Source organism: Nannobrachium achirus, assembly GCF_963921795.1.
Source record: "Nannobrachium achirus genome assembly, chromosome: 14".
NCBI classification, from domain to species: Eukaryota; Metazoa; Chordata; class Actinopteri; order Myctophiformes; family Myctophidae; genus Nannobrachium; species Nannobrachium achirus.
This window is the reverse complement of record NC_137821.1, coordinates 57,260,781-57,332,869: the sequence shown is the minus strand read 5'-3', so window position 1 is coordinate 57,332,869 and position 72,089 is coordinate 57,260,781.

Here is a 72,089-nt window from a genome sequence, read left to right as displayed (position 1 = left end):
TAACAGTTCACATGACAATGAGCTTATTACCAGCACTTAATAACAGTTCCACTGTTTCAGAGAGAGCATGTTTCATTATGGAAAAGCTCTGCTGTTCGCTTGTCTGTCTTTGTTTCCTTGTTGGTTTGAAAACATGTGTCTACCCATGTTTTTCTTAGATTAGCCAACTAATTCTACTATTTCTTTGCATTTGATGTAATTGGTGTTGGTGTAATGATGTATTACCTAAGTTCTAAGAATTACTTGAGTTCAATTTTGAGGTATTTGTATTTTACTTTAGTATTGTGTATTTACCCTTCAACTATAAAATATATATTGTTTTTAATGAGACATGCTTTGTAACCCGAGTGGCCCCGTAATGGTCTTGTCCAGTTCCGTCCCGTTCTGATTCTTTTTTTGGTTTTTTTTAGACCTGTGACATTGTCCTGAAATCCGTTTATTTCCGAGGTTCAGAGAGACCCGAGCATTTAGCTTATGATTAGGCTATTAAAAGTCCATGCGTGCCTTTGCCTTTCATGTGGTGAGGTCTACTCAATCTAACATACTGCAGCTGTGTGAACTGATTGACAGGCACTGTCAGAAGTCAGAGCGGTGTAAACTTTATCATGTAATGTAGACTTTATTGTCCAATGCTGCTGGTTGGTTGCCTAGGAATCTATATCTATAATATTAACATTGAAACAAAAGCCAGGGAGAAAGGCCTAATAATATAGCCTAATAATCGAAATTTGCAAAGTATCTAACTGTTTTCAAAAGATTGTAGTGGAATAAAAATAGCCTACTCGAGTAAATGTACTCAGTACACCAATGAAGCCTGCGTGTGCCGTCAATTCAACACGGGCGGACAATAGAACTGGTTCAACATGTTTGGCACAGATACTTGTGTATTGGAAGCAATTAGCTTGTCTAGAGGGTCGCCTATATGGTCAGCTGCTCCCCCTCCAACCGTCCTACTGTATATGTTCCATGTTCTCCCTTATAGACTGTTTTTATTTAATTTTTTGACACTTGCTTTGGCAATGTAAACGTATGTTTTCTCACAAAATGTCATGATTACCGAAAAGTATTGAAAAACAGTGTGGTAAATAATAGTTTGACATTTTAACTTGACCTTTCACTCTGTAATTAGAAAGGGACCCTTTCACAAAAGCAAAAGCGATTGGTCATGTCAGAGGCTTGGTTCTCAAAAACCTCCTCGCTGTCACATCTTCTTCTGAGACGTTGACATTTACCAGAAGAGGAGGAATGGAGAAGGATTTCTACAGGCATTAGGCCTACATTTATGACCATGATGGCATTACATTATTATTATTAAACCACAATCAAATGTTTGTCCAGGTGTCTGGGACAACTAATAAATCTTTATGAACAACTTTATGAGGCAGCGGCTATTGGAAAAATGTTGCCTACTGCCTTGTTTCCAAATAAAGAACAATTTCAATTGAACATGTGAACAAAAGTTGTGTCTTTTTCGTTTCCTTATATTTAGCTTATTATTATTATGTCACGTTTATGTTGTTTTGGGACAGTGTGTTAACCAATTATTTTGTAATTGTTTGTGTCACAACGTTCTGTCATTTGATGACTTCTCCGCCTCTCGCTCTCTCTCTCTCTCTCTCTCTCTCTCTCTCTCTCTCTCTCTCTCTCTCTCTCTCTCTCTCTCTCTCCCAGCCCTAGAATATATATATACATACAGTATATAGTATCAAAATCAGCTTAACCACTTTAATCTAGCTTGTAGATCTTTTTCAAAAAGAAATCTAACAATGTTTAAATATTTTTGTTCATTCTAACAAATCTTGTATTTATCAGCACAAGAGGGTATAAGAAGTATATTTTGAAGCCAATACTTTCATACTTTTGCTCAAGTACATTTTGAATTATGTACTTTAACAGAGTATTGCTACATTACAGTATTGATACTTTTACGTTTTCCACCACTGGGTATGAGGGCAAATCTATTTACTGCAGTGATTCAATTCTGTCCTGGCCTTCGGGGAGGCTGGGACAATCCCTCCCCCGCGCATAAGTGAAACCGGTTTTACCAAGTATTTGCATTTACTGGTGTGACTACAAGCAAGTCTTGACGCTTTGTATTTTCACAAGTGGCACATGAAACATCTGGTAGAATATAAATAATTTTAGGAGCACAATGAAACGTTATCAAATAATGTTTTCTTTAATCAAGTGATAAGAGGAGGCTATACAAAAAATGTATACTAAGTTTTTATTAACTATGTTCTACAGTAGTGCTTCTCAAACTTCCAAATGTCAAGGTCTCTCTCCCCTTAACTCTGACTGTGTACAATTGACCACCCCCCTAAATGAACCCACAGAGTCTCTGGAAATTAGACATTTTCCCAGGAAACAAACTGGTGAAAACAGCTGATCTACAAGCTCACAAAACTGAACCAAAATAGGAGTATAGGCTACGGTTGACCTGAAAGTTCTCTTAAAGTTTATAAAGAAAAGTGTATGTGCTCAGAGACTAAAAGCAAACATGATATCTGTGGTGAGACATGAGCCTTTTAAAGTGAAATAGCCATTTAACAGTGTTGTTTGACACAGATAGACAGCATAGATAGACAGCATGTTGTGTTCTGAAGCAAATGAGTCAATGCAAAGAGAGAACCAGTCTGTATGAGGTGTGAAGAGGGGGAAGGGTAGTCTCCGGAGACACCTTAAGCTACTGTGGAATCATGTGGGGAAAAAAAGTTCAATAAGAAAAATACACTAATACAGGGGTCTTCAACGTTTTCAGATCAAGGACCCCTTAGTTGAGAGAGAGATGAAGCAGGGACCCCCACAACCTTTTGTACCTCAACCTCTGTGCTTACTGCTTAGTATGCTCTTTTTTCCCCTCCACACCTAAAGTATTTGCCGAAAATAGCCAATCTGCAAGCTCACAACACTTTGCAGTGTGAGGTGTTGTGAGCTTGTAGATCTGCTATTTTTGAAAAATTGTGAAAATGAGTGCAAGTCTTTGAATATCTTTGACCCGATCTTTGACCCGACTTCTAAATCCTTCCTCTAAAATCGAAATCATGCTGTTCTCAAACCTTTTCATGTGAAGGACCCCCAAAATTACAGGTATTTGGCCACGGACCCCCCATCTCAAAATATGTTGTTCCAGGGACCCCCCAGAAGCAAATATTTGAGTTACAAATGTTCGCTTTTAAGTAGATATATTCAAAGACTTGCAAAAAAAATCATGATTTAAAAAAAATAGCAGATCTACATGTGAGCTTGTATATTTGCTATTTTTCAATAGTTAAAGCAGTCAATAATCCTAGGCCTAAATGGGTTAAACAAATAATTACAATTTGAGTGCAAAAATAACTTGAAAAGAAACTATTTACAAGCTCACAATGCAGGTAGAGATAACAAGTAACCAACAAGTAATAGACTCGAATAGTCGACTCATATTGAAGAATCGCCACCCCGTGGCTGAACAGCCACACTACACGTTGAAATAAAATATCACATTTCTAGGGGGCGCGGCTAAGAATTTGGAGGCGTGTTTGACAGAGGTACCTCTAGGCACCTCTTGACACCTCTAGGTGTCATTTTAGACTTGGCGACGCTAAATGTTGTAACCCACTGTATACACACACACACACACACACACACACACACACACACACACACACACACACACACACGTACACACACACACACACACACACACACACACACACACACACACACACACACACACACACACACACACACACACACACACACACACAAAGCGTCAGTGGGTCTTGCGGGGTTAAAGGCCCATGTGTCAATGATGCGGGTTGTACCTGTATTTTGCCTTGTTTAAATAAGACTGTATGGAGAGGAAACTGAGGCAGAATGTGTGATAGAGTCAGATTCAAACTCCAGTCCTCACAATAAGCTATATGTGAATGAGTCTCTCACCTCCCTGTTGCTATTCATGCAGAACCATAAGTCCACATAGAAACTTATTTTGCATTTGACAACATATGGGAGAAGTTGCTTTGGTGAAGGTTATATGGTGTTTACAGTAGGATATGTGATTGTTCTCATTTTCCATGTTTCAAAGATACATTTGAACTATGGATCTTCCCTTGTGCTATTGATGCAGTCGGCACATTTTGCAACTTAGTCTAGTTATACCTTTAAGTGATGATAAAGAGGCTTTTGTAGATTACACTAACTGTCCATCCATATGTGTTTTATTTACAATTGACATCTTCATCTTGTCTCTGCTCGCTTGTCAACCACACTATTGTTGTATTGTGTTGTATTTATTACTTCAATGGACCACAGTGGTTGTGTCATCCTTTTACCACAACCTTTGCCTGTGCCACATGTACTGTTAATGCTCAAGTTATAGTATTTAATCAATCAACCCTTCAAATCAGTTCCCTGTCTCTCTACATTCTTATTGAGTAAGGGAAAACAATTGCACAATGTTATGATTTAATTGCTGTGATCTACTACAATTAAACACTGTAAGCCCAATGTAGCAAGCACTTCACCATGTTGTATTGTTCTTGAATGGACTTGAATGTGTCTCAATGGCTCAGCATGAATAACAAGATGGAGATGAGATACACTCTTTCAGCTATGTGAATGAGTCTCTCACCTTCCTATTGCTATACATGCACGAACCATTAGTCCAGATAGAAACCTAATTTGCATATGACAACATAAGGTAGAATTTACTTTGGTTATATGGTGTTTAGGCTATGTGATTGTTCTCAACAACTTCCCAATGTATCTTGTGAAACTGGTATGTGCTCCTAAATTACAAGACGTGGGATTGCCTTCCAAATCGTATTTCATGTGATGTAATGAAATTAGCACAAAAACAGTAGACCTATGAAAAAATAGAAAAAATACAAAGAAGAAAATATGTTTGTCTTTATTTTTGACCGCACTAACCATTGTTTACATAAAAAAGTATGTGGGACATGTTCCACAAATACAATACAGTATAAAAAAGGAAATTTAACCACCAAAAAACAGTTCATTTAAACAGGATGTTAATTTCACTTAACAACTAATCAACAAATGAACATGTAATTAATTTCAGTCATATTTCTGTTCTAGAATAAGCTTTCTCATGTATATAACATGTTTACAACAGTTTAGCCATCCTAATAACACTTTATTATGAAACACAAGTATGAATTAGCTTGTGTCTTTTAAGGCTGGACATTTGAGAGAAGTGTTGTCCACACTTATCACATCCATACGGTTTCTCTCCAGTGTGAACTCTCTGGTGGCTTTTAAGGGTGTACATTTGAGAGAAGTGTTGTCCACACTGATCACATCCATAAGGTTTCTCTCCAGTGTGAATTTTCTGGTGGTTTTTAAGGGTGGACATTTGAGAGAAGTGTTGTCCACACTGATCACATCCATAAGGTTTCTCTCCAGTGTGAATTTTCTGGTGGTTTTTAAGGGTGGACATTTCAGAGAAGTGTTGTCCACACTGATCACATCCATAAGGTTTCTCTCCAGTGTGAATTCTCTGGTGTCTTTTAAGTTTGGACATTTCAGAGAAGTGCTGTCCACACTGATCACATCCATACGGTTTCTCTCCAGTGTGAACTCTCTTGTGCTTTTTTAGGTTGGACATTTCAGAAAAGTGTTGTCCACACTGATCACATCCGTAAGGTTTCTCTCCAGTGTGAATTCTCTGGTGTCTTTGAAGTTTGGACATTTCAGAAAAGTGTTGTCCACACTGATCACATCCATAAGGGTTTTCTCCAGTGTGAATTCGACTGTGTTTTTTTAGGCTGGACATTTCAGAAAAGTGCTGTCCACACTGTTCACATCCATAGGGTTTCTCTCCAGTGTGAACTTTCTGGTGTTTTCTAAGGTTGGACATTTCCGAGAAGTGTTGTCCACACTGATCACATCCATACGGTTTCTCTCCAGTGTGAATTCTCTGGTGACTTTTAAGTTGGTGCATTTGAGAGAAGTGTTGTCCACACTGATCACATCCATATGGTTTCTCTCCAGTGTGAACTCTCTGGTGTATTTTAAGGTTTGTCATGTGAGAGAAGTGTTGTCCACAATGATCACACCCATAAGGTTTCTCTCCAGTGTGAATTCTCTGGTGTATGTTAAGTTTGGACATTTCAGAGAAGTGTTTTCCGCAATGATCACATCCATATGGTTTCTCTCCAGTGTGAACCCTCTGGTGTACTGTAAGTTTGGAGATGCTAGGGAAGTGTTTTCCACACTGATCACAGCTGTGTTGTTTTTGCTTACTCAACCTTCTTTTTTTATTCACCTCTGGTAGGACAGGGAAACCAGACTGATAATGCAACACTGGAATGGAAACAAATGTATAAGAAAGATTGTTACTTAGAGGACTAAAATGTGACATAAGACCTAAATGGTAAATTCACTAAACACAGGTACAATCATCAATAGTCATCATAGGTATTAATTTGTAAACTGTACAAAAAAATCCTTGCAGTGGTATTCTGTGGTGCAAAACAGATATCTGCATCTAATCTACAGCATAGATACTGGTCAAATTACAACAAAACAAAATGTAAGATTAAGAATAGTCTTGGAATAGTAACTAGACCAGGTCAACCTGGTTGTGCCAGACCCCCTGTCTGTCATCATCATTTATGACATCATGCCTTTTGTAGGCATGTCATCATCATGTCATCATCATATATACCCTTTATATAGAAAACCCGGACAGACAGACCGACATTTGCTTATGTAGGCCTACCCATTTCATGGGTCTGGCAATAATAAAAGAGGAACAAACAGGGAATTAGAGTAAGTAACATACCGTGATCTTTGGGTTCCTCCTTTTCAGCAGAAATGTCCCTGGTGGGGTCGAGAGAGTTCATCTTCACCTCAAGTCTGGAGTCTACAGTCAGATCTGATCAGAAATGATTGATATCCTGGAAGACTTGTGGAGAAATGTCACAGACCAACTCTTCTTATACTAGAGAGCCTGCAGGGTGGAGACACAAACTGCTTAACGATTGGCCAAAGAGAACAATAGGACCATCTCTCCACCAATCACAACCTAACCTACTGCATTCCCCATCCCTCCTCCCCCAGACATGCTCCATGCAACCTTCAACAAATAAAGTGATAACAAAATAATCTTTATACCGTATGCTGAGAATTAATGTGTCGGCTTCGATATACTAACATAACTATATAACAAAATCATTATCCAGTATGGATATAAACAGGACATACACAATCAATAACGTGAATAGATTTACAGTATGAACACGATTCAACAATAAGTATCTGAGTAATATTGAAGCAAATATAATCAATATAACATATTAAAACAGGAGTCGGTAGCAATCCAAAGCGGGAGTATGTAATCCTAAAGAACATAGGGTGTAGATATTAATATGTGACCTAAAATATATTCTATATATCTACAAAAGTATTTATAGAAAACATGATTATTAACAGTCTTCACAGCCCATATCTGACTATGGAGGAAAAAGAAGTCTCTCAATGACACACCTATTGGCTGTTGTATAATTGTGCAATGTTGTTCTAATCATTGGCTGCATGGTTCTATCAACAGTACATTTCCTCCACCATTATGTTTTCTCCTACCCCTAACAATGTCAAGTCAGTCTATGCAAAGTGTGTGTAAGAGTACAAAAAAAAGAAAAAAAAAGTCTAATCCCAAAGAACATAGAGGACATTTGGGGTTTCTTAAGGACAAAAAAATCTAGTTCCATTCCATTGTATAAAAGATGTGAAAAGATAAGATGGCGAACTTAGACAAGATCCAAGGCAACTCTGTTACTTGCAGGTAGAAAACTATTTTATTTAAATCATGGCAGCAAAGTTAACAAAGTTAAAATAGGGTTTAGATCTTAAGATGTGACATAAAATATATATTCTATATATCTACAAAAGTATGTATAGAAAACATGATTATTAACTCATCTGGTGCCGATCCCGAACTAGTTCGGCTTTATTTCAATCCAATACAATCTTTTTTGTATTAATTCACTTACCCCGAGCTGCTTGTAGAGTCGTGGGTGGTCCTGGCTCGCTAGCCGCTAGCCAGTTAGCCATTCTACTCTGTCCGACGATATATTCCATTAAAAATGGTTTAAAATACATTTTTGAGCTCCCCAATGTTCACCCGATGTTCGGCGCCGCTTCCGATGAGTACACGAGTGTGCCGATCCCGAAGTAGTTCGGCTTTATTTAATTAAATGAATAAAATGATAAGAGGCCTTCTGAAGCCTGGCTTGATTTTTGTAGCTACTAGCCGAAAGCTAACAACGTCCCGGCCGGCCGTAATTTGCGAACGCAATCGCCAATCTCCGCCTAATCCAATGAAGGACCGCATCTTTAAAGGCTTATATCTCTTTTTTGTGTTTTTGGAAAGCGGCGCGAGGTTTATTTAGGGCGAAATCGCCCAAAAATGATCTTTTAGATGACAAAATGGGAATAGCCATTCTGTTAGCATCTTCATCCGGGACATTTCCATGCAGTGCATCAACGTGAGCACGTCAGGTCCTGGAAGCTGAAGTCCTGGAAGCTAAAGCGCTCGCCTATGAGAGATGCGCTGGCATTCTTTGGCCCCTAGAGGGCGCTGGCACGCAAAGAGTTAACAGTGTTCACAGCCCATAACAGACTATGGAGGGGGGGGGGAAAGTCTCTCAATGACACACCTATTGGCTGTTGTATAATTGTGCAATGTTGTTCTAATCATGGGCTGCATGGTTCTATCAACAGTAGGCCTACATTTCCTCCACCATTAAGTTATCTCCTCCCCCTAACAATGTCAAGTCAGTCTATGCAAAGTGTGAGTAAGAGTAAAACAAATTCCAAAGAACATAAAGGACATTTGGGGTTTCTTAACGGTTTGCAAAATGTACAGAGGTACTTTTACAATAATGCTAAAAGGATACAACAATGGTCCTATGGTGAAGAGAGGGCAAGGTGCAACAACTGCTTGAGATGTCCACTTTTGATGACCCAGGATGCAAATGTTGAACATCGAAGCATGTATTGAAATGCTAAGTCTGACCAGGTCTATGAAGACAGATTTCTCTAACAAACAATAACAGTCTTGTACATAAACCACACCACCGCTAGCTACTAAACTCAGTTGAACAAGATTGAACTTACATTGCCAATTAATTCAAAAAAATGTACAGGGGATATTACATGTTTACAAGTCCAGATGTGACAGTAATCATTATACTACAGTGAGGTGGTGTTCTGGTGGTGCAGCTTCTTTTGAGTTGTGAGGACTGGACCGACAGTTAATGGTGATCATTATTAATGATATTACATAGTTAAACTTCATTTCAAAGTCAGAGATAGTTTGTGCGGCGATCCCTCGTTTCATATTGAAATGTCCAGGAGCAAGTTAATTTTCCAAGTTTCAAAGATACATTTGAACTATGCCTCTTCCCTTCTGCTATTGATGAAGTCGGCACATTTTGCAAGTTAGTCTAGTTATACCTTTAAGTGATGATAAAGAGGCTTTTGTAGATTACACTAACTGTCCATCCATATGTGTTTTATTTACAATTGACATCTTCATCTTGTCTCAGCTCATCCTTTTACCACAACCTTTGTCTGTGCTACATGTGCTGTTAACACTCAAGTTATAGTATTTAATCAATCAATCAACCCTTCAAATCAGTTCCCTGTCTCTCTACATTCTTATGTGAGCAAGGGAAAACAAATGCACAATTTATCATATTGTGTCTTGATTTAATAGCTTCGGTGTACTACAATTAAACACTGTAAGCCCAATGTAGCTTCACCATGTTGTATTGTTCTGAAGGAATTCAGAGCAATCGTGTACAAAGGAGGTTTATACAGGAACTTGAACGACCTTGAATGTGTCTCAATGGCTCAGCTTGACATAACAAGCTCATAACAAGATGGAGCTGAGATACATAATGTGTGAGATGAGATGAGATGTACACTCTTTCAGACATGAGGACATCCATAGAGCTGTCAGCTTGAATAACAAGATGGAGATTAGATGTACACTCTTTCAGACACGAGGAATCCATAGGACTGTTTAACATATAAAACTTCCTTTCTTCCCCCTAAAGGGTAGAGTCCCTCTTTGAGGGCATTTAAGAGATTTGTGAATAATATGCCAAATACATTTTACATCTTCACTGGTTTTAGTACTAAATTACTAAAAACAAAAGGGTTAGGAAGATCAGACTTCCATTATTTCTCCTTATTAGAGGGTAGACGATTGTCCTCTTTGAGGGCATTTCCACAGTTTGATCACCCAGGATACAAATGGTGAACACATGGTGGCCTATCAACACCTACTGAATTGTAAAGTCTGACCAGGCCTGACGGATGGATGTCCAAAATGGCATTCGAGTACAGAAACTCAACTGTCTATTTAGTAAATTACTAGTGAGAGTCAGAGTAATTTAAAGATTGAATTTCCATATTCAATTAATTAAACTTAATTAAACGAATAAATAACTTATAAGTAGTCATCTATAAACCTTTATACATGTTAATAAATGAATAATAAGAGAGTTTAAAAGCCTTAATTAACACTTAATAAACTATATGAAAAGGTACCTTATTAACAGTTAATTAACAACTTATAAGTAACCAATTAACCTTATTATAGTTTAATACAGGTTAATAAACCATCTCAATTACTATTAATATTGTATAAACTATTCATAAGATACTTAATTAACAATTAATAATGTACTAATAAGATACGTATTATATCTTAATAAATATTTATAAATGCATTATAAATACTATTTAACAATAAATACATAGTTAATACGATAATTAACAACTGTTGTAAAGTGGAATAATATCGTATGAATATAAACAAGTCCTAAATGGTACCTTTTCATATAGTTTATTAAGTGTTAATTAAGGTTTTTTAAACTCTTATTATTCAGTTATTAACATGTAGAAACATATAATAAGGTTTATAGATGACTTATAAGTTATTCATTTATGTTTAATTAAGCATCATGTAAATGTTTTATTATGTTTTTAAAATGTTCTTATTAATCTTTTATTAAGATGTATTAAGTATATATTCATGTTAATAAGTATCTTATAAGTAGTTTATTAATTGTTTATAATATTCATATTATACAGTTTATAATGTGTTTATTAGGGTTTAATAACGTTCTTATAAGAGTTAATAAAAGTTATTAAGTATCTTATTAAATGTTAATAAGCCTTTATTAGGGCACCTTATTGTAAAGTGTTACCGTAATGTGTGTTGATGAAGATTAACTTAACCCTTAAGTTCTGTTCAGATTCACTACACCTTCGTTCTGTTCGGGTCATTTTGACCCGGTGGATATTTGGTTTAAAAAAAACAACACTAATATAAATTTTAACTTAACAAATCATCATGATACATTGACTTTGACTCAATACCAAACAATTCATATGATATATTTGGTAAATGTTTGCATTTCTGCTTTGCTATATCACATTAAACACTGAAAGAGCTAGGCGTTTTTACTGATTTAGCTGAAATCCATGTAAAAAAACTACTTCATTTAATACTGGGCAATATTGCTCAATGCTTATAGGAAGGGGGGGAGGGTTCGGAATGGGGCTTCGGAAGGGGGGTGTTAGAAGTGGGGGTGACTGTGCGTCTGTGTTTTGGCATAATACTGTGTATTTCTGTGCTTCCGGGTCAAAATGACCCGAACAGCACTTAAGGTTCAAAAAATATGAGGGGGGTGTAGCATGGGTGTAGTGCAAAAATATTTTTTTTACATGTTCATCTCAGAAGAATCTTTAAGGCCAGTGAGTTTCAGGTGGAAACATTTTTAACTTCTACCTTTTTTTTCCAAATGAAAATGTAAAACGGGTCAAAATGACCCGAACAGCACTTAAGGGTTAACATGTATTTTAGCACAACCTTTGACTGTACTACCTGCACTTTTTCAGGACCATATAGTTGTACCTTTTGCCTTGTTTAAATAGAGGAAACTGAGGCAGAATGTGTGAGAGAGTCAGATTCAAACTCCAGTCCTCACAAGAAGCTATATGAATGAGTCTCTCACCTCCCTGTTGCCATTCATGCAGAACCATTAGTCCACATAGAAACTTAATTTGCATATGACAACAACACAAGGTAGAATTTGCTTTGGTGAAGGTTATATGGTGTTTATAGTAGGCTATGTGATTGTTCCCAACAACATCCTAATGTATCTTGTGAAACTGGTATGTGCTCCTACATTACAAGATGTGTGATTGCCTTCCAAATGGTAGGCTATTTCATGTGATTTAATGAAATTAGCACAAACACAGTAGACCTATAACAAATACAAATATAGCTGCAAGCAGCGATAAAGTGGCCAAGGCATAAAAAGCAGGAAAGCTAAAAGGCATCAAGGGAAAGCAAAGAAGACATCAAAGAAAAACTAGAAGCAGTGTTCTTCCGAACAGGACTCCGGCAGGTCAGGTAGGTTTTTTTGGCCTAGTGGTGACTCTATAATAGGCCAAAGTGAAAAGGGTGCCATGCGTTCTTGGGCCTTTCACGGCAATCGTACGCTGCATGCGGGATTTGAGGCATTTTGTTCCAAAAATGTGTGGCCGGTGGCGCTATAACAGGCCAATGTGAGAAGGGTGGCATCTGTTCCTTGGCCTAGTGGGAATGTGTGTGCAAAATCTCACACGCAGAGCAGGCTACGTTCATGATTTGAGACATTTTGTTCAAAAAGGAGCATTCCTGCAAACCTTGGAATTCAATGTTAGCCAATTAGATAGAATATGATATCGGACAAATCCGTCATGATTACATCACTGTAGAGATACTGTGTGTACTGATTTGTGTGATTTTCTGATAAAATCTGAAGGAGTAATATCGAAGAATGTGTTTTCGGCCTTCTGGTGGCAGATGTGAAAAATGCAGGGCACAGGTTTTTCCTTGGCCTCTGGGAAGTGTGCATACAAAGTTTTACACTAATCGGGGGAGTTATAGGTAAAAGCACAAATTGACCTTTACACAACATGTATGCAAAATACTATATGCAACAGACATAAAATACTGTGATACTATTCACCCAGTTTGATACTGTACATAGTAAGCCTTGCCAAGCCATGAAGACCATATGACTCGGCCGAGCCATGAGTCTCACAGGGCAGGAGCCTATCTCCTGTTTATGTAGCATGAGGCAGCTTGATGTACAAGTACACCCCCTGGACATGACACTAGTATGTTGCAGGGACTTACCCCCAATCCAACCCTTGATGCTGAGTGCCAAGCAGGAGGCACTGGGTCCCATTTTGTATAGTCTTTGGTATGACACGACCCGGGTTTGAACCCGGATCTCCCAGTCTCAGGGCAGACACTGAAACCACTAGGCCACTGAGCTGGCAATCCTTGGTCATCACAACATAGGTGTAGACATCACAGTTTGTATTATAATGCTTGGTTCAGGAGTTATGATGCAAACTACATTATTTAGTAATGGCGGATATTATTATTATTGGGAAGGCTCCATATCAGACATTGTTCAAGGATCCAAACTGTAAAGTCTACCAAATGTCATGATTTTAAGCTTATATCAACCCCAAGCGGGATTCGATCCAACGTCCTTCTGCATGAAAGGCACATGCCCTGACCACTACACTAGACAGCCACAGGATCTATTAACCATGTTTGTTTTAAAAAAAAGAAAAAAAAGTTCTATGTTGTGATAGAAAAATATTAATATCCAGTCAGGGTGAAGTCAACCATTTATTGAAGAAGATTCATCAGCATCAGAGAAACAGCATACAGCATACACAGCATAGAGAGCTCTGGCCTGCTGGCCAGAGCTTTGCCCTGTTGGGCAGAAGACCCTCCTCAAGTGTCATATGGGACACTTCTTATACACCAAGATGCTCTCCCTAGATGGAGATAGAAACTAAGCATCTATATAGAAAAATATTAATATCCAGTCAGGGTGAAGTCAACCATTTATTGAAGAAGATTCATCAGCATCAGAGAAACAGCATACAGCATACACAGCATAGAGAGCTCTGGCCTGCTGGCCAGAGCTTTGCCCTGTTGGGCAGAAGACCCTCCTCAAGTGTCATATGGGACACTTCTTATACACCAAGATGCTCTCCCTAGATGGAGATAGAAACTAAGCATCTATACTAAGTACCATACAGTTTATAATAAGGCTGACTGGTTAAGTTGCAATGACCATGTATAGTATCACTTAGTACAGGTTTTATGCTGACACAGAGGAGAAGTGGAGGTCACAGTCCATGGTTGTCAGCTGTTAGATTGACAGCAGCAGGTACATCTAAATGTAGTAGCCTAGTGAGATTTTCTTGTAGACTACATACAGTACACTTATTTGTTACACTATAAATATTACTACCACATTCCATCCTTTTTTTTTGTGAATGAATACTCTATTCATTTACATACAACAGGATATTTATAGAGTGCCAAATCAATAGACCTTTCAGACAATTACATGTTGATATAGCTTAAGGTATTACACGTCCGAGTTCTATACGGCAAACACCTTCTATCATGCAAGGTATTTCTAGTCTACCACGGTTCCCCCGTGAAGCTATAATTAAATAGCACCCTGAGTTACACAGGTACTGTTTTTTTTCTTTTCTTAAACAGAACTTTTCCGCTGAGATATGAGAAAGTTAGAATTTAGTAAATGTGAATCTATATTTGTTTGTACTTTGAAACTCTGTTTTACAAAATCAAGAGCCCGCATGTACTCCCGTCTGACTCAAGCGTTTTCCTTGACAGTCACCACGTTCCCGGAGCTGCCTGACAACTCTTCAATGTTGAAACAACAGAGTTTAGACTATAAAACCAAATATTCTTACATTAGTGGCAAATGCCTTGTTGACTCATATTTTAGATCTCAACTTTTAGCTAATATTATTCCTATATAAATTACTCAGCTTCATATCAAACATATAATTGTTGTAGTCTTCATGGCGTTGTCCTCCATCTGCCCATCTTCATTTGGCTTATGGCCTGTGGCGGTTAATGTCTCTGCTTCTGTTGGATCTCCACTGGGCTGGGGGGCTCCAGTTCAGTGGCTCTCACACCGCATGTGTGTCTCCTTGGCTTCGTCCCCTCCTACTGTGGCAAAAGTCATGTTGGTGTTCGACATGGTGTCGATTTCGTCACCTCCGCTGTCAGTCTGTGTTGTTTCTTGGTGCCCGACTTGCTCTCCATGTTGGTGAATAGCAATCTGCCCTCCTTGTCACCACAGGCTGCAGTCATCACAAGATTATTGTTAATCTGTGAGGTCTCGACCTTGTAGATCTGCTTGAAAGTCAGTTCTTGCTGGTTTTGCATAGCTTGCAAGTTGCTTCTGTAGCGGTCTCCTCTTTGTTCTTCATGGTGGTGGACCTGCTTTAGGTCTGCTTTCAAAAATCTCCTTTCCAAAAATGTTCCTTCAACCCAGAGTTCTTTTGACCAAGTATCCATCTATGGTAAAGATGAAATATTGGTCCCTTTGTGGTCGCCAGATGTGATAGAAAAATATTAATATCCAGTCAGGGTGAAGTCAACCATTTATTGAAGAAGATTCATCAGCATCAGAGAAACAGCATACAGCATACACAGCATAGAGAGCTCTGGCCTGCTGGCCAGAGCTTTGCCCTGTTGGGCAGAAGACCCTCCTCAAGTGTCATATGGGACACTTCTTATACACCAAGATGCTCTCCCTAGATGGAGATAGAAACTAAGCATCTATACTAAGTACCATACAGTTTATAATAAGGCTGACTGGTTAAGTTGCAATGACCATGTATAGTATCACTTAGTACAGGTTTTATGCTGACACAGAGGAGAAGTGGAGGTCACAGTCCATGGTTGTCAGCTGTTAGATTGACAGCAGCATGTACATCTAAATGTAGTAGCCTAGTGAGATTTTCTTGTAGACTACATACAGTACACTTATTTGTTACACTATAAATATTACTACCACAATGTAGGTTGAGTGCCTTGATTTTATTGATTTTCTTTTTCTTCATATTTTGGAGGCTTGGGGTGAAATCAATCTGAGTAAATGTAATCTGAGTATTTCTGAAATTTTCGAGTGATCATATTTTCTTGTGCACGTGACCCCATATTGGAGGCTCGGTCTAGCCGTCTGTGCCCTATAGACATATGCACTCTGCTTAAAGATATTGCACGCACACGCATGCACGCACGCCACACAGCGAGAGAGCTGCAAGGCCCTTTCCATGGGCTGTGTTTATTATTTTTCCTTTATCTTGAGTTTTGCCTTTTGTTCCTGAGTTCTATTTTTGTCAAAGTTTATTTTTGCTATTTTTGAATTTTGGGTTTCATTGTAGGCTACAAAATTGCATGGAGGAGGCTGGATAAATGAAAATCTTAAAACACCCCTCTTAAGCCGTTCTTTAGAGCCTAGGCCATCAGCCAACTTCACACACTGGTTTAAAAATATTAGAATGCCCAATAAGCAACTATAGTATTTTTAGAGACACAAATTGCTTATTATAAGCAGACATGGCAACCCAGGTACATTCAGAGCCCAGAGCCTAGAACGCCAACTACTGACACTTTAATGCAAGGACAACAGGAAACCAAATGATGTTTTTCAGGACAGCTTTTTCAGCCTCCGCCTCTTTCAGGATATGAACAGGATTACGGGGGCGGTGCCAGGAATAACATGAATATATAGAGATAAATACTGAATAAAAGTACAAAGGTATTGGCATCAACTTGAAAATGTTTGAAAATAGCAGATCTACAAGCTCACAATGCAATGCAACGCATGAGCATTTACTGGAGTAGCCTAGAAGTAAGAGTATACAAGTGAAGTATAAAATACCTAAAAATTATACTAAGGATAGTATTTGAGTAAATGTACTCAGTTACTTTTACACCACTGGCATTGTAGACCCAGATGCTTGTGAAACATGATAAAGAAATAGTCATGCAATAGTATGAATTTCAGTTTATTTACACAAAGATTTGCAATTGCAAAATATTATAGCAGCATTATTTTCTGTAAGTGGCTAGCAGAGTCAGACTTAAATTAAACTAAACTTAAATTGTTTTTATTGAAAAAAGTTGAAGTTTTCATTTGTCAACGGATCTGAGCTTTGTGTATCTATTCGGCATCTAGAGTGAATATTTTAACGCAAATTTACTTTTGGGATCCCTGGAAAAAAATATTTTGAGATGGGGTCTGCAGCCAAATACCTTTTTTTTCTTCCATAACTCACTTCAGTGCAGGTCCAACTAACTACCTTGTCTGTCCCTGTGGCCTCCTTTAAATAGAAGTGGACTGTACCACAGGACACAGCCCCAATTAGCAACAATACTTAAATACTTCCAAAATAACCCATTGCCTAAAATTAACCTATACACTAAAGATGCATTATTATTAAATTGTTTTTATTGTTTTTTCAATTTTACAGCTAAACACATACATGTCACAAAAAGATGTGTTACTATTAAACAAATATAATTTGGGTGGAAACTCATTAACAATTTAAATAAACAAATTACTCTGAAACCCTTGAAACCCCTTCTCCTTCACAGCACTTGGCATGTTCCTATTAATCGAGGAACAGCCCACAGCAGTCCAGGAGAGACCCAGGATAAGTGGCCACACCCATTATAACCACCACCCCAATCATTCAATAAACTGGCAGGCATAAACATTAAAATGCATTGGCTTGTAGTTGGTCCACTAGCAATTTATACTTTCCCTCTACAAAGCATATGCTACACCTGTTGTTGCAGAAGAAGGTGTTGGTTGGAGGAATTACATTGATGACAACATTAAATAAAACTCAAGAGACCAAACTGTATTGCGAGAGATTATATTGAAAAAGGAAAATAAAGCATGAATGCTTACAGTTGATATTCACATTTGATTCCCAAATATCAGTCCGGTCAAAGTTCTTGGTAGTCAAGTCAGTCAGAGTGTTCAATGTTCATAGGGCAAAGTGGAGATTGGGATTGAGAGAACTGGGGGGAATGTTTGTGTATGAGTTGCTGCCGCTGAGTTTCCTACCCATGACCATAGGTGAAACAGGACTGGGATCATACAGGGATTGTACAGGGCTGGCTTGCCATCATTCAGTTCAGTTCCTAGCCAAAAAACCTGGACTGGATACAGAGAAAAAGGCAAAATGAATATAAAATAAAATGAATACAAAATAACAAATTCAGTTAATCTGCCGATCTACCAGCTTAAAAAAATATTCTGCTAATCTGCTGATCTACAAGCCGTCTTTAAACTCAAAATACATCAATTCAATAATCAATTTAGCAGCTTACATACAAGCATTACATTAAAAAATATTTTTTACATTTAAATCCCAAAAAACATTACATTACAGAGCACATGGTCACTCACCAAGTCACAATGTTCCTCATTCACACAGCCAGTGTAGCGAGTGGATCAGGTAGGTATGGTATCTAAAAGTCAAATTATTGCATGGGTAAGTATAAATAATTAATGAATTAAACTGTCAGAAATTGGAATAGTTGTTGAAATAAATAAAGAGTACATACCTGCTGCCTGTAACACCTCCAGTGTTGTGGACCACACTGAGCAAGATACTGCAGAAAGACTGGCTTTATACTGGGTGTGGTTTGATTGCAAATTGCTGGGCAGCTGTGTTTGGGTCTATTCTGCATTAGAGGTGGGATTTATGGCTCTTTGAAGTGAGACAGTACCATCGATCTGGCTCACTAAAAAGAGCCGTTCAAAAGACTGGCTCATTTGGCTCCTTGTATATTTATATATTTTTAAGAAGAATTTGTTTAAACATGAATCCACAAGGTGGCACCACATTCCTCTGCTGACAGTTGAGATCAAAATTTAGTATTTACCCTTTTCATAAAATGTGTGTGTAAATTAAGCTACCTTGACTTTTGTTATTCATAAAACACCTAAAAAAAACAAGCAGGCAACAATGAACTCGCTCCTCCACTTGTTCTCTCTCTCTCACTCACTCACTGTACTCAGTCAGTAATCAGGGGAGTAGCAAGGAGATGTTGAATTGGGGGGAGGGGGTCTCCCCCCCAAATGAACGGCTCTCTACTGCGCGAACCGGATCCCATCGTTCACTTCAAAGAGCCGTTCAAAAGATTCGATTCGTTCGCGAACGTCCCAGCTCTATTCTGCATCTAGCCTAAGGCCCAGATCATGGGAAACCCCTACTCACGTCAGGGTGGGGGGTCCCCAGTTCAAATATGATTCTTTTTGGTTTCAGTGATATTTGGACTTACCCTCTACAGTATTTCATCATAAAAATGTGACTTTGCACGTATGTTTTAGAGGCAGAAGAATAATTTGCATAAAACCGCAATATGCATTGAATTATTAAAAAAGCATGTTTCAATCTTTAAAAAATCCGATCCGACAGATCTTTAGATATTGGTCCAAAGTTCATGTAAAAAAAGTTCCGTGCACGTGACGCGAAAAATCCGGAATAAAAGCGGGTTTAAGCGTTTTACGAACTGCTCAAAATGGCGGAAAATCTAAGGGCGGAGCTTACTTAACAAAGACACAGATGTCTTCCGCTTGAGTCAAGGCACGCGTGTAAGCAAGTTGCACGTCTTCAAACGAAACGAGGCATGACTTATGCCCCTTTAAAGTTTGAGTTTTCAAATGCTTCATATAGCGCCCCCCTTTGGCCAATTGGAGTAAGATTGCTTTCAGTGATATTTGGACTAACCCTCTACATATTTGCCAAATGCCATGAACGTGTCACTTTGCATGTATGATTTAGAGGCAGAAGAATAATTTGCATAAAACTGCATTATACAGTGAATTATTAAAAAATAATGTTTCGCTTTAAAGAAAATCCGGCTGCTGTGCGATGACCGTATTGGTCCAAAGTTCATGTAAAAAAAGTTTCGCGCACGTTATGCGAAAATCCCAGGAGGAGATAGATTTTGACTGTTTTTCATATAATTCAAAATTGTGGGAGAGGTAAAGGTCAGAGGTCAAAAGTCAGAGCGTAAAAGTTGTTCGGCATGAGGAGACGCATAAGTGTATACAGGTTTCATGGCTGTACCTCAAACACAGCATGAGCTACATCTGTTCAAAGTTTGCACTTTTGAAGGCTTCCTACAGCGCCACCCTTTGGCCGATTGTTGCGAGCTTCGCGTTTTAGCCGTTTGGCATAGTCCTCTGCCATACTGCCGAGTTTCGTAAAAAGCGACTGCACGGTCTAGCCGCTAGAGAAAAAGTGGCGGAAGAATAATAATGATGAAGTCCAATATCAATAAGTGGCCATTTGCCACTTCGTGGCCTTGGCCACTAATAAATACATAAAAAAGAACACATGTTTACGTTGATGTTTGCCTTTATTTTTGACTGCACTAACCATTGTTTACATAAACCTCTGAGACAAAAGAAAATCACAGAAAGTTTAAAAAAAGGGTTACTTAGTATGTTTAACAAATACAATACAGCAAAGAAAAGGAAATTGAACCGCTAAAAACAGTTCATTTAAACAGGATGGTAATATCACTTAACAACTAATCAACAAATGAACATTTAATTAATTTCCGTCATATTTCCGTTCTAAAATCAGCTTGCTCATGTACATAACATGTTTATAACAGTTTAGCCATCCTAATAACACTTTATTATAATGGTTTATCATGTTATGCTTGGTTATGTGGGTGTGCTCTGTGCTGGTGGTTCTTGTCCTCTTTGAAGCTTTTGTCATACCGTTCACACTAATCTGATGTATCTTTCATGTGTGTACACTCATGATATTTTCAGCTTCTTGAAGTAGTAAAGCTCTTTCGAAACTGACATCAAGGAAACAGTTTGTGAAATTCTAATGTGTTGATTGTCTAAAAGCTTTTCAACACACATCACAATTAAATGTTTTATCTCCATTGTGATATCTCTTGTGTGTTTTAAGGCACATCATGCATGTTGTCCACAGAGTTCACATCCAAGAGTTTTCTCTCAAGTATGAATTTGCTTGTGTCTTTTAAGGCTGGACATTTGAGAGAAGTGTTGTCCACACTGATCACATCCATACGGTTTCTCTCCAGGGTGAACTCTCTTGTGCTTTTTTAGGTTGGACATTTCAGAAAAGTGTTGTCCACACTGATCACATCCATATGGTTTCTCTCCAGTGTGAATTCTATGGTGCTTTTTTAGGCGGGACATTTCAGAAAAGTGCTGTCCACATTGATCACAGCCATATGGTTTCTCTCCAGTGTGAATTCTACTGTGTTTTTTTAGGCTGGACATTTCAGAAAAGTGCTGTCCACACTGATTACATCCATAAGGTTTCTCTCCAGTGTGAATTTTCTGGTGGATTTTAAGTTGAGACATTTGAGAGAAGTGTTGTCCACACTGATCACATCCATACGGTTTCTCTCCAGTGTGAATTCTCTGGTGACTTTTAAGGTGGTGCATTTGAGAGAAGTGTTGTCCACAATGATCACATCCATAGGGTTTCTCTCCAGTGTGAATTATATTGTGTTTTTTTAGACTGGACATTTCAGAAAAGTGCTGTCCACATCCATAGGGTTTCGCTCCACTGTGAATTTTCTGGTGGCTTTTAAGGTGAGACATTTGAGAGAAGTATTGTCCACATTGATCACAGCCATATGGTTTCTCTCCAGTGTGAATTCTACTGTGTTTTTTTAGGCTGGACATTTCAGAAAAGTGCTGTCCACACTGATTACATCCATAAGGTTTCTCTCCAGTGTGAATTTTCTGGTGGATTTTAAGGTGAGACATTTGAGAGAAGTGTTGTCCACACTGTTCACATCCATACGGTTTCTCTCCAGTGTGAATTCTCTGGTGACTTTTAAGGTGGTGCATTTGACAGAAGTGTTGTCCACAATGATCACATCCATAGGGTTTCTCTCCAGTGTGAATTCTATTGTGTTTTTTTAGACTGGACATTTCAGAAAAGTGCTGTCCACACTGATTACATCCATAGGGTTTCTCTCCAGTGTGAATTTTCTGGTGGCTTTTAAGGTGAGACATTTGAGAGAAGTATTGTCCACACTGATCACATCCATACGGTTTCTCTCCAGTGTGAATTCTCTGGTGTCTTTTATGACTAGTTATGTCAGAGAAGTGTTGTCCACAATGATCACATCCATATGGTTTCTCTCCAGCGTGAACCCTCTGGTGTATTGTACGTTTGGAGATGCTAGGGAAGTGTTTTCCACACTGATCACAGCTGTGTTGTTTTTGCTTACTCAACCTTCTTTTTTCATTCACCTCTGGTAGGACAGGTAAACCAGAATGATAAGGCAACACTGGAAGGAAACAAAGATAAAGGAAAGATTGTTATTTAGATGACTAAAATCTGACATAAGATCTAAATGATAAATTCACTAAACACAGGTACAATCATCAATAGTCATCATAGGTATGAAGAGGTTAAAAAGGTATTACTAAGCGTCTGCTAAATGCCTAAACTGTAAACTGTACTAAAACAAATAAGCCTTGCAGTGATATTCCGTGGTGCAAAACAGAAATGATCTGCATCTAATCTACAGCATAGATACTGGTCAAATTACAATGAAACAAATTGTAAGATTAAGAATAGTCTTGGAATAGTAATAATAAAAGAGGAAAAAATACAGAGAATTTGAGAAAGTAACATACCGTGATCTTTGGGTTCCTCCTGTCACCCAGGATGCAAATGGTGAACATCGACACGTGTATTGAAATGCAAAGTCTGACCAGGTCTATGAAGACGGATGACTGTTCTCTAACAAACAATAACAGTCCTGTACAGAAACCACACCACCACTAGCTACTAAACTCAATTGAACAAGATTTAACTTACATTGCCAATTAATTAAAAAAAATGTACAGGGGATATTACATGTTTACAAGTCCAGATGTGAAGGAGTACTGAGTGCTCATTATAATTTCAGCCAGTGATACCGCACAGTAATCATTATACTACAGTGAGGTGGTGTTCTGGTGGTGCAGCTCCTTGTGAGTTGTGAGGACTAGACTGACTGTTAATGGTGATCATTATTAATGATATTACATTGTTTAACTTAATTTCAAAGTCAGAGATAGTTTGTGCGGTGATCCCTCGTTTCAAATTGAAATGTCCAGGCGCAAGTTACTTTTCCATGTTTCAAAGATACATTTGAACTATGCATCTTCCCTTGTGCTATCGATGCAGTCGGCACCATTTGCAAGTTAGATTAGTTATACCTTTAAGTGATGATAAAGAGGCTTTAATAGATTACACTAACTGTCCATCCATATGTGTGTTATTTACAATTGACATCTTCATCTTGTCTCAACCTTTGCCTGTGCTACATGTGCTCAAGTTATAGTATTTAATCAATCAATCAACCCTTCAAATCAGTTCCCTGTCTCTCTACATCCTTATGTGAGCAAGGGAAAACAAATACACAATTTATCATATTGTGTCTTGATTTAATAGCTGTTATGTACTACAATTAAACACTGTCAGCCCAATGTAACAAGCACTTCACCATGTTGTATTGTTCTGAAGGAATTCAGAGCAATCATGTACAAAGGAGGTTTATACAGGAACTCGAATGGCCTTGAATGTGTCTCAATGGCTCAGCTTGAATAACAAGATGGAGCTGAGATACACACTTTCAGAGGCAGAATGTGTGAGAGTCAGATTCAAACTCCAGTCCTCACAAGAAGCTACATGAATGAATCTCTCACCTTCCTAATGCTACACATGCAGAACCATTAGTCCACATAGAAACCTAATTTGCATATGATAACATAAGGTAGAATTTGCTTTGGTTATATGGTGTTTAGGCTCTGTGATTGTTCTCAACAACATCCTAATGTATCTTGTGAAACTGGTATGTGCTCCTAAATTACAAGAAGTGGGATTGCCTTCCAAATGATATTTCATGTGATGTAATGAAATTAGGACAAACACAGTAGACCTATACAAAATATAAACAAAATAAAAAAGAAGAACACATGTTTACTTTGAATGGTTGCCTTTATTTGTGACCGCACTGACCATTGTTTACATAATAAAAATAAAAAAATAAAAATAGGTAGGTGGGACATGTTCCACAAATAGGCTACAATACATGACTCATTGACACTCAGAGTAGAGACTTCTTTCTCTCCAGCTTGGATGCGCTGGTGTTTCTTCAGAGCACTCACATACAGTAACTGAAATTCTTGTCACACTGTTTATATTGGAAATGATTCTCCCATGTGGACAACCTGGTGACTCTTCATGCTAGTTAGCCTAACACTGCAACTCTTAAATCACACTTTGTTACAATGGAAAGGTTTTTCTTGCTGGTGTCTTTAGGTTATCTAACTGACTTAAACCCTTGTCTCTCGGTTCACAGAGGAAGGTCTTTCTCCAGTGTGGACAAACAGGTGATCCTTCAGTTGAGTTGACGTTCTGAGGCTCTTATCACAATGTTTACAATAGTAAGGTCTCACCCCAATGTGGAGAAGATGGTGATTCTACAACGCATTTAAAGATCTGAAACTCTTGCCACATTGTTTTCAGTGGAACGGTTCTTTCTCTCCAGGGTGGATTTGCTGGTGTGCCTCACAACTGTATTATGTGACTGAAGTCACACCATTTACAATGGAAAGGTGTTTCTCCTGTGTGGAGACGCTGGTGTGATTGCAGTGCATTTAACTGATTGAAACACTTGTCACACTGTGTGGAGACCCTGGTGTGTCTTCAGGTGATCTAACCGACTAAAACCCTTGTTACACAGTTTACAGACTCTCCAGTGTGGACATACTGGTGTTTCTTCAGAGTGCTCAAATCACTGAAACTCTTTTCGCACTCTTTGCAATGGAAAGGTTTTTCTCCACTGTGGACACGCTGGTGTGACCGCAGCGCATTTAACCGCCTGAAAAGCTTGTCACACTGTTTGCAATGGAAAGGTCTTTCTCCTGTGTGGACACGCTGGTGCGACTGCAGCGTATTTAACTGACTGAAACGCTTGTCACACTGTTCGCACTGGTAAGGTTTTTCTCCTGTGTGGACGCGCTGGTGTGCCTTGAGGTTACCCAGCTGACTGAAACTCTTGTCACACAGTTTACAGACGAAGGGTCTTTCTCCAGTGTGGATATACTGGTGTTTCTTCAGAGTGCTCAAATCACTGAAACTCTTTTCGCACTCTTTGCAATGGAAAGGTTTTTCTCCACTGTGGACACGCTGGTGTGACTGCAGCGCATTTGACCGACTGAAACACTTGTCACACTGTTCGCAATGGAAAGGTCTTTCTCCTGTGTGGACACGCTGGTGCGACTGCAGCGCATTTAACTGACTGAAACGCTTGTCACACTGTTCGCACTGGTAAGGTTTTTCTCCTGTGTGGACACGCTGGTGTGCCTTGAGGTTACCCAGGTGCCTGAAACTCTTGTCACATTGTTGACAACGGAAAGGTTTTTCCCTGGTGTGGACAGCCTGGTGTGTCTTCAGAGAACTTAAATGACCGAATCTCTTGTCACAATCTTTACAGTGGAAAGGTTTTTCCTTAGTTAATGTCTTGGCAAACCGTTGACAACTGCGAGATCTGTCTTCTTCTGGGTCTCCTTGCTCCTGGCTGGTCACAGGCCTGGTTATTTTCGGAACGTCTGCTGGCGGGATCTGTCTTCTTTAGCCTTTGGTAATAGCGTTTGTGGTGGCTCGCCTTCATGTGTTTATGGAGGAAGCCCTGAGAGGTGAAGGCGTATGCACACTCAAAACAGGAGAACAGAGTCTTGGACGATTGCGACTCCGTCCCTCTAGGTGCATCACAGCTGCTGCTAGACATGGACTTTGAGGGGGAAAGATTGTCAGAAGAAACGTCCTCAATACTGACACTCTCTCTTATCCTCTCACCGAGAGCTGGCTAATGTATGTGATTACAGACTATATGTGTCGTGTCGGGGAAGTCCTGCTTGCATCTAAACTCAGGGGGCGATGGCCACCCTTATATACTGCCCATTTGTGTACTTTTGACATCAGAGACCGTCAGACTGATGTCACCAGCTAGATGTCTTTGCATATATGGAGGTATATCTCGTCCGGGTCCAAATATGGAGCTTGTAAGGTCAGACTTGAGATGTGTTGGCTATCTCCATATATGGAGATTCAAAAATTCAATGAGTAACAATGGCAATCTGACAACTTTCCGCCCGTATGATGTGAGAGCAAGTGAGAGCCTTCGTTACAGCCACCCCCAGATCTCCAGTGGAATTCACTTCCATTCACTTCCAGAAGACCCCCCCCCCCCCTGTCCCCCCCAGTTAGGGCCCCAAGCCAAACTTTTAGGGGTCTGAATTCTGAAAATCACGCACTAAACGCGAGCGATTATTTTTAAGCCCCCCCCCCACCCCATCTAAAATCCCCAAATGGTTTGGTCCAGTGCCCTCAGTAAATAGCAACGCCCATTTCTCTGAAGTTTGAACCCCACAGCTGTAGCCTGTTTAGGAAGCCAGTTACAGCCGGTTTTTACAGCTCCACAGCCCATGATGACGTCATAATATGGCGACTTGTTATGGCTGTGTCTTCTGTCATGGTGTCTGTGACTAGAGTCTAGAGCACTGACTGGTTCACTGGTTTCAATTAAATTACTTTTCTGGATCTGGACAATGACATTTGACGCTTGTACGTTTATTGGAATTAAATGGATACCAACCTCACGACCTGGCTGTCCCAAGTTGCTACAGAACTAGAAGTTAGAACTATGTACATTTCGGAAGGACCAAGTTGACCACAACAAGCAACAATGGTAAGTTTCTGATGAAGTGTGTTTTCGTGTAAGCTTTGGTTGTGTTGGTTATTGCAGTAGTAAGTAGTAAGTAGTAAGTAAACTAGACCAGGTCAACCTGGTTGTGCCAGACCCCCTGTCTGTCATCATCATTTATGACATCATGCCTTTTGTAGGCATGTCATCATCATGTCATCATCATATATACCCTTTATATAGAAAACCCGGACAGACAGACCGACATTTGCTTATGTAGGCCTACCCATTTCATGGGTCTGGCAATAAATAATACATCATAAAACCGTTAATGCCCGTATCTGAAGGAACATGAGAAATGGGGAGAAAACCGCCCGAAAACAGATCTCTGCACGCAAAGAAAAAACGAAATTGCGCGCGCGCTGTTGCCCCCCCTATGCTTTTCATGGATCTACGCGCCTGCCCCTGACACATCACTGTGACATCACAGGTGATGTCAGATACTAAGAGCAGAGATCTCCATGTATGGGCATAAACAGGAGATATCGCAGTGTTAAGGAACTCCATATATGGGCAATAATAAAAGGGATTGTATCCCAGATTATGCCCTGTTAGGAGAACCACACCATGATCTCCATATATGGGCATAAAAGGGATTGTATCCCAGATGATGCCCTGTTAGAGAGATTTGTGTGTTGCCAGGGGGCCAAATCCCTTTTATGCCCATATATGGAGATACGGAGATCCCTCTGATGCCAGGGGGGGGGGGGGGGGGGGGGGGATATGTTATGCCCATATATAGAGATCCCTAATGTCCACATCACTGATCTCCATATATGGGCATAAAATGGATTGTATCCCAGATGATGCCCTGTTAGAGAGATCTCTGTGATGCCAGGGGGAACAAATCCATGTTATGCCCATATATGGAGATATGGAGATCCCTGTGATGCCAGGGGAACAAATCCCTTTTATGCCCATATATGGAGATATGGAGATATGGAGATCCCTGTGATGCCAGGGGAACAAATCCCTTTTATGCCCATACAGTATATGGAGATCCCTGATGTCATCGATATCAGTGTTGGGCAAGTTACTTTAAAAAAGTAACTTATTACTTTACTAGTTACTGCTCTGAAAAAGTAACTTGTTACGTTACTAGTTACTAAATTATAAAGGTAACTCGTTACTAGTTACCTTACTTTACTTTAAAAAAATATATATCAAAACGAAGCATTCTGGAAAAAGTCAGTTACACTTTTTTCTTTTTTTTTAAGGGGGCTTCAATAATGACCTTATAAAGAAAAAAATACAACTCCCTGACATTGTAGCAATTATGCATATAGAAATGCAGTGGAACAATAAAGCTAAAGATATGTTTAGAAATGTTGACAGGCATATATTCATTGTAGCCTTTTTGCTGTGCAACACTTAGTAGTTATCTGAAGGCAACAGACTGCGTTAACAGACTCAAAGGTTGCATGGAAAGCATCATTGATCAAGCATGTTTCATATCTAGCTAGCACTTGCATTACGTGGCTTGGAATCAATCAGTTTGGTTCACTCTGGGTGACATGCTGTGGCGATTTTGTTGGAGTAGATTTCAGGGCCATTTATCTCCACAAAGTTAAAATAATGTTTCCAAGCTCCAAAGCTGCTGTTGTCTCGAGATCTCACCAGCATTTGGAGACAGGAGAACTCTCCGCTCCGTGCCTCTGTCTCTCTTCACTGTTTATGTGACAATGTGTGTGCGTTGGCTTTGAGTTTGTGTGTATTTTTTAAGACCCGCCCAAGGCCGTCTCTGATTGGCTTAGCCTGAATCTTTAAGCTAGGTCAACCAATCATTGCTCCTCTACAGTGCATCAAGTTAGTGTGCTAAGCCAAGCATGTGTTTGACTTGACTAGTGAGAGTTACCACAGACACAGAGGCAAGTTTATGACCCAGGCAGCAGACAGGCAGACTCCGCTCTGCGGCCGCTCTGCGTGCGGAGAGAAACATTTGGACCACTGAAAGTAACTAGCCACTTTACACCACAGTAACTAGAACGGCGTTATTGAATGGCTGTTATATGAGATACTTTAATGGTTTCCTGTGGAAATAAGCTTAGTCTTTTCTAGGATCGCCTTTTAGTAGACCTTGTACCAGTGAACTGTACCGTCATGAAACTGTACCTTTTCCTATGCAAACTTCTAATAAAGTCTTCAATCAATCAAAATCTTACTGGTAGGCCTATAAGTTGACCGGAGCTCTGGTTTGACTTCACTCACAACACAGACCGTTGCCACATGTGCCTAACAACGACAATTACAATATTACATACTTATATATTTCAGTACAAATGCATATAATTTAAACGATTTTATCTAACTATCATCATCAATATTTAATATCAATGTAAGGTGTGTGCTCTGAAAAAAACACAAAACAACTCAACCTTATTTAACATTACTAAATGAAACCAGATGTGCAAGGTACAAAATACGGTCCCATCTTTAAGACAGATTAAGACATAATAAAGCCATAATAAGAAATAATGTGTTGGTAATTAAAAACTAATTGTGTTTTATTAGAATTATCAGAATAACAGAAAGAGCGAATACATTCTCTGGCACCGGTATCTGCCGACCGGCAGTTCGACCATCAGTCGTGCTGCATCGCCGGTGATAGGACCGGCGGCCGCCGCACGGAACTGCCGCGGCAGCCACCACCGCACAGACCGGCAGACTGCCGGTCGAACTGCCAGTCCTATCGCCGGCGATGCAGTGCGACTGCCGGTCTTGCGGCGGTACCTGCTGCGGCAGTTACCTTGGGATGGACGAAAATGATCTGACAGGTTTCATAGTAAACTGCGACCTACGGTCGTGGGTCGCAATAAAAGGTCAAACATGTTTCCTTTCATTTCAAGATATTCTTCATTTCTACTTTGAAATTGCCAAGTCAAGTGTGGGGTTGCCGAAAGATTTCCACCACAAAATGGGCTCGTGGTATAGAGGGTATGTGGTATGCGCGTGACATCATCATCATCATACCCGGCAAAAAACTACTTTCTGGCCTTGACAGCCCATACATCCAAACAGAAAAATCGAATCTGATAGCATTAAACTATGTTAAATTATCTTTGGGGGCGGCATAGCTCAGGGGTAGAGAAACCGTTATTAGAGCACGAAGGGTTCCCAGTTCGAATCCGGGCTCCCCCTGAGTTAATGTCGAAGAGTCCTTGAGCAAGACTCTGAACCCCTAATTGCTCCCGGTGAGCAGGTTGGTGCCTTGCATGGTTTCCTCCGCCACCAGTGTATGAATGTGTGCGTGAATGGGTGAATGTAATGCACAATCTCTGTAAAGCGCTATATAAATGCACCATTTACCATTTATATTAAATCACTTTGACACCCGATTTGCCACCCAATTTGCCATTCACTTTATGCATGCGCACACCCTCTATAAAGAAGTATTAGAACCCCTGGTTTTTTACTTTATTGACACCGAGGCCCTCAGTGTTATTTAACTTTAACACTGAGCCACACAAAAATCAATAAAGAATACATTATACAAACTCACACGACATCACAACATGATGTGAGCTTGTAGATAACATATTGTATTTTATGTATTTAGTTTGCCTATAATGACATGCCCAAAATTAGGACGTCAGTCGTCAGGCTAAAGTGGTTAAGTAATCCAGTGTATACTGGCAGGTGGCAGTCATGAGACAAACATAGAATTTTGCATGGTCCAGATTGATGTTGTGTTTGGGATTTCAGCAATTGAGTCTCATCAGAATACAGACCCGAATTCCATCACAACAGTGACCAAGGTGAGTGCACTTTATACTGTACATATATGATTAGGCCTATTATAGAGATTGCTCATTGCTGGCTTTTCAAAGGATAGTGTTACTTGCAGGGGCGTCAATTAGGTATGGCAGGGGTATGCAGCTGCCATACCCTGGGTCCAGGGGGGGGAAAACATTACTTTTTAATATAAATCCATGAATGTCTCTTTGTCTATCAGTGCTGGTCATTATGTTGTTAAATTACAGTAAAATAACTACAAATGCAACATTTAACATTTAACAAAATGGTCACTTTAACAAGGTATTAGAATTATATTCTTCCCATCTTGACACAATGGTATGTTCCCAGGTCAGCTGCACAGGTGCAATTCATTATTGTTAATTATGCTAAAACATGCCAAGTTTAGCTGCATTTGAACCACCGTTCCAGACTGCCATATCCAGCCCAAGAACCGTAGAAACAGGGAGAAAAATGTAATGTACTTCTTAAAATAAATGTATCATGCCTGTTGCTACGGTATGGCAACAACCAGTCATGTTGTCATACCTTAGCTTTTTCTGAACTGACGCCACTTCATGGTTACTTGAGGACAGGAGGAAATCAAGTTCTACCAGGTGAAGCTTTTGTTTTGTTTGGCAAGGTAGCATCAATAGTTGTGGTTTCTAAAGCTTGCCAATGGGGAAAAGACACATGCACACACAATAGGCTGCAAGCTACACTTGATTTAATCTATTAGACATAAGAAAACCACAAGTAAAATGCAAATCACAGAAATATCAAGAATAAAAACACAATAATGACCACAAAAAGCATAACATAATGGTAAAATTATCATTTTGGCCATTGTCACGCTGACTTTGTTTACATCCCTTATCAATCTATATAAAAGAATAGGAGAGGGATACAAACATAACACACACACACACACACACACACACACACACACACACACACACACACACACACACACACACACACATATATATATATATATATATATATATATATATATATATATATATATATATATATATATATATATCGAGGGCTACCATGAAAATAGTCACACCAGGGGCCACCTCACAGGCCACATCAGGGGCCCCAGTGTATCATATCAGGGGCCCCTGGGAGCCACACATGGCCCCTGATGTGACTATCCTCATGGCAGACCCCTGAAAGGCGTTTGAGAAAATGTTGGTGCATAATGGGGCCTATGGCACCCAGAGGCCCCTGGGGGCCACACACGGCCCTGGGAGTCACACATGGCCCTGATGTGACTATCTTCATGGCAGACCCCTGGAACAGTGTTTGAGACAAGTTTGGTGCATAATAGGGCAACAGTGCGCCTATGGCAACCAGAGGCCCTTGGGGGCCACACATGGCCCCTGGGAGCCACACATGGCCCCTGGGAGCCACACATGGCCCCTTGTGTGACTATCTTCATGGCAGACCCATGGAACAGTGTTTGAGACGTGTTTGGTGCATAATGGGGCAACAGTGTGCCTATGGCACCCAGAGGCCCCTGGGGGGCACACATGGCCCCTGGGAGCCCCCTGTTTTTTAGGCTTTATTTCAAAAAGTAAAAATTATTGCTGAGAATTTTTTTCACTACCTTATAGAGCTTACGAAGACCTTTAAAATGATGTAAATGTTTTTTGTAGATGTTTTATTTTCATATATTTATTATGGGTTTTACAGCAATGCTAATATCCCTTGGCCATGTAGAAAGTTGTGTCAATCAAATACGCAACTGTGCAGCAATTGTTTTTAAGAATAAACAGTCCCACTGGAAAGAGACCCCGGGGCAGACCATGGGCCAGATGGGGTGATTACATCTCCACACTGGCCTGGGAACGCCTCAGGATCCCCTCGGAGGGAGAATTGGAGCTCTCTGTTGGAGCTGCTGCCCCTGTGACCCAACTCAGGATAAGCGGTTGAAGATGGATGGATGGATGCGTGTCACAGTTGTGTCACTGCACTGCCAAGATCAGGAAGAATGAAGCAATAAGCCACAAGAGGCATGTTGGTTACCTGGTATTTTATAATGGCTGAGAGGCGTGGTGATCGAGACACGAGGTGAAGCTGAGTGTCTCCAACCATAAAATGTTGTGCATACTTGCATGTAATCTTTGATCTACACCTGGCAGATCTTTGTCAATGTTGCCTTTCCAGAGAAACACTTTCTTTCCTCATACCAGGTCAATATCTTGTTATCGTGCCAAATGCTTGCGTTGCGTGTGAGTGAGTGTATAAAACCTAGTAGTGGTGTTGAGATTCCCTCATTAAACCATGAGTGTCTCTTCAATAGCAGTGGTGTTGCTATTGCTTTGTGGAGCCCAGCATGGAGGAGCCCAACAGAACAACTTTACTGTTATTACCTATGAACCGAAGGACACGTATGCAAATGGATCTATGACGGTAGGTCAAGATTATAGTAGATCATTTTACTAACAAAATAATGAAAAAGAGAAAGAGAAATATATGTGACTTTACAAAAAAGACAAATGTAGTGTTGTGTGTTGATAAAACAAACTAAAATCAACTAACTAAAATCATGGAGAACATGTTCTTACTAATAGACTCATTATTATAAGCAATTTTGTTGCCACATTTTAGACCTTTATAGCCTTCGAAAATAGTGAAATAGTAATCTCACGACATGTAACATAACTAAACTGATTTATTTTAACAACATTTAACTAAAGATAGTGTATAATAATGAAACATACAAACGTGCCACTAAAAGAATCAGCCATTCATTTTTTTCCCATAGAGATAAAAAAAATATATATATATATATATATATATATTAGGGTGCATCAAATTTCAATGCAAAAAAAATTCATCTCACTCTATCTAGAACTTTGTTCCACTGTCTATACAAATGATTTTAGCAAAGTTTGGGGGAAATTCATTCATAGTTAGAGGTGCAACGCAGCATGTCAAATTTAGGAAAAAGTGACATTTCGGCTGCTTTTAGAGCTTTCATTTCTTGATAACATGACATGGAAATTTCTCAAACATACAACAAATAGTTTGTGAGAAGGTGTTTTTGACAAGAGAAAGCATGTTTAATCAAGAAGAAACATTTACATTTTCATTGATAGTCACTGAAAAATGATTGAAAATATTGAAATATTGTCCTAGTTAAGTGACATTTCGGCTCTATTTTTTTTTATAACATGACATGGCAATTTCTCAAAAATACAACAAATAGTTTGTGAGGAGATGTTTCTGCCAAGGGAAAAGGTGTTTAATCAAGAAGAAACATTTACATTTTCATTCAAAGTCACTGAAAAATATTGAAATATTGTCCTAGTTATTCACTGTGTTCAGCTTGCACTTATAGGAGTGAAGATTGGGATGTTCACGGCGGTCATGCTCAACATTCTGAAGGTGTTGCTCACTTGGCTGCTGCCACAGAATGATGTGAGTTTGACCCCTCACTCGGCACAGTCATTCACAACATTGATGGCACGCACATTCACCACACCTGCCTGGAATGATGCACTGGTACCCCAATCCTCTACATTGAGTGGAAGAAATGCTGTATCGATTTTCAACTGGTGCATACCAAACCAGCAGTCTGGGTTGGCAAGGTCGGCTAACCTGGTGGCCGGTGAGAGGACTAGAAACTTTGGCTTACCGAAACCAGTGCCAAAGTGCTACTGTGGGGCTTGCATTGGGAGGTTATCTGGTTTGTGCTCCAAGATGGCATCTGCAAGTGCATGCTGCTGATCAGCTGGCATCTTGGTGCTGAGGAGTGCCAGGGGCAGCATCTAGTGGTGCCTCCTGTGCTTTCATGGCTGATGTTGCAATGCTCTCGTCAACAGACGTACTCAGACGTACTCATCTACTGCTGTTACAGGTCAGCCACCATGTTGCGTAGATGTGCGTAATGAAGTTGGCAAATGCCAGAATCTTCGGCACCTGCTGCCGTGTGGTGATGGTGCCCTGGGGATGCAAGATGTGCTGTTCCATCAAAGCCTGATAGAGAGTGTAGAGGAGCTTGCCCATCCAGCGCGCCTTGTGCACAGTCCAGGTCGTTGGAAGTTTACTGGAGTCTATATCATCTGCACCCAGAGAAGACACAGCTGCACAAAGTCATGGTAGTCGCACTCACCCTGTCTGTAGTCTATCACTGCTGCAGCACACATGGTGAATTCAGCACTTAACTTGCCCAAGAACAATGGGCCTCTGTAGTTGTGCAGCAGCAAGCTCCAGTTGTACTTTAGACACCTAAACAACCTCTGGTGAGGGTGAGTCCAGTGAAGATGAGGCTGAGGAGCACCTCAATGTGATGCCAGCACCCAGACAAGAGCAGTGGTCTGTAGGATGCTGTGAGATTGCCTGTGTTTGATGAAGTGGTGTCGAATACCATATTGGCAACCTGGGCAGCACAGCACCAGCCCTGCAGTAGTTTGCATGTCAGCCTGGCGATCATCTCTCTGCACGCCTCGTCTTTCCCCTTTGTGGATGGGGCACACTAGATGCTGCCCCTGGCACTCCTCAGCACCAGCTGATCAGCAGCATGCACTTGCGGATGCCATCTTGGAGCACAAACCAGATAACCTCCCCATGCGAGCCCCACAGTAGCACTTTGGCACTGGTTTCTGTAAGCCAAAGTTTCCAGTCCTCTCACCGGCCACCAGGTTAGCCGACCTTGCAAACCCAGACTGCTGGTTTGGTATGCACCAGTTGCAAATCGATACAGCATTTCTTCCACTCAATGTAGAGGATCGGGGTACCAGTGCATCATTCCAGGCAGTTGTGGTGAATGTGCGTGCCATCAATGTTGTGAATGACTGTGCCGAGCGAGGGGTCAAACTCACATCAGACTTTTTGGCAGCAGCCAAGGGATCAACACCTTCAGAATGTGCTGCAATTAGTTGAGCATGACTGCCGTAAACATCCCAATCTTCGCTCCTACAAGCGCAAGCTGAACAAAGTGAATGACTAGGACAATATTTCAATATTTTCAAACATTTTTCAGTGACTTTCAATGAAAATATAAATGTTTCTTCTTGATTAAACACCTTATCTCTTGGCAGAAATACCTCCTCACAAACTATTTTTTGTATTTTTTGGAAATTGCCATGTTATGTTATCAAGAAATGAGAGTTCTAAAAGCAGCCGAAATGTCACTTAACTAGGACAATATTTCAATATTTTCAATCATTCTTCAGTGACTTTCAATGAAAATGTAAATGTTTCTACTTCATTAAACACCTTTTCTCTTGTAAGAAACACCGTCTCACAAACTATTTGTTGTATTTTGGAGAAATTGCCATGTCATGTTATCAAGAAATGAAAGCTCTAAAAGTAGCCGAAATATCACTTTTCCCTAAATTTGACATGCTGCGTTGCACCTCTAACTATGAATGAATTTTCCCCAAACTTTGCTAAAATCATTTGTATAGACAGTGGAACAAAGTTCTAGATAGAGTGAAATTAAATTTTGACGTTAATTTTTTTGCATTGAAATTTGATGCACCCTAATATATATATATATATATATATATATATATATATATATATATATATATATGAATATACATTATTTTTAGGCTAGAAACAAGTTTCACGAAAGCAGAATGAAATAAGCCAGGATTTAATCCAGGTTTGACAAAGCCTACTCCGTACAGCTTGGTTTATTCCGTTCCACTAACGCCAGGACAAACTGAGAAGGAGCAACTTTGTCGAGCCAGGATCGTAAAGCCATGCTGAATGTTCACGTATTCCTTTAAAAGCCCATGAGGTCGAGCGTAGATTCCTTGATCTTGACCAAAGACCAGAGCGGCGTTCTTCCGTCCAGCATTCTTTAATGCGAGGTCGTGCCAATTCTTGGCCATCTGGCAAGTGATGTATATCGGACCAGTTCAACGGCACAAATGCAAGAAAGTGCGCGGTTTTCCCCCCTCATTTTCCTTCGGATAGGGGCATCTTTTTAACGGTTTTATGAATGTATTATTTATTTACTTATCACTACTGCAATAACCAACACAACCACAGCATACACAAAACACACAACTTCATCAGAAAGTCACAACTTAGGGAAAAAGTAAAGGCCAAATAGTAACTTAACTTTGTTGCTTGCTGGTCAACTTGGTCCTTCCGAAATGTACAGTCCTGACACTGTAGACTGTAGCAACTTGGGACAGGTTGTGAGGTTGGTATCCATTTAATTCCAATAAACGTACGCAGCGTCAAATGTCATTGTCCAAATCCAGACACAAGTAATTTAATTGAAATGGGCAAAAACAAAGTTTGGAAACTTTGGAATTCCAAAAGAGCAATTCCTTTTATTCATATGCAATGTCCACAGTCAGTAGTTCAGTGCTTTAGTCCATTCCAGCTGTGTCTTCTTCCACAACAAAACCCGCCACATTATGACGCCACCGGCTGTGACTGGCTTCGCTTGATTACAGCGTGTGCTTAACCTGACTTTCGCCAGATAGTTGCAGCAGTGCGTAACGCTCTGCCTTACATCTGGGATCTCTCGGCCAGACTCTATGTAAGGGGCGGGCCATTTTTTGAATTTCTGTAGCAGGTGATTGGATGTGGCCGTTTCTATCACAGTCTGGGAGTGCCAACTCCAACCACTCATATTGGCCTGTCTGCATGACGTTGCAGACAGGCAACGTCATGCACTCAGGCAACGTCACTCTATTGGCTCAGAGCCGCTCAGAGCCCGCCCATAGCTGCCGCTGATTGGTCCGGCCCGGGACTTTACGAGTGTTATCAACGCTGGCGGACCGAGCCCAGATGGTAAAGCAATGCAACGCAATGCTGCCACCATCTGGCGAAAGTCAGGTAAGCGTGTGCTGTGTGCTGCCTGTAGTTCAGAGAAATGGGCCTTGCTATTTACTCAAGAACTGGACTGAACCATTTGGGGATTTTAGACGGGGGTCACAACGTGACGCGTTGTGAGCTTGTAGATCTTCTATTTTTGGTGTCGTAGATGGAAAAAGAACTCATTAAGTAAAGTGCAAATCAGGTCTTTTTTTTTACAAGCATAGTGAAGTGATATTGATGTAGTGATATTGATTTATTTGAGTCATGAAGGAATCATGACTGAAATATTACCAAATCTCGCGGCACCTCTGGACTGGCATCATGGCACCCCAAGGTTCCCCCGTCACCCACTTTGAAAACCCCTGCCAAAAATGTATACTGACTTACTGACTGACTGACTGACTGACTGACACAGTATGGATATCCAGGGTTTGATCTTTGATGAGGTGATGCCACGTGATGTCACGTGACATCACTTCCTCTACAGAAGGACGGACAAGCTGCAACATTTCTCATGGTATACTGCAACCTTCGGTCGCAATAATAACTAGTAAGGGCAAGTTTGCGCCAATTCTTGGCGATCTGGCCAGTGAGTATATCGGACCCATATATGGAGATCCATGTACTGTATATGGAGATATGCTGTGAGAGCCCAGTTATTCGTTATGTGAAAGTCCTATGATGTCTACGACATCTGACATCATACCCTTTTAATGCCTATACATGGAGATCTCTGTCTGTAGAACCAGCCACACAGATATGGGCTGTCTTGGCCATCTATGGATTCTGTTAGTGAGGTATGTGGCCGATGACATCAGGGAAAGCCATGTATGGGCATAAAAGGGATTCTTCTGAAGCCAGAGCGTGATGTCAGAGCGGCAAACCCATTCTGTTAAGAGTGGTTCCCCTGACATCACAGTGATGTCAGAGCATGATGTCAGAGTGACCAACCCATAGAACCACAGTGTCAGGCGTTATAGACAGAGATACATACGGACAAGCTGTGACCGTTCACATACTACTACTACTACGGGTAATAATAATAATAATAATAATAATAACAAAAACAAAAACAACAACAACAACAACAACCAACACATCTGCCGCCTTACACGTTTATAAACGTTCTATTTTGCCCAGCTATCTACCGCCTTACACGTTACTGTACGTTCTACCGTTTTTGGCCACTGGGGGGCACTGTTCACTAATATATGAGACAGCAATGTGTTCACAGCTCTTTGGGCAGCCTGTGATGCTGATAAAAAATTATAAAAATGTTATTCATGTAATCAGCTTTCTGCACACCTTCTTCAAGATGGCTGCCAAAATGGCCACCATCCACATGCTGTAATTGTTTGTGTGTGTTAATCTAAAAATAGATTTTTCTTGGGGTTGATTATATTTTTCTGCCAACTGCAAGGGGGCAATGGACATCTTCTGAGAGCTTATTTTTTTTCAAAAAATGTTTAATTTTTTTTTTATTTTCATTTTAATTTTTTTTAAAAAGCCGGGCAGTACTAAGATAGATTTTTTTTTAACCCTTGGCAGGCATTGTGTTAACAATACAATACAATTAACTCAAATCATTAACAACAAATGTTGTTTTAGTGTCTTACAAACGTACCAAACAGACAGGATCAAAGTCATGTAATGTATAACTTTTATATACGTAATGACCTAATAATTACAGGTGGTTCTGCGCTATAAGACAGCCTTCACATCATGCACAGATTCAGACACGTGGGAGTGTCTTTGGGGGGGCTGTGGCAGCGAGACCCTACTGGAGGTGAACACGGTGCAGAACAACACAGAGTGGTGTCTACGAGAAGGAATCATGACTCGACTGGTTCCCACCACCAACAAGTGGTTCCATGTGGTGTGAGTGAAGGGAGATTCACTATGAATTCCATCTTACAAACACATTAACCCTTAAGTTCTGTTCAGATTCACTACACCTTCGTTCTGTTCGGGTCATTTTGACCCGGTGGATATTTGGTTTAAAAAAAACAACTCTAATATAAATTTTAACTTAACAAATCATCATGATACATTGACTTTGACTCAATACCAAACAATTCATATGATATATTTGGTAAATGTTTGCATTTCTGCATTGCTCTATCACATTAAACACTGAAAGAGCTAGGCGTTTTTATTGATTTAGCTGAAATCCATGTAAAAAAAACTACTTCATTTAATACTGGGCAATATTGCTCATGCTTATAGGAAGGGGGGGAGGGTTCGGAATGGGGCTTCGGAAGGGGGGTGTTAGAAGTGGGGGTGACTGTGTGTCTGTGTTTTGGCATAATACTGTGTATTTCTGTGCTTCCGGGTCAAAATGACCCGAACAGCACTTAAGGTTCAAAAAATATGAGGGGGGTGTAGCATGGGTGTAGTGCAAAAATATTTTTTTTACATGTTCATCTCAGAAGAATCTTTAAGGCCAGTGAGTTTCAGGTGGAAACATTTTTAACTTCTACCTTTTTTTTCCAAATGAAAATGTAAAACGGGTCAAAATGACCCGAACAGCACTTAAGGGTTAAATGCCATTCCCGAACTAGTTTGCGATTTCAAACCCTGCTGTGGTGTGCTTTTTATATATTTGTTTTATATTACATAACACTAGCGCTGGGTCTTTGGGACCCGCGGGTGAAAGAGAAACTCTCCGGTGATCCTTTGGGTGAAGATGTCATCAGGAAGCGAATAATCTCTGTTGGCTATGCATTTCTCGGCAATTAAGTGTCCTATATTGTATTGTCAAGTTGTCATGTCAAGTGAAGGAACCACACATGCAATTCTGGTAAATTGCAAGTGCGGTTGCACTGACGCCAGTCGCGAGGAATCCACCGGGAACTGAATTCCGTCTTAACATTTATAATAATGATACAGTAGATTGTGATGTCATGTGAAGCATGACAACAGTGTGTGAAGCGTGTCCAAAAGCTTCACTTTTCTGCAAAAAGTTTACAAAAAGCAGGTTCATTTTGGATGCAAATTATTCTCGGACGGAATACAATGCGGCGTGTTGCCTATAGTAAACACACTAATAATAATCTCATCTCCCACAGATTACGTACAAACCGGTGGGCTTATACATGGGTGAACCTCGGGACCAGATCTGACACTGGGAAAGCCAACAGGTCTCCTCAGACCACCATCATACCTTCACTACGGTAACATACACCATCATTCTATTCACCTTATTCCTGGCCACTCCCAGGAAGTAGTGGCGAAACACCTGGGCTGGGCGTAACACCTGGGAAAGGCGTGAATTAAAACACCGTCCCGGTTCCAACAATGGACCCAGAGCGGAGAGCATGTTTTCGGTGGAGATGACGGAAACAAGCTTAGTTGCGGTGCGCAACTAAATAAGGGCGGGTGACATTTTATTGTGAAAATTAGACAACTGTTTCCGCCTAAAGAATGTCATAGGAGCGCAGCCATTGAGCAGCAGGACAGAACAACGGCATGCATACAGCAGTGTTTCCACCGCATACAGTGGGAAGTGGCACTGGGCAGCAGGATGCACTGACATAACACACAAAGAGACAACCACAGCACACTGGCTTCCAAAAGTTTCCAAAGTTTGCAAGAGTACTTACTCCCTTTTGAACAAAATGCCTCAAATCATGAACACAGGGTGCAATATGCGTGAAATTTTGCACGCACATCCCAACTAGATCAAGGAACACACATTGGCCTGTTATAGCGCCACCAGCAGGTCGACTTTTGCAACACAAATTTTTGGAACAAAATGCCTCAAATCACGAATGCAGCGTCAGGTTACAGTGAAAGGCAGACGAAGATATGCTACCCTTTTCACATTGGACTATAGTGCCACCAGGAGGCCACAATAACATACCTGACCTAGCTGTTCTAAGGCCTTATACACTAATGTTTGCCTGCAGGTGTCGCTGTTGAGGGATTCTGCGTCAATCATAAACTAATTATATAATGTCATTGTGTCTCTCCCTTTTCTTCCTGTTCTTCCTTCCGTTTCTCGTTGTCTCTCAGAGTTCCTTCTAACTGTGTGAGAAACTTCAACCTGTTAGCATTTGACCCAGATGGAGACCGGGTTAAATGTAGCGTTCCCGTTATTACCTCTTTTCTCATCATATCAGCCGTGAGTTGAATGCTTTTATTTTGTAAATAAGACCATAGTTCACATCATACTTATGCTGATACACACCCCTACGGGCGACAAGCGACCTCGCTCTAAAGGGCGGCATCGCACCGTGTCTGGCCAGTGATGTATATCGGACCAGTTACCCATATATGGAGACCCCTGGTACCCATATATGGAGACCCCTGGTACCCATATATGGACACCCCCTGGTACCCATTATCCATTATATGGAGATCCATATACTGTATATGGAGATGCTGTGAGAGCCGAAACATGTTTACTCAGTTAGTTGTTATGTGAAAGTCCTATGACGTCTATGACATCTGACATCATACATACAATCCCTTTTATGCCCATATATGGAGATCCTTGTCTATCCCATATGAAGTCCTATTAGATATGGGCGTAATATTGATCAGGGATCATATGGGCATACAAGGGATTCTGTCAGTGTGGATGTCAGAGCGGCAAACCCACAGATAGTAAAAAAAAAAAAAAGAAAAAAACAGACGTCCGGAGACATGATGTGCAGTTTCTCAACTAAACCGCGATCTTTGGTCGCAATGATCATGATTACTGCTATGATTAATCTGTAGGCCTACTGTTTTTCCTCTACAACTCTTCTTTGCAATGTGACCCATCATTTCTGTGTTCCTTCTCTCTTCTCTCAGAATTGCACTTTGTCATTTACTGCCACCAACAGCAGTAATGAGGGTCCCCATGCTGTCCGGATGTATATGTATGACTATCCCAACCAGAACATCACCCTCACATACACTGAAGGATCTCAGCCCATCTACACTACCAGCAGCTATCTCAGCCATATACCTCTACAGTTTGTTGTCAGAGGTAGGCTAAAGTACACAGCAAATCCTTTAGTTCATCAAAAAATCTACCCTTTGACCCTATTTCTTTTTTAGTTTTTTTTTTTAGTTTTTTTGGTCTTCCCTATATTCTATTGAGACTATATACCGTATGAGGTGGAAGCATGAGGCAAAGTGGTGCTAACATTAAAAGATACAGAGAAGATTACAATTGACTCTACATGGTTCTCTTCGTGGTTCTAATATTCTCTGTATCGTTCCAATTCTACCCCAAAGACAGCGCCCTGTTGCCAACAAAGGGCATTTTGGTATTGCATCTGAAACGACTTGGAATTAGAGACAGTGAATATCAATATCAATAGTGGTTGTTTAGGCTTAAACCTGTATAAAACTATATTATGGACCAATTATAATATTAAATATAGCTGCAAGCAGCGATAAAGTGTCCAAGGCATAAAAAGCAGGAAAGCAAAAAGGCATCAAGGGAAAGCAAAGAAGAATATCAAAGAAAAACTAGAAGCAGTGTTCTTCCGAACAGGACTCCGGCAGGTCAGGTAGGTTTTTTTTGGCCTAGTGGTGGTGACTCTATAATAGGCCAAAGTGAAAAGGGTGCCACGTGTTCTTGGGCCTTTCACGGCAATCGGACGCTGCATGCGGGATTTGAAGCATTTTGTTCCAAAAATGTGTTTTGCAAAAATTGCCCCGCTGGTGGCGCTATAACAGGCCAATGTGAGAAGGGTGGCATCTGTTCCTTGGCCTAGTGGGAATGTGTGTGCAAAATCTCACACACATAGTAGGCTGCGTTTGAGATTTTTGTTCAAAAACGAGCAATCCTGCAAACCTTGGAATTCAATGTTAGCCAATTAGATAGAATATGATATCTGACAAATCCATCATGATTACATCACTGTAGAGATACTGTGTATAGATTTGTGTGATTTTCAGATAAAATCTGAAGGAGTAATATCGAAGAATGTGTTTTACATACTGTAAGTTGGCCTTCTGGTGGCGCTATAAATGGCAGATGTGAAAAATGCAGGGCACAGGTTTTTCCTTTACCGGGGTCTGAACCTGGATCTCCCAGTCTCAGGGTAGACACTCAAACCACTAGGCCACTGAGCTGGTACATAATATCGTTGCAATCCTCGGAAATCACAACATGGGTTTAGACATGACAGTTTGTATTATAATGCTTGTTTCAGGATTTATGATGCAAAATACATTATTTAGTAATGGCGGATATTAAAATACGCATCAAGGGGGGTTGGGGGACATTTTTAGGAAGGCTCCATATCAGACATTGTTCAAGGAACCAAACTGTGAAGTGTACCAAATATCATGGTTTTACACATATATAAACCCCAGGCGGGATTCGATCCAACGACCTTCTGCATGAAAGGCATATGCCCTGACCACTACACTAGGCAGCCACAGAATCTGTTAGCCATGTTTGTTTAAAAAAAAGGTTCTATGTAGGCTGAGTGCCTTGATTTTATTGATTTCTTTTTTATATTTTGGAGGCTTGGGGTGAAATCAGAGTAAATGTAATCTATTGTATGTATTTCTGACATTTTCGAGTGATCATATTTTCTTTTACTCGGAACAGAAAAATCACACCCGTGTGAACTGAGCGGTGGTCGTGGAGGCTGCGCAACAGCAAAACAAATATCTGTATATATATATAATAAAAAATATTAAAACAATATTAAACAAAATATTAATAATACAATGCATGTCACTCAGGCCGCCACTGGTATCCATCCGTGTGTGTGTGTGTGTCTCTGGTCTGGCCTGAACAACAGAGCTATGAAGACCATATGAATCGGCCAGGCTATGAATCTCATAAGGTAGGAGCCTATCTCCTGTTTCTGTAGCGTAAGGTAACTTGTTGTACAAGTACACCCCCTGGACATGACGCTAGTATGTCGCAGGGAGTTACCCCCAATCCAACCCTAGATGTTGAGTTTCAAGCAGGGAGGAAATGGGTCCCATTTTTTAGAATCTTTGGTATGACGCAACCCGGGTTTGAACCCAGATCTCCCAGTCTCAGGGCAGACACTCAAACCACTAGACCACTGAGCTGGTACATGGTATCATTGCAATCCTTGGAAATCACAACATAGGTGTAGACATGACAGTTTGTATTATATTGCTTGTTTCAGGTTTCAGGATTTATGTCATGGTTTTATGCTTATACAAGCCCCAGGTGGGATTTGATCCAACGCGCTTCTGCATGTAAGGCATGTGCCCTGACCACTACACTAGGCAGCCACAGGATCTGTTAACCATGTTTGTTTAAAAAAAAAGTTTTATGTAGGCTGAGTGCCTTGAATTTATTGATTTCTTTTTTATATTTTGGAGGCTTGGGGTGAAATCAATCTGAGTAAATGTAATCTGAGTATTTCTGACATTTTCGAGTGATCATATTTTCTTTTACTCAAAACGGCTGGTAGAGAAGGGCTCATTTTAAACATGAACGTGATCTGGAGTTAGATCAGACGTGTCAACATTAAAGAGTTTGACATACGCACATGCCATGGGCATCCAGGATGTTAACGTCAACTCAACCCGACATGGGGTTTGAACACTCAACCATCCGTATACCAGGCACAGGCACTGCCCACTACACTACTGCAGTCACACATAATGGACCTATCATTTTTTTTTTTAAGAAAAGAAAAAAGAAAAGTTTCATGTAATGTACTTGACGCCTTCTTTCAAAATGATATAGCGCCCCCCTTTGGCCAATTGGGGTAAGATTGGTTTCAGTGATATTTGGACTAACCCTCTACAGTAGTTCATCATGAAAATTTTACTTTGCATGTATGTTTTAGAGGCAGAAGAATGATTTGCATAATACTTGCAATATTCATTGAATTATTAAAAAAGCATGTTTAAATTTTTAAAAAATCCGATCTGACAGATCTTTAGATATTGGTCCAAAGTTCATGTAAAAAAGGTTCTGTGCACGTGACGCGAAAGTTCTGGAATAAAAGCGGGTTTAAGTGTTTTACGAACTGCTCCAAAAAGCGGAAAATCTAAGGGCGGAGCTTACTTAAAGACACAGATGTCTTCAGCTTGAGTCAAGGTACGCGTGTAAGCAAGTTGCATGTCTTCAAACGAAACGAGGCATGACTTATGCCCCTTTAAAGTTTGAGTTTTCAAACGCTTCGTATAGCGCCCCCCTTTGGCCAATTCGAGTAAGATTGCTTTCAGTGATATTTGGACTAACCCTCGACATATTTGCCAAATGCCATGAACGTGTCACTTTGCATGTATGATTTAGAGGCAGAAGAATAATTTGCATAAAACTGCAACATTGAGTGAATTATTAAAAAATAATGTTTCGCTTTAAAGAAAATCCGGCCGCTGTGCGATGACCGTGTTGGTCCAAAGTTCATGTAAAAAAAGGTTTTGCGCACGTTACGCGAAAATCCCAGGAGGAGATAGATTTTGACTGTTTTTCATATAATTAAAAATTGTGGGAGAGGTAAAGTTCAGAGGTCAAAAGTCAGAGCGTAAAAGTTGTTCGGCATGAGGAGACGCATAAGTGTATACAGGTTTCATTGCTGTACCTGAAACAGGACATGAGCTACACCAGTTCAAAGTTGGCATTTTTCAAAGGCTTCCTACAGCGCCACCCTTTGGCCGATTGTTGCGAGCTTCGCGTTTTAGCCGTTTGGCATAGTCCTCTGCCATACTGCCGAGTTTCGTAAAAAGCGACTGCACGGTCTAGCCGCTAGAGAAAAAGTGGCGGAAGAATAATAATAGTGCTGAAGTCCAATATCAATGAGTGGCCTTCGGGCACTTCGTGCCTTGGCCACTAAATATATATTTTGAAAAGCATGGTGTGGCCCCTTTAAGGGTTCCTGGAAACCAGTGAATGCGCTAATAAAGTAAATAGATAATCTAATTAAATCAATAATCTAACAAGCCATTAAAATGTTTATATTTCCCCTTTGTGTTCAGTGGATGGAGCAGTACCCAGCTGTACAGATGGACAATATCTACCCAGGTTCCTGCCTCCCACCCCGGCTAACAGAGCACAGCTCTACACTCCTGTTGGTCACACACTGGAAATCACCATCAACACAACGGCAACTCTCTCCACGTGAGTCAAACACAGCAAGACTGAGGCCTCTGGCCTCTTTATATAACGGTGGCTCACATGGACACCCAATTCCGCTGGTCATCAAATTACTGGGTTATTATGGGCAGTAAAATATAAATCTCCATGAATTCAAGGCTTCATGTAGACCTATCCGCAAATTGCAGCACTAGCCAATTTGTGGCTAGCCAATACCATAGCCTCTAAAATAGCAAACATAGTAGATCAAGTATTGTTTGGGCGTGAAAAGAGAAATTGTTTCGTTATATTGAAAGTGGTTTATAAATTAATCGTTGCTCAACAATCAAAGGCATATTTAAATTAGAGTTGGAGACGATATGGATAAAATAATAATCCATGATGATTTAAGGTTAAATGTGAACACTATTGTAGGTGGTGGCATCCAGGGACGCGCTGGGTCCCTGATTCAGCCCAGGAAAAGGAGTTGAGGCCCTCATTGCCAGATTTGTTCACCTTCCGGACGCGCCGTGAGGCCCCAAATACTAAGAACGGTGTTGTATGTAGAGACCATCCAGGAGTAGTCGGAGTAGGAGTAGCTAGGGAGTAGTGGGCTGGTATTCAGATGATGAACAAGCCAGTGGGGCCAAAGTGATGGCTCTGTGGGCTGCTGCTCAGCGCTACAGAGAGAGAGAGTTCTCTCTCTAGAGCGCTGCTACCACTCAAAGATTGGCCATTTCAGATCATGAGAGACAAACCAGTGGGCCAATTACATGAGTTATATTTACTTTGTGGGCCGGCCACTTTTGACTTTTTGTATGGCTGGCCTGCACCAGCCCGGGAATGGACCGTCCGTTCGGGAGTTGTCCCGCTTTTCCCAATGGCCAGCACGCCCCTAGTGGCAGCTGGCATCCCCTGATGACCCAAATGACAACCATATTTCTGAAGATCTGAAGCTTTTGCACCGTCTTCTCCCCTTTGGTGGTGGTGTTGTAGGGTGTCTGATCTGTGGTTTAGTGGACCCCACAACATGGTCCTGACTGGGTCAGCACAGGGACCGTTCACCCTGAGATGGACGCCGTCGCAGTCAGAGGATGGAGAGCATCACCCTGTCTGCTTTGTTGCTCAGGCCACCTTGAGGTGAGCACTCACTTGCATTGGCCGTAGTCTGGGATCACTTCACTTTACGAGGTTTGATCCGGTCGGGAGCGGAAACCACTTCACGTCATGTTGTAGTCCTAGACGGACTACACTTTGGCCGGAACTATCAACCGGATTCAGTTTTAACCCAAAATATTCCCCTGCACCCAAGGACATAGTTTTAGGGCCTACTTAATAAACACCTTGATGCGGCGTAGTTTTACTTTCGAAAAATTTGTTTGGTATGTGATCTTTTAGTCCAACTCATAGCGACTGGCAAGACTACACTAGGCTTCTTGAGCATTTTAATAGTGATTGGGGATACAAACGAGGGGAACTAAATCAAAGCGACGCCGCTTCTTCTAGTGGTTTCCGCGCTTTAGGCGGAAACCAAACGGTCTGTTGTGAACGAACACCAGGCTTTCTCCCGAGAAAGACTGGTAGGCGAGGTTACATTGGCCGAGTTGCCCAAAGCGATTTTAGCCCATCGTAGCTCACGCATGGTCGTAGAGACCAAGCCCCGACCGTCACGTTACCGTGTTTACATGGGTTCGGGCAGAGCGACTTATTTAGCCTCCTACAACTAGACCATCATTCAGATTTCACAAAGTGCTTAATAAAATCTCACACCTGTCTAAATACGGTACAGCATTCTATAATTACCCGTATCCTCCATGTTCTTTTTAATAAAAAGCCTTTTTATCCGATCACGTTCTGTTTTCTCATTTATTTCCTGCCGTTCCCCATGCGCACCAAGCCCAGTGAGATAAACAGTGATCAGATAAAAAGCCTTTTTATTAAAGAAAACTGAGGATACGGGTAATTATAGGAAACCGTACCGTATTTAGACAGGTGTGAGACTTTATTAAGCACTTTGTGAAATCTGGATGATGGTGGAGGCTAAATAAGTCGCTCTGCCCGAACCCATGTAACACGAACATGACGATTGGGGCTTGGTCTCTACAACCATGCGTGAGCTACGATGGGCTAAACTCACTTTGGGAAACCCGGCCAGTATCTGTCTGTCAATTAAATTTGTTAATGTTTTGTATCAGACTATTGGGCTGTATTGTATCATACCATAACGGCCTAACTATGTTCACGGTTCAACTTTATTGTCAACACTACCAAGTACTAGTAAAAGGCATGTGAAATTCATTGTGATCTAAAACCAAAACAACAGCTACAGTCTTAAGAATACCACATCAAAATTAATGTTAAGAGTTGTTAAAATAATAATAATAATAAAATAATATATATATAATATATATATATGATAATAATAAGCTGCTTAACTAGTCTTTTTAAAGATCTAAACCTATTGTAGTTACTTGATATTTTTTCTTTTTTTTTATCTAAAGCATTTATAAATCAATCAACTGCTGCAACCCAGGTTTTTTCATCAAACCTGTTTGTTTTCTCAGCGCAGCCAAGTACGACTCGGAGCTTCGCTGTGTCATTGTCAGTGTCTCAAATGGTACGTGAAGCCACTCCTGTTCATGTACACTGTACCATATTTCACATTCCATCAGTCAGTGGTGTAAAGTAACTAAGTACATTTACTTAAGTACTGTACTTAAGTACAGTTTTGATGTATTTGTAATTGACTTGATTAGTTCCAGTTTTCAGTACTTTTACTTCTACTCCACTACATCTCAGAGGCAAATATTGCAGTTCTACTCCACTATTATTTGAAAACTTCAGTTACTAGTTACTTTTCAGATATATATGATTACATTATAAAACATACATTAATCCACTTTAGCCCAATTTTGTAGATTGGCTGTTTGAAAATAGCCAATCTACAAGCTGACAACGTGTCGCAATGTGACACGTTGCGGCTTGCAGATCTGCTATTTTCAAACATTTTGTACTTTTACTTTTGGTACCTTAAGTACATTTTCATGCCAATACTTCTGTACTTTTACTCAAGTCATTTTTTTACTCCTGACCTGTACTTATAACAGAGTACTTCTTTATTGCAGTATTGATACTTTTACTTGAGTAAAATCAGTGATGATCTGCTGTGAGGAGGCTCAAATCTGTGTCTTTATGATCTCCACCAGCACCTACAACCACAGCACCAACCACAACACCATCACCTACACCAACCACTAAGAGTTCTAACCAACCAACTACTGATACAACATCTCCACCCATAACGGCAGTCTCAACTGCACCACCCAAAATGGAAGTCTCAACCAACGACCCTGGATCTCGTAAGTGTGATGAAATTATCTTCTTTGTTCTGTCTTGATCCTCTTTTAAAAAAAATCATGTTGTAAGTTAAAGAGTGTCAGTCTCAATAGAACAGTTGTCTACTGTTAGGTACTATTACATACTGTAGGCCTATAATATATGGAGATTTTTTTTCTGTCTGTGGGTTTGCCACTCTGACATCACTGTGATATCAGGGGAACCACACTGACAGAATCCCTTTTATGCCCATATATGGAGGTCCCTGATCAATATATGGGAATGCCCTATGGGAATGCCCATATATGGAGGCCACATCGGCCACATACGATTCCACACTAACAGAATCCACAGATGACCAAGACAGCCCATCTGTGTGGCTGGTTCTACAGACAGAGATCTCCATATATGGGCATTAAAGGGATTGTATGTATACAGATGTCATAGACTTCATAGGACTTTCACATAACAAATAACTGAGTAAACATGTTTGGGGTCTCACAGCTTAAATCCTACTCCTTTTCGAACAGTTACTGTTATTTGTGTGTTATTTTTGTATTTTATTTCGTCTTTTTTTAACAAAATAAATAATCATTCGTTCATGACCAGGTAGCTCTAGAATCCAAGGTTGTTTCCACATCATCAACAATATCATACCAGAGTCTGTGTTCTAATGCCGGGATATTTATTTTACCTGCAGTTCACATCATTGGTCTGAAGGTGGGGCTGTCCTCGTCCTCAGGGATGTCTTTAACCGATGAAGACATCGAGAATATTGTGTTGCCGAAGGTACTGTAATCACACTAATATGGCTACCATTTAATTCAATTAAATAGTGTGTGTGTGTGTGTGTGTGTGTGTGTGTGTGTGTGTGTGTGTGTGTGTGTGTGTGTGTGTGTGTGTGTGTGTGTGTGAGTAAAGTGAAATATTGTATAGTTAAATGTCTATTTCAATATTAAAGGGATATTTCACTTTCAAAAAAACGTTTTGTCATTTTATCGTCTAATCAGGCTTTTGGGAACACCCAGGACAGTTTTTGAATTTCTTCATTCAGTATTTAGATATTTGATATTCATTTCATTCATTCACACGTTTTACACAGATTTCATTTCTTTGCTAAATAGTTACGATATCGATTTTAAATCATTGAATCGAATCATATCATATCGTATCGTATCGCCATGAATTAACCAATATCGTCCATGTATCGTATCGTTAACCATGTATCGTGATGCGTATTGTTTCGCTGTTAAAATGTATCGTTACACCCCTATTGCCTTGTGCTGCATGGATGGGAGGGGCAGGGGCAAACGTGTCGAGAGAGATGTGTTGCATGTCTTTACAAACCCTCGCTCTACTATACACTCTACAGTGCACTAAATAATGTGAAAAACTCCCTCAAATAAATACATAATCAGAGAAAACTAAACACTGGATTGTGATGCAACTGTTTCAAATCTAAAATCTGATTCATCTACTAAGAGAAGTTCAGTGGAGAAAATATGCATGAATAACAAATGAATGATGCCCCTTGGTCAGAGAGGACAGAGAGGAGGGACACAGGTCTCTAGCTGCATTAATGCATTAATTCGATGGCCAGCCGCTAGACCTGGACTACTAATTAGGTTTTTAGGCCTATGCATTGGACTTTTTATTATCCCCATGGTTACCTTTTTAAATGCCTTTTAATGTTTTTATGTGTATTCACTCTCTGTTTTTAACCAGTGTCCAATTCCTCTTTTTGTGTTGTTTTTTAACTAATATGCCTGTATGCAGCTATCTGAATTTCCCCTCTGGGATCAATAAAGTATCTATCTATCTATCTATCTATCTATCTATCTATCTATCTATCTATCTATCTATCTATCTATCTATTAGAACAGGGGATCCCAAACCTTTCAGCTCAGTCTCGAGCTGACCACCTAAGCCCTATTTAATAGTGAAAATAGTCGATATACAAGCTCACAGCAAAAACATTAACCTCTTGACAAATGAACTAATCATATGTTCTCTTGCAAGTTAGTTGACAGGATAGTAATAGTATCCTATTATAATAATGATTGTAGGACTGAAAGGTAACCTCAGTAATGCCAGTAATGCAAAAAAATATTTCTCCAGGTTGAATTCCTTCAAACTATGCCATCTCATGTGTGCCATGTGTGTTTGTTTAGTTTCTACTCCATTCCTCTCTTGTTGCGAATGACTGACAGACAGTTTGACTTTTTTTTCCCGAGTGTAATAGATGGATACATGCCAAACCCATAACCTACGCTATGACCTATGCTCAAACTATGGCATTAACCACAAAGTTGACAAGTCGACTTCATTACACAAGTCGACTCCCACCAGGGAAAGTCGAAAGTAAAAAAAAATTAAAAAAAAGAAGAAAATATTTTTTCATCACTATTTTTGCTCCATGTGTACGTGTGTACATCCTTCAAACCGTAGGATTGCTTATTGTCAAGGACAGAATGATTCTATCCTTTTCCAACTGTGTTTTTTCAATGGAATTGAGCACAGGGTTTCGGGTTTTTGTCCCCGTTCATGCTTAGTGTGAGTCGACTTCAACTCAACTTTTTACTGAGTCGAGTCGACTTGCACAAATCACAAGTCGTTGATGCCCTAGCTCAAACAGATAAAACTAAAGATTCCTTAGTCATTATCACACTATTTCTTTTCCACTTCCAGCTTAAAGAGGAACTGGTCAAACTGGGGCTGCCAGCAGACATCATCATACTAAAGCTGAAATACCTTCAAGACGAGGAGTAACAACTGCAGTGACAGCGCCCCCCAGTGGTCACCTCTAGTGTTGTTTCTGCATCTTAAAGGGATATTTCACTTTCAAAAGGGAGTGGGACTGAGTTACTAGGGCCCAAGGTGGAGGGGCCCTAATTATTTTATATTCAGCTATTGAAAAATAGCAGATATACAAGCTCGTAGATCTGCTATTTTTGAAAAGTCGTGAAAATGTGTGCAAATCTTTGAATATACTGTAGGTATTTTTTAAGCAAACATTTGTAACTCAAATTTAGCTTCTGGGGGTCCCTGGAACTAAATATTTTGAGATGGGGGTCTGTGGGCCAAATACATATCATTTTGGGGGTCCTTCACATTAAAAAGTTTGAGCACCACTGACATAGACTCATAGGTTTAAAAAGACTTAAACATACAAATGTACCCAATTTTTTCAAAAATAGCATTTGCTATCACATCTGCCATTTTTCAATAATTAAAGCACAAAATAATGTGTTCCCAGTCTAAATGGGTTAAACCCCCTCCCCTTATGAAGAACATTCATGGGGGGCCCGCAGTGAATCATTTTACCCAGGGCCCAGAATTTTTGGTGCGACACCCCTGATCTCTCCAATAACACATTAGTATGCATCAGGTCTGTGGGGTATGGGGCAGTAACAACGCCAACAAAGGGATTTATAATGGAGAAACGAAAAAATTAATCAAAATGCAATTATAGTCAAACTTTTTCCTCCTCGGATAAGTTGCACCCATATCGCCGTGACGAGGAGTTGGCCAGATATACGCCGGAGCAGACTTTATCACCTTCACAAAGGAGCCGAATCCAATTTAAAATGAAAAATCACCTTGCCGCTGTCAAAAGATCTATCTAAAGCAGGAACATGTACTGTATTTGAGAGAACATTAAGTCAAATGTCAGGTGGAAGATAGCATCGAGAACATGTCATCCATCCCTCTCTCTCTCTCTCTCTCTCTCTCTCTCTCTCTCTCTCTCTCTCTCTCTCTCTCTCTCTCTCTCTCTCTCGGTTCAAGACTCATAAGAGGATTGCAGGCTGTGCTGAACATAAATCGACCACAATGGTTTTGTTGTTTTTTTGCGTAGATTAATGCCCTAATACACCCTTAAAGGAAAACTTTGTTTTTTTACAACAAGGGTTCATATTTTACATTGTAATTAGAGAAAAGAAAAGATGAGTGTTAAAATGTTTTCATTACCGCTTTCTATTGTTTTAGCGATTTTAGTATTTTGATTTCAGTGGGTGGGGGCATACGTACAAGTGGTTAAATATGGTATTTTTAGACATAATAAGCCAGCAATGTCTTTGTTACTATTTACACCAGCCCCTATAAGTAACATCTGCCCATGAAAGTTTGCGGTGCATCTTGGGAATGGGCTTATTGTGTCTAAAAATACATATTTAGCAAACTTGCATCAAATCAAAATCGTTAAAACCCACTAAAACAATAGAAAGAGGTAAATGAAAACATTTTAACACTCATCTAAATATGAGTTAAAATAGGAATCCATCTGTTCGGTTATAGTTGCCCCGCCCAATAAAATGAATTGATTTCTAACTCAACCCAGTTGTGTTACTGCATGGGTTAAACTAGACCCGCCCTCTCTGTCTATCTCAGGGGTCTTCAACGTTTTCAGGCCAAGGACCCCTTAGTTGAGAGAGAGATGAAGCATTACCTTCTCATAGATTCCATATAGTTTCATCGTTTGACAGCACGATCATCAGTGTATTTTGGATTCATGTCAGTTTGTGTTTTCAAATATTTTACCACTTGAACCGTCAATAACTAATAAACTTGATCTTTCACTCTGTACTTATAGTCTGCTCCCCTCTACACCAACATGTTTGGCTAAAGTTCTCAGAATATGGACGCTAGGGTTCAAGTTGTTAACACTTTGTAATCCACGGGGAGCCCCTTAACACTTGGGGAGCCAAACTCGTTCAGGGACGAGTTATGGCCACTAGGTGTCCCCCTGCCACAGGAAGTTATCTCGTTCACACACGAGGCAACAAACAGTTAACTTTTTGAGACTGCAGCTGCCCTTTGCATCACCTGAGTCCATTACGTCACCCAGTCAGTGCAGGCATCCCCTCTAGGGAAGACATCACGGAAGGATTAACATTGCTTTAGATTCTACTTTGAAACATAAGAACGGCTTTATCTAAGAATGAAGTGAAAACAGCCCCATGGAAGCAGAGAGCTGATTGTTTTCACGGCGACACTTTACCGCGATTTTACCGCGGTTTTTGGATTTTAGTTTCGCGAGCGTTTGTAAACAAATGGATTATCCTCCTCAATCTTCTCTGGACACGGACGTGCACACGCACGAAGCTTGCGAGGCACGTCAAAACAAAGCGTAAGTCAATGGTGGCAGCAGCAACAGCTATAAATGTTATAAACCTTAGCAGCCCATGTGTTAATGTTAAAACCGTAGTATATCGCACATCCCAGCAAGGAGTCTCAGCCACGCCGTACTTTCCCGGACTTTGTCATTAAAACCGGAATAAATGATTTTGATCCGAAAATCGGCGATCGTCTAACCTTCCCTAGTCACCGCTCGTCCATCGATGGCTCGTGGCTGCTCTGACATGAAACAGAAGTGACTCTCATGGCCTCTCCTTCTTCAGCCTTCCTTCCTCCCACCCACTTGTTGTTTGGACGTTAGCACTAGCAGAGCTGGAGTGCTAGGTGCTAGGCTATCAAAGTGGACACATCGACTGTTCAGTCACTCCTGGACTATATGCATGGATCGTTATGCGCGCGGATCGCGCACGCGAAACGCACAGGGAGATCGATGCTCGGCCGAAACCACCACTTTATCCCAACAGAGATCGAGAAAATCACGGTGAGCTAATGACCTGGGGGAAAAAAAAAGAAAAAACAACGGCGCTGTCCAAGAAGGAGGGGCGGCGGGCTCATGTTTATAAACATAATATTATGTCTCAGATCACAATACAATAATAGAAATTTCACGGCTAATCTACCAACCACCATTCTATTTCGGACGGCAAAGGGTTAATATAAAAAAAAGAAAAAAATATTCTATCACACAAAGATTTGGAGGACTCCCTGTAGTAACTCTGAGGACCCCCTAGGGGTCCCGGACCCCCTGTTGAAGACCCCTGGTCTATCTATTTCCGCCTTTTGTTCTTATTCCTGCATCCCGCCTTTTCATTCAGTGGATTCATTAGTTCTTCAGAGCAGAGAAGAGTGGAAGACAACAACCTACATCTACTAATAGGATTTTTAACTTTTTAAACTTTTGTTGCATTTTTAACCTTCACCACCGCCCACCGGGATCTTGCATTGTCTGCCTCTTTGGGTTGAGTTTGGTCAACACATGGGTTAGTGAATTGCACCACTATTGGGTTAAACTAAGTGGGCGGGCAGTTACCCGGCCAGCATGCAACTGTGCTCCAAATACAGATATTTTTACAAACATTTCTATTCTTAACTAATGTTTTTAATGCCTATAGGGGGACACCGGTTTCTCTCTTTTTTTCTATTTGTCTTTTTTCTTTTACTTTTTTTTTTCTTCCCTTGGTGTCATGGAGTATAAAAATAATAAATTCATCTCCACAAAAACATAACATGGAAAGAGAGAAGAGCTAAGAGAGCAAGAGAACGAGAGAGACAGATACAGCAGAAGGAGCGAGAAGAGTGTCAGTGGCAGTGTTTGGCCCGGAGGCTCTGTTGGGATTGACATTTTAAAATGTGGGAGTCGGGGTGGAGAGAATGATGGACGTTAACAATGATGATACTAGATGGAGAGGGGGAGGAGGGGTTGGGGGTGGGGTGTGAGCTTTGGAGATGGAACCATTTAACCCAGCAAGACCGGGAAAGCTTCTTACGTGTCATTTTAGATTTTAGCTATATTTAACAAACTCTTGGAATCTAGAGCAGAGTCCTGCAACGGGTCGGGGCCCCGCAGGTACCCGGCGGGTACCCGTGTTTGACAGGTGAAAACGGGAAGAAAATATTCTATTATACATTTGTGGGTGCGGGGACGGGCGGTGAGCGACTTAAAGGAGTAGTTCACCCCCAAAATGACCTTTTTTCTATTGATTCCGGATGGGGTCCCAAATGCATTTGGGTCTCCATCCGAAATCAACGGAGGTAAATTCATTGTAATCAAATTATTATCTTAGGAATGCGACAAAAACCAAAAACTATTATTGAACTCAAGTCCCCATGGTGTGAGTAATCAATAGAAAAGAGGTCATTTTGGGGGTGAACTACTTCTTTAACACGGGCGGGTGAAATCAGACAACTGTTTCCGCCTAAAGAACATCATAGGAGCGCACACATTGAGCAGCAGGACAGAACCACGGCATGCATACAGCAGTGTTTTCACAAAAACATGCAGTAATCCTGGTCTCTATACTGCCTCCCCCTGGCCCCCTTGCCCCCGGCCTAGAAAGGAACTGGTACGAATAACGTGTTCCTTCCACACATTACATCCAACCGGGGAAATCCCCACTGTCATGCATAGAAGGAAGCATGAGGTCAGTCCGTTGTCTTCCCAGGCGTGGCAGAGGGAGAGCAGAGCCCAGGAATACATAGGCAATTGGCACTGGGTGAAACATGGGTTACAAATTTGTGGGATAAAAAAATATTTTAAAAAAGCAGTGTTTCCGCCTAAACGTGGAGCGCACACAGTGGGCAGTGGCACTGGGCAGCAGGACACCAACATACACAACACACACACACACACAGACAGACAACCACAGCACACACATTGCAAGGGTGGTTTAAAAGGCTATCTAAAAGGATTAAGATTGGCAGCCGACCTGGCGTTTATGTAAATAGCCTACTGTATATTGCGTCGCAAACACTGAGGACGGCATGCAGGGACGATGCGATGCAATTTGGAAGCATGCACATACACATGGCTGTAGGCTATTTACTTTACGGCATATAATCACGGGTAGCGGGGCGGGCGACAGGTCCATTTTTTGATGGCTGGGGCGGATCTGGTTTAGATTTTTATATAATGGCGGGTAACAGGTCGGTCCACGGATCTGATTAATGATAGGCGGGGCGGGTGCAGGTTGTCAAAATTGGACCCATGCAGGACTCTGATCTAGAGCAGTGGTTCTAATTAGTAGATGTACAACTACAAGCGACGCGCTTCAAGCTTGTACATCTGCGATTTTATTCAAAGTGTTTGAATTTTATGAACGCAAATCTTCTCTTCTTGGGAGTGGTCCCCTGGCACAAAACATTTTCAGATGGGTCCACGGCCAAATACATTATATTTTTGCCGCGATTCTTGATGTGAAAACGTTTTAGGCATTTGTACAGTGGTGGAAAAAAGTCATCGTTAACCAAGTTGAAGGAACTTGGAGCTCCTACTGTAAATGGCAAGGGAAGAAAGACAGTCAGAGAGCATTTACTGTATAGATCAGATCAGGGGTCTTCAACATTTTCAGGCCAAGGACACCTTAACTGAGAGAGAGATGAAGCAGGGACCCCTCTATATTATAAATGCGTCATGCAGATTTTCTTTGACTTGTTTGACAGCACTGTCATCAGTCTATGTTGGATTCATGTTAATGTGTATTTTCAGGCACTTAAATCGTCAATATTTTGTAAACTTTTTTCACTCTGTACTTGGTCTGCTCTTTTTTAACCCCTAAACCAAACCTATTCGCCAAAAATAGCCGATCTACAAGCTCTCAGCGCCTCTCAGCGAGAGGCGTTGAGAGCTTGTAGATCTGCTATTTTTAGCTAAAGTTCTCCTCAGAATAGCGATGCAAGGGTTCAAGTTGTTAATTTTAAAGAATAATCCTATCACAAGGATTTCGCGGCCCCCCTGTAGTAACTCTAACTCTAAGGACCCCCTAGGGGTCCCGGACCCCCTGTTGAAGACCCCTGGTATAGATGCTGGGTGTGAGATGAGTGTAAATGGACATCAGAGGCAGCCCATGGTCAGACAGGCATTGAGATTTGAAAGGATTTGAAAGGACTTTTTTTCCTGAATCTTCCTCTGCTTCACCCTTAGCTACAAAATAGGGCTGTCCCCGACTGAGAATTTGTATAGTCGACTATGATTGGCCGGAATATGTTGATAGTCGAATGGTAGTCGAATAGCCCCGTTTTTTTCCTTCTTTTTTTTTTATTTTTATTTTTTTTACAATGGCTTACAAACAAATAGCACGTCTTCTTGACTTGACGTTCTTGTTTTAATAGATAACTCATTCATTATTTAAGCCAAGGTTTATTATCATGGCCTTATATAAGAATAATAATCAGAATAATACAGCAATAACAACAACGAAATAATATCTCTAAAATAAATAAAGTAACAAAATAATATAGGGCTAATTAAATAACAAAATACTAAAATAAGTAGGCCTATAGCAGGCGTAAAGTTTATTCATTTCGCTTTTTAAAGAAAGAAAATCAACCCGCGTGTCACACCAAAAGCTAAAGCCCTGGACGCGATGTCTGTGTAACACCCATGTAGGAAACCAAGAAACCAAGCAAGTGTTACATTATCGGACATTAAGCACCTCCCAGCATTCGACTGAGAGATTGGCATTCGACATTTCGATCGATTATTCGACTATTCAACTATTCGAGGTCAGCTCTACTACAAAATCACTTGAAACAAAATACCATGCATGAGAAAGATTCCTTGGAAGGGGCAGCCCTCATAGGGATGAGATTTTGTCGACTAAAACTATGACAGAAATGTTCGACCACTAGACTAAATTGACAATTTCATCTACAAATACAAACTAGACTAAAATGTAAGGCAGGGACTAGTGGATAAGAGATCGAGTAGAGCAACTCATTTTATGTTTGGTTGTGCCCATGGGGTTGCGCTTTGAAAATAGCAGATCTACAAGCTCAAAACACGTCACATCTGATCGGCTATTTTCAGCATGCAACCAAGCAGTGGTGTCACTCCAAATTCTGGGCCCTGGGTACAAGGATTCACTGCGGGCCCCCCATGAATGTTAACCATTGAAAAATAGCAGATATTATACAAGCTCACAGTGTGGCACTGAGTGCCACGCTGCGAGCTTGTATATCTGCTATTTTTGAAAAATCGTGAAAATGTGTGCAAGAAACCTTTGTTTCCATGTCAGTGGTGCTCAAACCTTTTCATGTGAAGGACCCCCAAAATGATATGTATTTGGCCACGGACCCCCATCTCATAATATCTAGTTCCAGGAACTCCCCAAAAGCAAAATTTGAGGTACAAATGTTCGCTTAAAAAAAAACATATATTCAAAGATTTGCAACGATTTTCACGACTTTTAAAAAATAGCAGATCTACAAGCTGTGTGCTTGTATATCTGCTATTTTTCGATAGCTAAAGTTACTAGGGCTCTGCTCCATGGGCCTTAGTAACTCAGTCCCACTCCCATGATTGTGCTGTCAAACGATGAAACTATATGGAATCTATGGGTTGTGGGGGTCCCTGCTTCATCTCCCTCTCGACTAAGGGGTCCTCGGCCTGAAAACGTCGAAGACCCCTGGACTAGATAATTGACCTCTCCTTCCTGCCTGGTCACAAAGAATGTCCAGCCTTTTGTTTGCAAGCTGCGACTGAGGCATGTGGACGAGGTGCGGGGTTATGTGCACGGAATGTGTACATACGTGTGTCTGGTTCAGGGACGTGCAGAGAATGTTAGAGAGGCAGGGGCTGACATTTCTAAAAGGGGCTTTTGGTGAAAATATTGAAAATAGCAGACCTCCAAGCTGCGCGACGGGTTGTGAGCTTAGAGGTCGGCTATTTTCGGTGCTTGATACCACACTGAACTAAACATAAGCAAGTGAATACCGGATTTATACCCAGAGGGCAATTCTTTCAATGTAAGATGCAGCATTCAAGTTCAGGAAAGTTTTGAGGCAATTCTCTTGAATGCTGCCTACAGGTACGGCATTGAAAGAGGATTTTTTTTCTTTCACCACAGTAAAAACTGCATTCATGGTCTGGAGAGGGCACTATTACAGACAGATAAAAGGGCAGGGGCTCAAGCCCCCTTTGATGTCTATGTGTGCACGTGCCAGGTCTGGCTGATGACCTTTGTGGTGTCGCGTGATTGTGCTGCAAGGCAATTTAAAGTTGCGGACAAATAAAGTATCTCTCTATCTAGAAAGGTCACAGGTTCAGTTACCGCTAACATCAAACTCGACCAGTAAACAGCCCTGTGTCCACATGACCCTGCTTTTAAACCCTGGACCCCACTTCCACCCACACACTCTTGCTGAGCCGTCCGATTGTCTCAGAGACTTTGGTTTGTCCCGGTCAGATGACCTCGTATATAGCTTTTTCCTCATTACTCTAGCCGGAAAATTGATTTTGTTAAGTTGTAAGAAGGCTTGTTTTTTTTACAACAAAGGTTCATATTTTAGATTGTACTAATTAGAGAAAAGAAAAAGTGAGTGTTAAAATGTTTTCATTTGCTTCGTTCTATTGTTTTATCCCGTTTACCGTGCTAAAATGTGGGGCATGCGTACGCATGGGGGCATGTGTTCAAGTGGCTGAATATGTCTTTTTAGACACAATAAGCCAGCAGTTTCTTTATTGCCATTTACAGCCCCCATAAGTCACATCCAACAATGAAAGGTTGCGTTGTATCTTGGGAATGGGCTTATTCTGTGTAAAATTAAATATCTAGCCACTTGTACTGTTGTACGCATGCCACCAACCACTGAAATAAGAATCTCTAAAACAATAGAAAGAAGTAAATTAAATGATTTTAACACTCATCTTTTATATTCTTTAATTACAATCTAAAATGTGAACCCTTGTTGTAAAAAACTAAAGTTGCGCCACCTTCCGATAAACGATGGGTGGAGGTACCTAGACACAATGTTTAGGTACTTTTACTTTACTTAGGCGCTGTTCACACAACGCTGTTTTCTAGAGAAAACGGCAAAATAAAATATTCCATCCGCTTAGACGACAGCAGCGTTTTTGGGGGTTGACAATGCGACAAAGTGAAAAACCTTCCAGGGTGGAAATCACTGAAGTGAGCAGGAAAAACAGAGGAAACGACAAAACATGTGATGTCATGGCTCACAGTTTAATTAAACATGTGGGTTTTCATGCCAAAACCCATATTTTACAAAAAAGTAGATGTAAGAGTAACGGTTATAAAATAGAACTCATGTTTCTGTCTCAGGTTGTACTTTGTTGCAGTGGTGGTCAGGGCAAGCAGCCCTGCTTTAATAAGGGAGCAGAGTTTAAGTACTGGCCAGTTTGGCCAACGTGGCGTCTACGTATTTATGTCTATGGAATGACCTTTAGTAACAAATTATGATGTAGCCCAGCAGCTGCTAATACAACTCATAACGGGCAAGTTAGATTCAGGTGTGTGGATATGCCCAGGGCTCAGTTAAAAGGCTAAGGATGGCTTTCCAATCAGGCTAGAGTAGAACCGTCAGGCGAAATAATCCCGGCATAAGAATTCTGAGTTATCCCCTCATGAATTCCCTAAGAGAGAGAGAGAGAGAGAGAGAGAGAGAGAGAGAGAGAGAGAGAGAGAGAGTGTGTGTGTGTGTGTGTGTGTGTGTGTGTGTGTGTGTGTGTGTGTGTGCGTGCGTGCGTGCGTGCGTGCGTGCGTGCGTGCGTGCGTGCGTGCGTGCATGCGTGCATGCATGTGTGCACGCGCCAGTAAAGGTGGAAAAAGTAATCACATTTTTTACTTAAGAAAAAGCATCAATACTGCACTGTAGACATACTCTGTTACAAGTGAAAGTCTGGAATTCAAAATGTACTTGAGTAAAAGTACGAAAGTGTTGGCATCAAAATTTACTTAAAGTACCAAAAGTAAAAGTACATATTCTTTGAAAAATCTACAAGCTCTACGAGCTTGTTGATTGGCTATTTTCAAATAGCCAAGGTATAAAATAAACATATATGTTTTATAATATTATAATTTATATCTGCAAAGTAACTAGTAACTAAAGTTTTCAAACACATTTTGCCACTGAGATGTAGTGGAGTAGAAGTAAAATACAAATACCTCAAAACTGTACTTAAGTACAGTACTTCAGTAAATGTATTTAGTTACTTTACACCACTGGCAGGCACGGAGGAGGAAAAAGCAACGCGTTCCGACTCACTGGGGAAATTAATGTTTAAAGAGGGAACAGGCTTGTGAGCAAGCAACAGCCGAACAGGTTCTACCTGGATAAGAAGAGGGGCGTGTGTGGATCCACTGGGAGACAGACGGACCGAACACTCCTGTTCCACTGTAATCCAACCGATGCCTCTGAAAACACGCCCGAGTCTGTGTCACGTCCACAAAGATTAGAGAGTCAGCAGCAGGGCAGCCGGCCCTCGAATACTTGAATATCGTCATTGTCGGGTGAAAACCTTGTATGTCCAAAACTGTTCGTCTTGCATTTATCATTTAAAAAATGATTTAAACTAGTGAAAACAGCCGATCTACAAGCACACAACGCCTCGCACCGCGAGGCGTTGTGTGCTTGTAGATCTGCTGTTTTCACTACTTTTGTGCGACGGCCTTGTACGATGAAGCAGGGCTTTACTTGCCGAAAAAACTTTTACATTTGAAACTTGGAGATACAAGGTTTCTGCCCGACAGTGACGATATGCAGCCGTGGACACGAAGACCATGAGTCAGCAGGGCACCGGCAGCTTCCATATAGATAGATAGATAGTAGGGGTGTAATGATATAGCAACCGCATCGAAATATCGTTTGATTTTGTATCGTATCGAATCGGCAGTGCAAAGAATCGATTGTATCGATACTACCTACTTGTGCATTGTATTTACTAAATACTATTTAGTATTTTTAAGAAGAAAAAAATGTAAAAGAGGGGTTTAATTACTTTTCCTTTCCATATCACCCGATCTACTATGAATCCCTGCATTCCATGGGGAGAAAATGCTCAAAAAAACACTCATTCCCTGGAGTGGAACTGTGCAGTTTCTGCAGCTCCGCTCACCCAGACTACAGGAATTACTCTATTTGGCCCAGGGAATGGCAACGCTGTTCTATTGGCTGTTCTCAGGGGCACCCCGCCCACCTCGTTCAGACCCAGATTGCAGCACTCACCCAGACTACAGGAATTACTCTGTTTGGCCCAGGGAATGGCAACGCTTTTCTATTGGCTGTCCTCAGGGGCACCCAGCCCACCTCGTTCAGACCCAGATTGCAGTCCTATTATGAAGCATTCTATGATCACACATACTGTATAATGCAATGAATAATGCTTGTACTATAATTACTATAACTGGAGACCCCCCGAAATAATCATGGAATTTAAGAATTAAGGCATTACATTGAGTTTCACTCAGTGGAACCGAGTTAAACTATAGGCTACATCTTGTGAAAACAGCAGATCTGGTGCCATTTTTGAGACACCATTTTATTATTCTGCTCCAGGATTCTGGCTATCCCCCCTAAATCACATGTGCCGGGTCCGAATATGCAGGTTTTATTTCAATGCACCAACAGGAAGTGCCTCAAACCGGCCACTTCCTGGTGTGTTTTGGGTGTTACGGGTTGGTAGGTGCTCCGATATATTTTTTTCTCAAGTCTGCACGTAATTTTAAGCCTCAGGTCGACATTCAGTAACCCTAATATCCTATCCTGATTTATTAGTAATTCAAGGGAGGCTAACCCTAGTTTAACCCTAGGAATGTCGCACAGAAATAAAACACCCCTCTACTTGTTCGTCTCGGTGAGCTATACAACATACTAAAAGATATGCCCTTGACACTTCGACTTATAACGCAAAATAGCTAACCCTAGGGTTAGCTTTTTCGCGTTATAAGTCAAATACGATGCGACATCAGACCTTGGTTCCGAGATATGTTGTAGAGCTCTCCAAGACGAACGCGTGGATGTCTTGTTTGTCTTCCTACGACCTTTCTTCCCCAGGATCTCCAATTTGACCAAGGGTCATAGAGTCTATAACCGTAAGAGCACTTTGAATGGCAGGCTGGAGAAAGCTATCTCCTCACAGGAGCGTCCGTGTGGGATGAACCTTATACCGGTGTGTTCAGCTCGCCGAGACGAACATGTGGGTGTGTGTAACTCCTCTGTACACCACTCCGGTGCGGATTAAACAGTCCCTAAAGTTAGAATTAGGGTTAGCCCTCTAGGGGTCGCTCAGAAATGAAACGCACATCGACGCGTTCGTCTCCGCGAGCAGATCAAGAATCTTCTTTCCGTTTGTCTGTACGCCCCCTAGAACCCGAACTATTCCTTCTAGAAGGGTTAGAAATCGACCAAAGCATTTTTACGCGACGGGACCAACTTCATCAGACTCATCGTCAAAAAGCAAGTCAGAATAAGTGTCTTTTATCTGAAAAAATATTCAATTGAATTGACACCGTCCAAATTTCATGTATTTTTCGCGATCGTCGAGGCTTGAATTGTCGGAGAGACACGAGACCCATTTCATCGGATTCAGAATCCTTCAAATATGAAGAAAATGTCCTGCCTGAAACAAAAGGATTTTTTTTGAATTTTATATTGATTTTAAGGACTCAAGGCCCAAACTAAAGCCTGTCTTGAGTATTTTATGGGACCTTTAGGGGTTAGAAGTGTTGTAGAGACTTACTATAAAATCACAATAGGATATTAGGGTTACTGAATGTCGACCTGAGGTTAAAATTACGTGCAGACTTGAGAAAAAAATATATCGGAGCACCTACCAACCCGTAACACCCAAAACAAACCAGGAAGTGGCTGGTTTGAGGCACTTCCTGTTGGTGCATCGAAATAAAACCTGCATATTCGGACTCGGCACATGTGATTTAGGGGGGATAGCCAGAATCCTGGAGCAGAATAATAAAATGGTGTCTCAAAAATGGCACCAATGTCATTGTAAGCTTGTAGATCTGCTGTTTTCACAACTGAGTGACACTCAATGTAATGCCTTAATTCTTAAATTCCTTGATTATTTTGGGGGGTCTCCAGTTATAGTAATTATAGTGCAAGCATTATTCATTGCATTATACAGTATGTGTGATCATAGAATGCTTCATAATGGGACTGCAATTTGGGTCTGAACGAGGTGGGCGGGGTGCCCCTGAGAGCAGCCAATAGAACAGCGTTGCCATTCCCTGGGCCAAACAGAGTAATTCCTGTAGTCTGGGTGAGTGCTGCAATCTGGGTCTGAACGAGGTGGGTGGGCTGCCCCTGAGAACAGCCAATAGAACAGCGTTGCCATTCCCTGGGCCAAACAGAGTAATTCCTGTAGTCTGGGTGAGCGGAGCTGCAGAAACTGCACAGTTCCACTCCAGGGAATGAGTGTTTTTTTGAGCATTTTCTCCCCATGGAATGCAGGGATTCATAGTAGATCGGGTGTCCATATAGATGTATTTGCCAGATAATCATTGTGTTTACTTATTTATATCCATAATAATACATGAAAAACCTGCACTATCCACACTTTTCACATAGATTTAATTTCTTTCTTCCATGAATGAACCAATATCGTCCATGTATCATATTGTCAACCATGTATCGTGGTATGTATCGAATCGCTATTAAAATGTATCGTTACACCCCTAATAGATACCTTTATTATCCCAAGGGGGAAATTCAGTTGCCCAGAGGCGGCACAGCAGTTAAGGATACAAGTTACAGTAAAGTATTGAAGAGAAAAAGTACTGTTGTGAACTGTGAAAACAGCAACAAGGAAGAAGAAACAACATACAGAGCAAAAGTTATAACAAAACAAAAAATATATAAAGTGTCGACAAAGAGTCCACCAAAAAAGTCACGACACAGCACTAACACTGTAATACCTAGCCTACTATATTAATGGATTGCAATTGTATAGCGCTTTTCTAAGCTGGTGAATGCTAACCTGGTGAATGCCAACCCAAAGCCTAAACCCTGAACCTAACCCCACCAGAGACATTAGCATAGTTCTGCCGAACTAAAAAATATTGTCTCAAGAATGCGACGAGATCTAAGAAATCTCCATGAATGGGGTGTGTTGTTTAGGTAGAAGTGTCAATACTGCAATGTAGAAACACTGTGTTACAAGTAAAAGTTCTGTATTCAAAATGTACTTTCACATACTTTACGTGAAAGTACAAAAGCTTGAGCTTTTATATCTGCCATTTTAGAGAACCGCTGTTCTAAACGTCTTTTTAAAAGCCGTTTTCCAAAGTCCTACATGAATGTATTCCCGATATGGGCCAAAGCGATTCATATTAATGTTGTGGATCATTAGGCATTGAGTAATAATGAGGATAAAAAGTGTTTGCGGCAATATATATGTTTAATGAATATTTTGATCTAAGGGGATTTACTGACAGCACCACAGACGTTTTTGAGAGCGTGCAACATTGATGCCTCATTAGGCCATCACAGTGTTCCTTTGTCATTGCGTGTCAATTACTGAGAGTGAGTGTGTGAGAGAGAGAGAGAGAGAGAGAGAGAGAGAGAGAGAGAGAGAGAGTGTTTGTTCGAGTAACCTTCTTGTCTCTAGGAGGAAATGAAAGTGAAAGTCATTGTGCAAGTTGCTTTGATAATAATGTAATCATGAGCATTTTTTTACGGCCTGGCAAGTGGCTGGCCATCTATGACAGCGTGTGTGTGTGTGTGTGTGTGTGTGTGTGTGTGTGTGTGTGTGTGTGTGTGTGTGTGTGTGTGTGTGAGTGCGTGTGTGTGCGCGCGAGTGCGTGTGTGTGTGTGCCTACCTGCCTGCCTGCCTGCGTGCGTGCGTGTGTGTGTGTGTGTGTCTGTGTGTGTGCATGCGTGCGCACGCGCGCACGTGTGTCTTGTGTATGTCATGTGGTCGTGCTTTAGCTTAAAGGACAACTTCTTTTTTTTTACAAGGGTTTACATTTTTAGATTGTAATTAGAGAAACAAAAGATGAGTGTCGATGTTTTCATTTACTACTTTGTATATGGTTTTTGCGATTTTAACCATTTTGATTTCAGTGGGTGGGGGCATGCGTACAAGTGGCTAAATATGTATTTAGACACGACAAGAATGTCTAAAGGAATTTCCAAGGAATGGAACTAGCTGTTTTAAAGTCATTTATAGCCACCGAGAAGCAGTTAGCCCTGCTCACTGTGTCTCTGTCCATGGTGCTGGAAACACCCTCTGTTTCATTCTCTCTGTGCCTCTGTCTGTGGTGCTGAAATCAGGGTTGTACGTGTCCCCATTTAAAATGAAGCAAACACGGAACTGAAAGTTCCTATGATTGGCCGCTAGTTGCGCTGTTCTGGCACCAGAAGCAACATGTTCTCCATAGGATTCCATTCATTTCACCCGAACTTTTACATTTCATTTTCTTAATAAACATTGTCATAAATACTGTATGGTACCTGTCGCTAGTTTAAAGCCTCGTTTCAATCACCATGATATGCGATTTGTGAAAATATGGTCCAATTTATGTTATATTTGATGTTATAGCAGGGTATGCTGTAGGAGGGGCTTGTGATCATATGCTTGTGATGATTCTTCTTTGTGTGCTTTATTTTCGGCAAGCTCAAGACAATGTCCCATGTATCCCTGCGGTTGCACGTGACCGCTATCAGCCAATAGCATTCGAGATGGCCCATTTCTACCAATGAACGTTGCTTTCTACAATTAACGGCCAAAAAGGCTTCATTTGCGCAGCATAGAAACCAATGGCATTCCACTGTCCATATTCTTTTTACTGTCTATGGCTGAAATGGTCAAATGCTCTCCGGCCAAGTCAGATGTGCCAACGGAGGAATGTAACCGGATTGTGGTGCGGGGGGACCTTTACCCCCTGTGCAAACTGGATGCCCCCCAAGGTCAGTTTCTTTAATGTGTTGTTGTCCTCTTCCCTCTGGACTGTCTAGACTGTCTAGTGCATCCACCTCATTATAACATGACTTCCTCAATGGTGCTCCCATTCACCGCTGAACTCTTTCTATCTCGACCTCGGTCTCTCTTTCTCCCTCCCTCTCTCTATCTCCACTCAGGGGTGTCGCACCACATTCTGGGCCCTGGGTACAAGGATTCATTGACTGGGAACGCATTATTACACATTGTTTTGTGCTTTAACTATAAAAAGATAGCAGATATAATACAAGCTCATCTTGTAGAGCTGTAGATCTGCTATTTTTGAAAAATCTTGAAAATTTGTGTCAAACCTGTTTCCCCATTTCAAAATATGTTGTTCCAGGGAACCCCCCAGAAGCACACTTTGATTTGCAAAATGTTCGATTAAAAAAATACATATATTCAAAGATTTGCACACATTTTCAAGACTTTTCAAGGGCCCAAGGTGGAGGGGCCTTAATTATTTTATGCTTTAACTATTTACGGCACCGAGTGCCGCGCTGTGAGCTTATTAGATCTGCCTTAATAATTAAGGCCCCTCCAACTTGGGCCCTAATAACTCAGTTCCACCCCCCTTGTGACACCCCTGTCTCCACCTACATCTCTCTCTTATTATTTGATTATTAATGACACTTGAAAGACTTACGGACAACTGAATGACATGCACAAAGTCACGCACACACACATACATACATGCACAGGCACCCACCCACACACACACACACATGTGCGCACAGGCGCACACACTAACACGCAAATGTTCATCCGATTCCGACCTGTTCCGGAATAATAATCGAATAACAAAACCAAACGCGAGTGGCTCGGTAACGGTCTCGTCCGATTCCGCCCCGCTCCGACCTTCTTTCTTTTCTTTTTCAGACCGTAACCTGTGACATGTTGTCCCGAAATCCGTTTATTTCCGAGGTTCCGAGAGACCCGACCATTTAATGATTATTAAAACCCCTTGTGTGCCTCTGCCTTTCGTATGCCGAGATCCCTCACTCGTTGCAGCCATGCGCTGTTAAAAGATTGGCAGGTAGAAGAATGCGGGGGCCCCCGTGAAGACCTCTAGCACACACACACACTAGGGGTGTAACGATACATTTTAATAGCGATTCGATACATATCACGATACATGATTGACGATACGATACATGGACGATATTGGTTCATTCATGGCAATACGATACGATTCGATTCAATGATTTAAAATCGATATAGTAACTATTCAGCAAAGAAATAAAATCTGTGTGAAAGGTGTGGATAGTGCAGGTTTTTAAGGGAAACATGTATTATTATGGATACAAATAAGTACACACAGTGATTATCTGCCAAATACATGGACATTGTATATTGACAAACCTGCACCTTGACATGAACCCAGAGATTACACACATGTATCGATAGACCAGTGTCGCTATATGGAAAGGAAAAGTAATGAAACACCTACTTTAAAATTTGTCTTCGTAAAAATGCACAATGTGCAGAAGTAGGTAGTATCGATACAATCGATTCTTTGCACTGCCGATTCGATACAATACAAAATAAAACGATACGATTCGATTTTAGCTGTTTTCATTTCGATATACTTTGATTTTTAAGTTAAAAACGATATTTCGATACAGTTACTATATTGTTACACCCCTAACACACACACACACACACACACACACACACACACACACACACACACATACACATGCGCGCCTACATAAGCGCACGCTATTCACCATGCGTGCCGTGGCTCATTGTTTGTCCTTGTCTGGCGTAAACAGTCAATCTCCAGGAGTCAAGGTGGTGCCCTTCTCTCTCTCTCCATCTCTCTCTCTCTCTCTCTCTCTCTCACTCTCTCTCTCTCTCTCTCCATCTCTCTCTCTCACTCTCTTCGTCTTGCCGTCTCAACCTTTGTGCCTTCTCTCCAGGGGTGTTGCACCGAATCCTGGGCCCTGCCTGGGTACAAGGATTCACTCACCTTTTGTGCTTTAACTATTGAAAAATAGCAGATCTACAAGCTTGAAAAATATCGTGAAAATGTGTGCATTTTTCAAAAATATTTCAAATCCTTCTAAGGTTTTTTTGAAAAACCTATGTTTCTATGTCAGTGGTGCTCAAACCTTTTTCACGTGACGGACCCCCCAAAATGATATGTATTTGGCTACGGACCTCCATGTCAAAATATTTTATTTCCAAGGACCCCCTAGAAGCAAAATTTGAGTTACAAATGTTCGCCTAAAAAAATACATATGTTCAAAGGTTTGCACACATTTTCACGATGTTTCAAAAAATAGCAGATCTACAAGCTTGCAGCGCGGCACTCGGTGCCGCGCTGTGAGCTTGTATATCTGCTATTTTTCAATAGCTAAAGTATAACATAATTCCAGGCCCCTCCACCTTGGGCCCTAGTAATTTTTGATTTGATTTGATTTATTTATTAGATCCCCATTAGCTTACTGTACAGTCACAGCAGCTACTCTTCCTGGGGTCTTAAAAACATGTTATCATCAACATAATTTTTTACATATAATCCATTCATACAAGACAACAACATAATACAAAAAGACTTAACCCATCTAATACATTTGATAGCTCCACAGTACCAATTCAACATACTTCATGTAAAAAGGGATATATAGCTTTTTTATTTTTTTATTTTAATTACATCACTTCTTGTGTGAACAAATACAATTTAAGTTTTTTCTAGAAACTCACAGTATTACGTTCATAAATCAAAAAAATTGGTAATGAATTCCATGCCACCATTGCTCTGAAATGCACTGTTCTTTGTTTAACATTTGTACTGCATGATGGTAACAGATACAGACCCTCCGATGACTGTCTAGTGAAATAGTAACTCAGTCCCACTTTCCCCCCCCTTGTGACGCCCCTGCCTTCTCTCTCCGCGCGTCCTTGTCTACTTATGGCTTCCTTTCTCCTCTCCTCCCGGGTCGGCCCCCTTGCCTGTCTCCTCTGTCACATGCCTCTTCTCTTTTGTGTCGCTCAGGTTCCCTCTCTCTCTCCCTCCCTCCCTCGCTCCTTCCCTTGCTCGCTCCCTCTCTCCCTCTCGCGCCAGTGGTGTCAGTTCAGATAAAGCTAAGGTATGGCAACATGACTGGTGTCCTGACACCAGTCATGTTGCCATACCTTAGCAACAGGCATGATACGGTACATTTATTTTAAGAAGTACATTCTATTTTTTTGCCCGTTTTTACAGTTTCTTGGGCTGGATATGGCAGCCTGGAACGGTTGTTCAAGTGCAGCTAAACTTTGGATGTTAGCTCATGGGATGGTGTTTTCCTCTGGTGTTTCAGTCCGAGTGTATCAAAGGGTGCCTTCGGAAATGCGCACCGGACTGCGCGGGCGTTTATCGTGGGCTTGCCCAGGCCTTACGGCCTGGGCATAAATATAACGATTGCATTCACCACGGCTTCGTAACTCGCGCGGCGCTCCGCCGGCCGCGCGGCCCTGGCCCGCTCTTCGCGGCCACTCGCGCCTGCGGCACTCGGGGGCGAAGAGCAGGACCAAGGTCCGCTGGCCTTCGCGCCGCTTGCAATGTCGTGGACAATAAAACGAGCGCACCCTTTGATACACTCTGACTGAATCACCAGTAGAAAACACTCTCTCGTTAGCTCATGTGCCACAATTAACTCTCCTACTGCCAGATCATTTATTTATTTATTGGGTCTGGCGCCATCAAAAAGCGGCTTACCTTTGTGACGTTATAGTAGATAGACAGACAGACATTTATTTATTTATTTTTATTTTTTTTGGTTGTGCAATAGTGCACTTTGGTCTGCCAGGCAGCAGAGGGCGGCGTCATGCGAGAATGAATGTGAATTTGCCTGTTATGTGTTGAAGAAGAAGAAGACCAGTCACTGGCCCCAGAGCCTTACAGCCAGAGGAAATCAACAAGGAAGTGAATTGTTCTCCGTTGATCTAACGCATAATGGATT